The following is a 69012-nucleotide window of genomic DNA, read 5'->3' on the forward strand; positions in this document are numbered from 1 at the left end:
GAATTAGAAGTTTGATTCCAATCATTCACAGAGATGGGAAGTAATACCTGAAGTTGTGTTGGATCTAGGATAGGCAACAAGGGTGTGATTGAGATCTTATACCTCTACTACTTTGCTAACTTCATTGTTACTTTTTTGGTAAGTTAGAAGTCGTTTGATAACAATTTCATTTTTTTTTTTTATATTCTGACATATATATATATATATATTATAATTATTTTCAGCTAAAAATATATTGGACCGACCAAAATATGTGACATTTTGGTTGTATTATACTAGGGTGATCAAGCATCAATCATTAATTGGGGGTGCCATTTACTTTGTGAAGGAGATGAGCAAGAAGTGCAATTCCTTGGCGTCCAAAAGCCAAATGATCGTCCGCCTTTTTCAGAATTCTTTACCTTCCCACAGTATTATCACCGAGGTCCACTACAGCTCATGAGTCTACGGTGGCCACCATGGCGGAGCTACCGCTGCTCGAGTGCAGGTTGAGCAGTATCGCAGCTGACATAGAAGTGACAATGGTGGAGAGCCATGCAAGCCTCAAAGTAAGATCCCAAAGGCTCCCAAAGCAGCTCTTGAAAATTGTTTTTGGGTTGCTGATATGCACCTCACCGTTCTCCATCTCAATGTTATCACCGCTGATGATATTGTGCTCTATTCTCTCAGCCTCAAGGTAATTGGAAAATCAATTCAAAATTTAATTTAGCGAAAAAAAATTTAGAAGATTAAGATGTAGGAATTTTTATATGTTTTTGGGATGAATCTTTAAAAATTAAGCCGGCTGACGATGAGTGCATGCTGACTTCAGTGGATGAAATTGCAACAGCTGTGCATGAGATGCTGGCTAGGATTCAAGAAGAAGCAATGCTGGATTTGAACTGATCATCAAAACCGAGCTTTTAATTAATCAATTGCCTTTTTTTCTTTCTAAATTTAATTATACCCTATGATGTGATAGACTCATACTTGGGTGTTTCTTCTCTGGTTGTAGACTGCTACCAAGTCATTCGGTTAATGTTTTCCTTAATTTCAGTTTAAGAAACTCTTTTCTTTAGATATAATAGACTGAGAGTGAGTCTTCTCTCTCATTTCATCTTTTCTCTTTTCTCTGTTTTTCATTTTAAATTTTTAGAACATCAATCCTCGCAACTAAAAATCATAAATTGTTAAAGAATGTTGACAATTAAAAATAAGAAAAACTAATGAAAATAGCTTAAAAACTTTGAGTTTTAACGATAAGGACAAAATAAAAGGTAAAGTGAATAGTACCAGGATTGACTTTTTAATGTAAAAATGTGGTTTTTCGTTAAAATGAACAGTATCGGAAGCTTTTCGTTAAATTTCCCTTAAAAATAGTGTGTACATAACGCGGAAAAATGGTGGTTCGTGTCGAACTTGCGTACTTAACCCGTTGTTCTCCAAATCAGTGAGATTGTTTGATCTAGCTCTTTTATTTGTGGAACTTATGTGGATGGATGAATTAATCACATCTAATAGAAAAATGACTCGTAGATGGTAGGAAGCGGATTCTTTGGAATCTCCTCTTGGGTCTTCGGCCCTATTGTGCAGTTATCAACCAGAGAGTTTTTAGATTGCTCACGAGCTATTTGCGGAGACTGGGTATGTTTGTGGCCTCCATTCCCAGCTGCCTGCGAGTGTTCAGGTATATAAATAGCCAAGTTCAACAGGAAAATAGGTAATTTCCACTTAAAGCATCTCCAATGCTAATCCTCAAATTTGTCCTCACCACCGTATTCACCCATAAATGAGAAATAAAGAAGTTGAGTCCCTAAAGTATAGAGACAGACCATATATGATTCAAGTCCCCACATATAAGGACAATATCGGGACCAAAGTGCCGGTGCCAATGGGGCACTTTGAGAGGAAAACATGGCCCACCCACATGCAGATTCCTCGCTGTTGTGCTACTATGCAGTTGCATGCATGGTCCCACTGATTTTTCTTTTGTTTATGAAGAAAATCAAGAAAAATCAACGATCTCGATAGCATTTTGGCTTTTTTTATACTGTTTAGATCGACAGCTGTGAAAGTAGCAATGAGTTTTTAATCTTTTGTTCCCTAAATTTAAGGACTATACTATAAGGACACTCCTATTGGAATTAATAATCTTTTAGGGATAAGTATATTCATTTTGAGTCTCTAAATGGTGGTGGGGGGAGTCTCTAAATATGGATTCTCATTGGAGATGCTCTTACTGACTCAGAGTTCTCCATGTATTAGTTTCTCTCAAACTATCTCTTTGTCTTAGGCATCAGAAGCCCTTTGTCAAATATCCTCTTCTTTTTTTCTAGTTCGTCAATTAGGCTACTGATATTTATTATTTTGTAGGTGAAGTTTCATCCACTCAACCTTGGACAAAATTTGCATCCACACCTCCTATTACTGGGGTTATTGTACTATATATGTCTTTGTATTTCAGTAAGATTTCATAGTTTTTCCTATAAAAAATTTGTGTACCCATTGTTTTTTTTTTTTTTTGGATAGTGCTATTCACACACTTATTTTTATCTCTCGCACAACCTTGTTAATTTTTTGCCATTGATGTTATTCAATTCATCCGATTCAATGATCAAAAATTGAGAAAGGGTATATGAGAAGTAAAAATGTGTGTAGCACTATCTTTCTTTTTTTGGTCAATTTGCTTCATATTGTTTGGGTAGAGGGAAAAGTGAAGTAAACCTCAAAAAAGATACATGCTTTCTTGTTGCTATACCACATGATAAATATCTATTAAATGAATTATTCATTTTTGAGCACATGATAAGTATCTATTGGACTAATGACACCACTAAATCTATGTCTTAATTGCAAGAGAATCCCTCCTTCCAAAATTGTCCCTCGAAAAATAATCGTACAAAAGGTTTTGTTAACCAAGCCCAGGAAGCAAAAATGAAGAAAAGGAGCCATATTCGAATGATGACTCCGATAGAAACATATTTTCGTACTTTACAAATAAAACCATTTATGCAGTTTCAAAACTATTAATCTTGCATATATTGAATTATGTCGAGTCCCAAAGAGTACACAAAATAGTTAAGGTTTGGGTTAGAGAATGTTGACAATTCACAATAGTGTGTACAGAACTTCGAAAAATGGTGATTCGTCTCGAACTTGGGTACTTAACCCATTGTTCTGCAAATCAGTAAAATTGTTTGATCTAGTGCAGCAATGAATTAATCATGTCTAATAGAAAAATGACACGAAGACGGTAGGAAACCGACTCTTTGGAGTTTCTTCTTGGGTGTCCGGCAACCAAGGACTTTTGAGACTATTTACGAGCTACCTTTAGAGACTGGTGTGCATCACACTAGCAAAACATAGTATGTTTGTGACCTCTCTTCCCAGATGCCTGCGAGTGTTCAGGTATGTAAATAGCCAAGTCCAACAGGAAAATAGGTAATCGCCAACTTAAAGCATCTCCAATGCTAGTCTTTAAAGTTGTCCTTACCACCATATAGACCGTTCAAATGAAAAATAAGGTTCTCTAATGCACCAGAAATTGAGTACCTAAAGTGTAAGGAGACACCGGATACATGAGGCAAGTCCCCACATATAAGGACAATATAGAGACCAAAGTGGTGGTGCCAGTGGGGCATTTTGAATGGAAAACTTGGCCCACCCACGTGCAGATTTCTTGCTGTTGTGCTGTTGTGCTATTGTGCAGCTGCATGCATGGTCCAACTGAATTTTCTTTTGTTTATTGACGAAAATCAAGAAAAATCAATGATCCTGATAGCTTTTTGCTTTTTGTTTTTACCGTCTGTAGAAGTAACAATGATTTTTAAGTCGTTTAGTCCTTAAATTTAAAGACTATTATAAGGACACCCCCATTGAATTAATATTCTTTTAGAGATAAGTATATTCTTTTTTAGTCTTTAAATGATGAGGGGAATCTCTAAATAGATCTAGCTCTCACTGCTAAAAAAATCTCTCTATTATAATTTCTCTCAAACTATCTCTCTAATTTAGGCATTAAAGACTCTTTATCAATACCCTGCCTTTTTTCTGGTGTTTGTTAATTAGACTCATGGTATTTTTTTTGTTTGTAGGTGGAATCTCAACAATTCAACCTTAGCCGAAATTTGCATCCACACCTCCTAATAGTGGGTTATTGTTGTATTTGCATGTACTATATATCCCTTTGTATTTTAATAACATTTTGTAGTTTTTACTAAACATTGGTGTATCCCATTGTCTTTTTTGTTGTTGTCAAGTTTCTTACATATTGTTAATTCATCACATGACATCTATTAAACAAATGGTTCTCTTTTTGAACATTGAACAAGTATCTATTAAACTGATGACACCCCTAAAACTATGTCTTAATTGCAAGAAAGAATCCCTACTTCCAAAAGTTGATGCCCATCTTAGAATAATCCTACAAAAAGTTTTGCTTTTTTTGATCATGAAGACAAATTTCATTACAACAAAAACTAGTACAAGGCCCAAAAAGAACCGGGTAAACAACTACAGAGAAAGTAAAAGGCCCAAGCAAAATCAGAGTAGCAACCCAAGATACAACGGGATGTCCAGACAAACTTATGCTTGAAGGCCGCAGAAAACAAACAATAAAAAACCATAATCTCTAGTAGCACAGACCACACCGCAGCTGCCGTCACATCCTCAGAGAAAACCAAACTCCGAACTGAGAAAGTAGACACCAGATCCAAATCCCCTTCACAAACCCCTTCAAATATATAAAAACAAAGTAACATCTGGGTAGAGAGTGAGGCTAAGGAGTATGTAAAATACCCAACATTTGGCCTTGATGGGGATCCGACATGCCGGTTGGGGGAGGGCAAGTGATAGAGGGAAGTGGATTTAATATCCAATTTCTGATTGGAGCTCGTCGATCCGATCACATGGTGGGATGTGGATGAAGTATCACGGCTAGGAAGGAGAGAGGAAGAGAAATTAAAAGACAGAAAGCATTAAAAACAAGTGAAAAAACGCCGAACAAGGGGTATGAAGCCCAGGATAATTGATACTCGGCTCAAGGAAAACTGAGATTAAACTCAGGGGAGAACCAAAAATTAAAAAGGAATAAAGAAAACTGGAAAAAGAGAAGGAAGATGAGGAGGGAAGCAAAGAGGGGGAAGGAGCAAAGAAGATGAGAGGGGAGGAAAAGAAGGAGAGGGCAAAGGAGAGAGAAACTAAGAAAATTCAGGAGGAAACAGAGAAGAGAGAGGAAAAGAATAAAGGAATGAAGGAAGGGAGGAAGGGCAGATGCCTTTGGCACCCAAGCCAAAGATTAGGGCCGGCGGCAAAAATTGCTGGAAATGTCTTTTACAGAGAGAATTTTAGAGAGAGAAAAGGATACAAAAGGTTTTGTTAACCAAGCCCAGGAAGCAAAACAAAAGGAGCCATACTCGAATGATGACTCCAATAGAGCCATTTGTTCATACTTTTTCAAATAAAACCATCTGTGCAGTTCAAACAAACTGTTACTCTTGCATATATGTCGATCACTCCAATAGAACTATGTGAGTCCCAAAGAAGTACACAAGACAGTTAAGCTTTCGGTTGGATCAAGTAATGAGGAAGAATGAATTTATGAGTTTAGGATTTGGAAGGGTACATGTGGTTTACTTCTAGTCTGATCGAAAAAAAAAAGTATAGTCAATTTGCAAACCGCGTGGTTCATAGGCTCACTTGGAGAGCGTTGTTTAGTGTTGGGGTGGACATGTTTACAATTAAGCATGAGGTGGAAGTTTAGCGTTGTTTTGTGTTAGTAGTTTTCATGTGAAAGAAAAAGAGAGCTAGAGACTGAGAGAAGGAAAAAGTAAGAGTCTGATGTTTGCTGGTTGAGGTAAGGAGTTAAGATTAGCTAGGAAAGTTACATAGTCCAATTCTAGTAGTGCCAAAAATGAAAACTATACGAAATATTCGATTGTTAAACTGCGTACATGGCTCATACATAAGCTCACTTGGAAAGCATTGTTTAGAGTTGGTGTGGACATTTTTTTGGGATAAATAAACAAGTCTATAAGAAACAAAAATAAGCTAAGAAGGCATAAACAAAACACCCTAAGTTCAAGAAAACCATAACAATCACCTAGTGGTAGACTTGGCCACCAAAAAGCAAGGCCTCAACCTAATCCAAAAGAGGACAACACAAAGAGGAGCAAAAAGCAAACATAAAAAAAATAAAACTCAAATGGACCCTAAAACAAACAGAGCCCAGCCTCAAGCAAACCAGCAAAAGCAAAAACACAACCCACGGCATAACATGATTAATAACCAAATCCTGAAGTCTAGAATGATTAATAACCAGCCTCAGCTGATTTCTAACATAATTAATGACAAGTTCAAATATTTCAGGGGATAATCAAAACACTAGCAGAGAAGGATGTTGATCCTTTTCCAGTCGTACACATGACAAATAACCAAAACATGCTAGTGCAGACAGCAAATAAGATCCACATTAAATTTCAAATTATCATGAGTGGAAACATCCGCATTAAAGTTTTAGCTCACACTTGTTCCTTTCTTTTTCATCCTTCACCATTCCCCTCTGAACCGTAGCTTTTTTTCTCCAGCTTCCTAGTTACATAAAAATTTTGAATGATAATTGTTAGATCTGCCGTGCTTTTCAAATTAACAACTTCAAATTACTCAAAAATAAATAAAAGAATAAACTAACGTATCAAGAATCTTCGAATCTGAGTGAGTTCATACATTATTTCTTTATGGTGTTTCCTCGAATCATAGTTATGGTGTTTGGTGGAATCATAGTCCGGTACGCTTGAGAGCCTGATGACAACCCAGAAGGGCAAAAAGACTAAGGATGCTGCAGTGCTAAAGCGCGCTGCAGTTACAAACCCCTCAAAGCATTTGGAGATGTGACTGTACATTTTTCAGGTGGTTTGGTGGTTGTCGGCAGTATAAAGAGAGGGGTTTGGTATTTCTCGAACCCTAATGACTGCGTTTCTTCTGTATATGATTTTACAAAAAAAGGTATGTCTTCCATGAGCCGGACCATTTAATAGTCCGGGGTGTCTTGCCATTGGATCAACATCTGACGGTTCTATTATTAAGGTGACCAAGCATCAATCATTGGGGGTGCGATTAACTTTCTGAAGGAGCTACAATGGTGGAGAGCCATGCAAGCCTCAAAGTAAGATCCAAAAGGTATGAAGATTATGAAAGCTTCAATGCAATGTGTTCTTGAGAACTTTACACATAATGTATATGAAGAGAGAGAGAGAGAGAGAGAGAGAGAGAGAGAGAGAGAGAGAGAGAGAGAGAGAGAGAGAGAGAGAGAGAGAGAGAGAGAGAGAGAGAGAGAGAGAGAGAGAGAGAGAGAGAGAGATATTTTTTATTTCTTGATTGTCAAGTTATGGTTACAATTGTTGTTATATAATCTTCCTTTTTTACTTAGCTGCTAATCTTCCATCTCCTTATCCCAACTATATTCTAACAACTTATAACAGCTCATCCCTTTAATCTATTGACAAGTGTCACTTGACTTGACCCTTGATCTTCTCTTCACTTGGATAGCTTTTCTTCACTTATGTCTTCACTTGGATCCTTATATCCCCCCTCAATCGAATGCTGAAGAGAACACAGTGCTAGTGAAACAAAGGAGCTGACAATCATTTTGTAAGTATATCAGCTGATTGGTTCGCAGAGGAGACATGTTGAATCTGAAGATCTCTTCGAATGACCCGTTCCCGTACAAAATGATAATCGATCTCTATGTGTTTTGACCTGGAATGAAACACTGAATTAGTGGAAAGTGCAATCGCTGAGATGTTATCACAATAGATAAGTGGAGGATTTGAAAGAGAAACATGTAAATCACAAAACAACTGTCGAATCCAAGCCAACTCTGCAGCTGTAATGGCTAAGGTGCGATACTCAGCCTCTGTGGAAGACCTGAAAACTGTGTGCTGCTTCTTGGATGACCAAGAAATCGGATTTGAACCAAGAAATATAACAAATCCTGAAGTAGACCGGCGATCATTGGTATCCCCTGCCCAATCTGCATCATTATAGGACTATAAATGGAGTGTCCTGGCGTGAACTGAATACCAAGGCTTGATGAACCTTTGAGATATCGTATGATTCGTTTAACCGCAATAACATGAGACTCCATAGGGTTGTGCATAAACTGACAGGCTTGATTCACTGAGAAAGCGATATCGGGTCTAGTAAATGTGAGATATTGAAGGGCACCAACTATGCTTCTGTATTGCTCAGGATTATGGTATGGTTTGCCATCATCCTTAAGTAACCGACGATACGGTAAACAAGGTGTAACACAAGGTTTACAATCTTGCAAGTCAACCTTCGCAACTAACTAATTGATATACTTTGTTTGAGAAACAAATAACCCTCCTGAGGTATAACTAATATGTAACCCCAAGAAATAATTCAGTTGGCCCAAGTCCTTCATATCAAATTCCTCTGTGAGACCCTTAATCACAGTTGAAATAAGTTCAGAACTGCCAGTAAGTATCACATCATCAACATAGAGTAACAAGACTACAGTACCTTTAGATGAATGTTGAACAAACAATGAGGGATCAGCTTGAGAAGCTTTGAATCCTAAGCCAGGTAAAAAGCTTGTAAACCTGTCATTTCAGGCTCTAGGAGCTTGTTTAAGCCCGTATAAAGATTTTTGTAACTTACACACATAATGATGAGGATGATATGCACTTTGAAACCCTGGAGGTTGTTCCATATACACCTCATCTTGAAGAATGCCATGTAAAAAGGCATTTTTTACATCCATTTGTCTAAGAGGCCAATTGAACTGTGCAGCTAAAGCAAGAATCAGTCGTATAGTAGTAGGCTTCACCACAGGGCTAAAGGTTTCACCGTTGTCGATCCCGTCTTCCTGACTGTATCATTTCGCAACAAGCCGTGCCTTATATCGAGCAATACACCCATTTGCATCCCTTTTAATCCGATATACCCATTTACAACCAACTAGGTTCTTATCAGGTGGCAAAGGAACCCAAGGACCAAGTCTTCTGAGTATGCAAAGCACTAATTTCTTCTTTCATAGCTGCTTGCCATTCTAAAACATGAAAAGCTGCCTTGAAGGATTTTGGTTCTATGATGGAGTCATGAGAAGAGCTTAAAGAGGCAGAGAGAGCCTTCCTCTTGAAGATACCATTTTTAGATCGTGTTTGCATAGGGTGAACATTCATAGGCACATGTAACACAACTTGCAGATTTTCATGTTGAAAATCAGGATCCACATGAATGAGATGCTGTGTAAGAAAGGCAGGGTTATTATTGAATGGCTGTGGAGATGAAGAAATAACATCGGAAGTACTAGATGCAAGTTTATCCAAGGACTATGAGGCTCTAGATGCAGTCAAGGATTCTGAAGCACTAGATGAATGCAAGTTTAAGGAATACGTGGTTGTAGATGAGAATGAAGGAGTATGAGATGCAGGGAACACAACTTGATTTCGTAATGATATAGATGCTGGTGAAATGTTGTGAGAATGCATATTTAAATTTGTAAGTGATGACACCGGGGAAGAAGATAAGGATGGTGCATGAAGATATGGAAAACAAGTTTCATCAAATAGAACATGCCTAGAGATGTATGTTCTTTGAGTAACCATGTCTAGACAAATGAACCCTTTATAGTGATTTGCATATCCCACAAAGACACATGTTTTTGTTTTTGGTTGCAGTTTGGAATGATTGTATGGTTTAAGTAAGGGAAAACAGGCACACCCAAAAACTTTTAAATGACTAATATCTGAAGTTTTATGAAATAACAATTGATACGAAGATTTCATTTGTAACACAACTAAGGGCATTCTGTTAATCAGGTATGGTGTTGTAGCACAGGCATGAAACCAGAACTTAGATGGTAAATGTGCAGTTTGAAGTAAGGTAATGACAGTTTCTACAACATGCCTATGTTTTCTTTCGGCCAAACCGTTTTGTTCTGGGGTGTAGGGACAAGATCTTTGATGTAACATGCCTTGATGTGATAAAAAATGTTGAAATTTTGTGCTAACATACTCACCCCACCATCACTTTGTAAAACTTTTGGTTTTGCAGAGAATTGAGTACATAAATAAGCATAAAATTGCACGAATGTTGTAAAAACCTCTGATTTATTATTTAAAGGGAAAATCCATATGTATCTGGTACATTCATCTATGAAGGTTATATAATACCTAAATCCTTCATGAGATAACAAGGGGGCAGGTCCCTATACATCACTGTGTAAAACCTTCAGAGATTGTACAGATTTAGCAACAGGGAAATTGAATTGTAGCTTTGTAAATTTTCCTTCTAAGCAAGGTGTACAAATGGAGTGACATGGATCAAGTGATGTAGGGATCTTATTCTGATGTAGAATTACAGAGGTAATGACATTTGATGGATGCCCTAGTCTCTTATGCCATAAATGTGTGTTGACAGGTTTAGCTAGACAGGATGTATGCTTGTGAGGTAATGCAGATGACAACTTCTCTGGGATGTTGAAAGGAATGGGATAATAGCCCTATTTACATAGCCCCTTGAGTATTATTGTTCATGTGGATTTGTCCTGAACCCAAAAAGAAGTATCATCACAAATAAATCGACACCTATTATCCTTGCACAACTAATAAATGGATAATAAGTGTTGTGAAATTTATGGAACATGGAGAACATTCTTCAATGCAAGTGTGGTATTGGAAACAGGTAACCGTGATGTGCCAATATGAGAAATAGTCAAACATGTACCGCTTGATGTGCCCTGATATGGAGTAGCAAGTTCCAGATTGGCTAACTCAGAGGTCATATGAGTAGTGGCTCCAGTATCTGCAAGCCAGAACTGTTGCTCAGGTGCAGAATGTTGAGGATGAGCATGCATGGCAATGAGATTTGGTGGATGAGGTTTGCCTTGGTATGCAAAATTGCCTCGATGATAGCACTGCAGAGCTGAATGACCAAATTTCCAGCAAATTTGACATTGAGTTGGGACACTAGAGTTTGATGTGTGTCTTTGAAAACAGTCAGCATCAACATGTCCCTTCTTGTTACAAATTTGACAGATAGGAACCTCAGAAGGATGCTCTGCACAGGTGGATTGATAAGGTCTTGGGGCACCAAGAATTCCAGGACTACCATTTGGGGAAGGAGTGTAAGATCGAAGACCATAGTTAAAAACTCTGCCACGTCCATTGCCACGAAAATTATTCCCTTTGTAACCCCCATAGTGATGCGAACCCTGATAGGAATTGGTAAATCTTGGAGCATTTGCCATGCCACTATGATTGGAAAACTGTTGGCTAGAGACCGCAGAAGTAGAACCAACTTCATGAGAATGTGATAACTCTTGATCAAGAACTAATGCTTTCCCTTTGTTTGACTGTGTACCAGCAACCATTGCAGTCCTAAATGACAAAGAGGATGAGGAGTCAAAGTACTGACCAATGGTAGCTTCTTCTGCAATCAGTTGTGACCTGAAATCTTTAAGAGAAATACCATTTTCTCTGCCCCTTATGACACACCGGAAAGTGTTGAACTTTGTAGGAAGTCCTTTCAGCGCCAGAATTATGATATCATCATCATCAAACATGACTCCTGCAGCTGCAAGATTATCCCGGGCATCTTTGATCTTTTGCAGATAACTAGAGATAGATTCAGACCCTTTCTTGATATTTTGAAGCTCAGTTTTCATCTGAAAAATCATGGCTTTTGTCACTGTAGAAAAACGTTCATTAAGATTTACCCACATCTCATGAGAACTCTGACTTCCAATTACACAGGACATTGCCGTAGTAGATAACGTTGCAATCATCAGTTGCATAAGGGCACGATCGTGCATTTTCCAAATCAAGTACTCATCTTTCTCAACTCCTTCGATGTCAGAATCATCATCAAATCTTGAAGGACACTTTCTTGATCCATCAACAAACCCCATAATACCGTGACTCTCAAAGAGTAGTTTGATTTGAAAACTCCATGTGAGATAATTGGAGTCATCAATCTTCACTGTAACCGAAGTGGAGACCGTGGAAACAAGACTTGTGATAGGGGATTGAACAATCTTCAATTGATCAGCAGTCACCATTGTTGAAATTTTCTCAGACGCTTTTTATCAAACACGTAGAAGGCAGACAAAGAAGAGCAGATTCTTGAGGGTCATGGAGATAGGAGAAATCCCAAATTTGCAGAAACACACAGTAGCTTTACAAATTAGAGGATTAGAAAAAGAAATGAATGCTTTTAATTGAGGGTGCGGAAGCGCCAGATCTCGTTCTCGACGATGATACCATATGAAGATTATGAAAGCTTCAATGCAATGTGTTCTTGAGAACTTTACACAGACTGTATACGGAGAGAGAGAGAGAGAGAGAGAGAGAGAGAGAGAGAGAGAGAGAGAGTAAGAGAGATATTTTTTATTTCTTGATTGTCAAGTTATGGTTACAATTGTTGTTATATAATCTTCCTTTTTTACTTAGTTGCTAATCTTCCATCTCCTTATCCCAACTATATTCTAACAACTTATAACCGCTCATCCCTTTAATCTATTGACGAGTGTCACTTGACTTGACCCTTGATCTTCTCTTCACTTGGATAGCTTTTCTTCACTTGTGTCTTCACTTGGATCCTTATAAAAGGCTCCCAAAGCAACTCTTGAAATTGTTTTAGGGTTGCATGATATGGACCTCACCGTTCTCCATCTCAATGTTGTCACTGCTGATGATACTGTCCTCCATTCTCTCAGTCCCAAGGTAATTGGAAACTCAATTCGAAAATTAATTTTGTGCAGAAAATTAGAAGATTAAAATTAAGGATGTATATATATATATATTATGAATTTTTTAAAATTAAGCAGGTTGAAGATGAGTGCACGCTGGCTTCAGTGATGAAATTGTACCAGCTGTCCATGAGATGCTAGCCAGGATTCAAGAAGAAGCAATGCTGTTTTGGACTGATCATCAAAACCTCGCTTTTAAATAATCAATTGCCTTTTTTTCTAGATTTAATTATACCCTATATATCATGTCATAGACTCATCTCCGGGTGTTTCTTCTCTGGTCAAAATATTCTAACTAGTAATTTAATTGGCAACCTCATTACTTACAGCCATTGAGAGACGCATTCGGTTGATCGGATGGTTAAGAATGATTGTATACTCTGGTATTTCTATTAATTAGCTTCTCATATATTGTATCATCAAGTATCGAACATGTGATAGATTTTAGAAGAATACGAAAAGAGTTCTTTAAAAGTATTAGAAAGAACATGCAGCTCATTCTTTTATATTTCATAAGGAGTACCTATAAGTTTGTACCACCTATTGAATAAGTAGTGCAAGCATCAAGAGAAGGCGCACCCTCACTACAAAAAGAAAAAAGGATGGCTTTCTCGACAAAATTGTTTGTCGATAAAGCTCAAATTTTGCCGGAAGCGCTGCCATCAGTGCCATGCATGAGCAACTTTAGAAGAGCTCAGTATATGTTCTCTATAGCATGTCAAAGTTTAAGTAATGCAATGAATATAAAGTTTTCTGCAATACATTAATTCATTTCAGAAGAAAGGATACATGCTCTCTTTTTTAACACGGACAAGTATCTATTAAACTAGCTAGCTAGTGACACTACTAAAGTTATGTCTTAATTGTAAAAGATAATCCCTCTTTCAAAGAATTATTTTGTTAATAAAAAATGAAGAAAAGAGTCATATTCAAAAATGACTCCAATCGAGCTATTTGTTCATATTTAAGTCTTGGGTTAGCTTATGTGTTATACTCCGATTATGACTATGAAGGTATATACTCCGATTCTAGTAGTAGTGTCAGAAAATAAAAAGTATACAAAATAGTCAACTGGCAAACCGCGTGCATGGCCCATAAGCTCATTTGGTAAGCATTGTTTAGAGTCGGTCTGGACATTTTTTGGGCTGAATAAACAAGTATATAAGAAAAGAAAAATAAGGGAAGAAGGCATAAACAAAACACTTTAAAAAAATAGGGAATTTTAATAAAAAAACTCTCGGTATTGTTCATTTTAAAGAAAAATCACATTTTAACGTTAAAAAGTCAATCATGGTACTATTCACTTTACCCTTTATTTTATCCTTATCGTTAAAACTCAAAGTTTTCAAATCATTTTCATTAGTTCTCCTTAAAAAAATAAGAGAAGAAGGCATAAACAAAACACCCTAAAAACCATAACAAGCACCTATAGTAGTATAACAAGCACCTATAGTAGTAGGCTTGGCCACCAAAGAGCAAGGCCTCAACTTAATCCAAAAGACACAAAGAGGAGCAACAAGCAAACATCAAAACTCATACGGAACCTAAAACAAACAGAACCCATCCTGAACAATAAAACTCGAGCAAAACAGGACACCATTAACACAAATCGTAACCCTAAAACCCAGCCTCAAGCAAACGAGCGAAAGCAAAAACACAACCCACTGCATATGTAATGATAGGGATTTTACCACACGTGTAAAAGGGTTAAAAACACCTATAATACTTGCAAGAATGACAAGGTTATTGTAATTTAATGATTCTAACAATGTCGTTTCTCGACAAGAATTATTAAATAACTCATAACCAACCAAATTCCAATTAATTATAAAGATTTTGGATGATTGATTTATGACCTATTTTAATAATAAAAAAAATTTAATTAAAGAGAGTAGACAAATCTGCAATATTAAAAATGAGGAAAAGGAACTAGTTTTGTAGAAACCAAATTAAGAAAGCACTAGGGATCCGTCGTCCTTAACAATCATATATAGTTGTTTCAATTACTTATGACTTATACATGCATATTTCGAAAGTTAGGTTTTCCTAATATATGCCTACTTGGACCCCCAAAATAGAGCGTATATCAAACATGCAATATGTCTGTGGTATTCAGATTAAATCTATACATGCATGACTCATTAAGTTTTGTGAAACCTTTTGAAAAATCATGCAACCCTTAAGACGTGGTATTTATCCTAAGTAAACAGAATAACACACCACAAAATATTACATATTTCTCCACTCTCTCTTTCCGCACCCCTCTCTCTCTTTGTCAGATAAATTGGCCACAACAGTTTTATCATCTTAGAACTCCGTCAGTAACTAATCTACCATCTAATTTAATAAAATATATCATTTGGCCAAAAAAAAAAGGGTGTGATATCCACACACCCCTTTTTACTTCTTACACACTCTTTTAATTTTCAGCCGTCGGATCGGATGAATTGAAGAAGATCAAATGACAAAAATCAACAAAGGTGTGTGAGAAGTAAAAAGAAGTGTGTGGAAAACACTAAAAAAAAAAAAAAAAAGTTTATAATAAGCTGATTTATAAGGGGATAAATATCTCATACCGGTGGACACGTGGCCCAATCAGACACAGAGTCCGGGAACCAAAAGAAATTCCTACAACCCGTTGACTTGACCCGGTTCCCATCCCTACACCCACACAAGCGCTCTCTCTCCCTCTTTTGTGTTCAAAGCCGAGAGCCGAAACCCTCAGCCTCTCTCTTCCTCTCTCTCTCTCTCTCTCTCTCTCTCTCTCTCTCTCTCTCTGCGTTTGAGATCTAAAACCCTAGCCTCTCTCTTCCTGGTATGTAAATTCCACCGCTTTCCATACTTATTGTTAGTTCCAATTTTTTTATTCTTGCTTTCAATTACAAATTTGGGGGCAGATTCGTTTGATTTAATTTCTCTGAGTTTAATTTTGCCAATTTTTGTGTGGTTAATTTGTTTAATTTTAGATCTCAAGTATTTGATTAAATATGTTATTTGGATAATTGATTAGGGTTTACTGTATAAAGCCTGTAGTTTTCAAAAGAAAGGCCAAGAAGTATTGGGTATTTCAAGTTATATACTTGCGTTTGTGTGCTGGCATGGAGTTGTAGGATACATGTCCCAATATCTTAATTGGGTTTTTGATTTATTTCAGTATGTGTCTATCTGTATGAGTTACATCTTGAATCTGATTAGTTTATGGGATATGAAGGGGCTTCTCTCAGTTAGCAGATTGAGTATGGGGGTGTGGCGAATTCAGGCTCGAAAGCTCGTACTTTGTTGTATTGTGTGTCGGGGGTCAGGGATTTTATTAGTATTCTTTGGATTATGCAATATTGGGGAAATTCATGTTAGTTTGTTGATAGATTGTTGAACAGTTTATATTGATTCCATTTGCTTCGCTTCCATGATTGATGCCCTTTTTTGCGAATTTCAGTTTAGAAGATGTCAGAAGAGCTGGAGTATCGATGCTTCATCGGTGGCCTTGCATGGTCAACATCTGATAGAAGTCTAAGAGAAGCATTTGAAAAGTTTGGAAAGCTCGTTGAAGCTAAGGTAATTTTTTATTATATTTTTCCTTTGATGTTTGGAACTGTGGATACAGTTTAGATAGGATATATTTGATTTCAATCTAGCATTTGCTTGTAACTGTCTTCTTTCCGTTGATTATTGCATCGGGTTTTGATATCCTATAAATATGGAAAATATGATTTCGATTTGGTTTCATTGAAAAGTTAGATAGTAATTATTCATTCTTTATCCAATATCATATTGTTTGACATTCATTATACTCTTCAATGGAACTTCTGTGGTGACAATTATTTTCTCATATAGGTGGTTGTTGATAAATTTTCTGGACGCTCTCGTGGATTTGGGTTTGTGACTTTTGATGATAAAAAAGCAATGGAAGAGGCCATTGAGGAAATGAATGGATTGGATTTAGATGGACGAACTATCACTGTTGATAAAGCTCAGCCTCACCAAGGTGGTGGAGGTAGAGATTTTGATGGTGACCGTGGTGGTGACCGCGGTCGTGATCGTGACCGTGGTCGCGACTTTGGAGGTGGACGTGGACGTGGAGGTGGAGGTGGAGGAGACTGCTTCAAGTGTGGCAAGCCAGGGCATTTTGCCAGGGAGTGTCCAAGTGAAGGTTCAAGAGGAGGGGGTGGCAGGTATGGTGATAGGGATGATAAGTATGGTGGCGGTGGTGGTGGTAGCGGTCGTTATGGACCTGATCGAAATGGAGACCGTTCATCTAGTGGGCGCAGCAGGGATTCTGGTAGTCGTGGAGGTTCTGGAAGTGATCGGTACAGTCGTGACCGCTCTGGCCCATATGAACGTCGGAGTACAGGTGGCTTCCGTTCTGGATAGAACAATTGCTTCCTATAGTGGTATGTAAAACACACTTGTTCAATGATTTTTATGCTTTTCACAGTTAGTATTGTAATGAAGGTAATTTTGTTGATGTGCTATTTGCAGCTTGGGAACCTGAGGAGCTGCTCAGGTGACTGTCTCTCTCTGCACTGCTTTGAAGTTTCCCCTCGCTGGATGTGTCCTCTGATGATTTCTGGGTGGATTAATTTAGTTGGACCAGTATTTTGAAGTGCGAATCTTGCATAGATATTCACCTGTTTTTTGTTGCTAAATGCTCGACCGAATGTTTGATCCGATGGAATTTTATGCTTGCTTGCAAATGATATTTCAATTTGGCCTTATACTCTATGAATCCATTGGGACTGGTGGTAGTCTGTGACTTTGATTCATCGGTGACTGCAAATGCTATGATTGCTGTCTGTCCCTGTTGACTGTTTTGCTTGGGCACTTGAAATATTGGAAGGCCATTTGGTTCCTCTTGACTGTTTTGCATTGGCAATTGCGATCTGGGAAGGTCATTCGATGTTGGGTATGTCGGAGGATAGATTGTGAGGGGTCCGCTATTGGGAGTTTGCCTCTTGTTACTTGGAAGTAGAAGTGGTCCTATAAGTAGAACGTCCTTTTGGCTGCCCTGTTTTCGGTATCTTTGCTAGTAAAATGGGAGTGAACCGGGTAATATTTTCTCTTGTAAGTTACTTTGACGCATGATATATTCTCGTTTGCCATTCCTGCTATAATAATGTTTTTAACCTTTTGGCAGGATCTGGTCTTTTTTGAACCATGATATGGGTTTCTGTGTTACTATTTGGACGAGATAGTTTTAAACCTAACTTTTTTGAAAGTCTTTTCGGCCTGAGCAAAGCCATCTGCAATTTAACTCAACATAAAGTCCCTCACGTTATACAGAGCACACCGGTGGGAGAGTTCCCTTTGGCAGGATCTGCTCTTTTTCGTTACATGATTGGGAAGTTCCATTCTTGCTGAGTTGAATAACTGCTCGATTGTTTTGTTCTCCGGGTCCCTGTTTTTCTGTTCCTGCCCGTGTTTTGTTTGCCGAGGCGAGGTTGCTCTGCTTCTGTCTTTGGTTCAGTTGTGATGAAGTAGGTATTATTTTTGTAGAATCTAGTTTTTGGGTTACATGATTTCCTGTTCAAAGCTGCTCTGTTTCTTTTCTGGTTAATTTTGAACCCGTTATTGTTCCATTTCTGCTATGGAATGCTGCTGCATAGTTACGATTACTACTTTTAATGAAGATATCATGTGGTTTATGGCTTTTATACGTCTTCGAAGAACAGGTAGCACGCCGCTTCTTCAACGTACTCCGTAGCTGTTTTCTTGAGTTTCTTGTTTGAATCTTGTATATTTGCAGTCCATTGTTGATAGAGATGGTGCTTTAGGATTTTGTAGTCCTGTTTCGAAGTAGTGGCATATGCATTATGAAACGGGAACATCTACATTATTTCGGCCACTGGTTCTCTAGCCGGAGAGAGACTTGCTTGCCCCATTGTTCTTTTAGCACACACCATGATGTTGGTGTGCGCTATAAGAACGTGTGTATCAAGACCCGGTGTCTGCGGGTTTCTCTCCTTTAGTAGAATGGCTCTAATCGTAACCCATAGATGGTCACGTAGGTGAATGATAAGAGGATATGTAATGGAAGCCTAATGGCCCAGGCAAATTTATAATCTTGCCTTAAAATTGAAAAAACTTGTATTCCAATAAAATTGGCCTAGTTAAATTGAAGCATAGGCACTTTACGAGGCCATATTAGCCTCAGCCCAAGACTTGGGCAGTGTGAACTCACTTGACATTTAGAATTCTAACTTCTAGTTTTTCACCACTAAAATTAAAAAAAATATTGGCAAACTATATCATCGTTTTGAGGGCCTAGATTCTGCCTCTAGCTCCTAGACCAATCGCGCATTGTCAAAGTTAACTTTCCATTGTGGAAGTGCAGTTGAGTAGACCGCCACAGTAGCATGACCGATGCATGTACGTTCTTCTCCTTAATTTGGTTCCTTTGATTCCATTTCTGCTGCCCATCTCTCATCCACTTGATCCGAATACAGTTGATCATAATTTGGACCATCCACCTTTAACAAGAAATGGTGACCAATAAACAAGGTTGGGAGGAGATGCAGAGAAGTAAAGAAAAAGATAAGGACGTCATGATCATTGATCAGGTTCTTGGATCGTTAGCTATCAGTTTCCTCTTTTGCTTGCTGGCTTGAAATTTCAAAGAAATATATCACAAGTCAGAAAGTAAGGAAAACCTTTAGCCACGCAACCCTATAAAGGCATGAAATTGGTTTTAGGTTGAATCTTCGTATGTGGATAGGTTCCAAATTTCATTCCATGAAAGCATGAGGAGTTCTATTAGCTACCTGACATGTTGGCCGGTACACATTTGCGGAATCTTGCCCATCAGCTGTTGGCTGCACATGCATAATCCTTATTCACCGACTGATCAATATGAGTGCTATTACGAGATTGTCAAAACAGGATTTAGTAGACTGGAGACATAAATAGAAAGGTTATGCTTACCCGTCGACCGAGCAATAGGAGCATTATCATGAATTTGTCAAAATAAGATTTAGTGGGCAGGAGACATAAATAGAAAGTTGTTTGCGCCTAACAGCATGCGTAATGCTTATCAGTCAACTGAACAATATGAGTATTATCATGAGTTTGTCAAAACAGGATCCAGTGGAGTGGAGACATAAATAAAAAGTTATTTACGCTTAGCAGCGTGTGTAATTCTTATCGGTTAACCGACCAATAGGAGTACTATCATGTGTTTGTCAAAACAGAATCCAGTGGACTCAACGCTTAGCAGCATGCGTAATGCTTATATGTCAATCGATCAATAAGAGTACTATTATGAGTTTGTCTATACAAAATCCATGGCCTCGCTTGTTTGACTGGAATGTTAATATGGTAATAGTGATCGAATTCAATTCCTTACTTATTCTTGAATGAATTGGTTATGTTATTTCCATTTCAAATGTTTGGTTAAACTAAGGAATTATGATAAGGAAATCCTCCAACCTTTTTCAGGCCATGACAGATCTGCTGTGTGCTCTCTCACCCGCTCCATCACCCTTCATTATCGCTTCCACCCCTTCCCCCTCCTCCTCCGCTGACCTCACCCACACCTGGCGTCATAGTCTCTCACTACCAAACCACACGAAACTGTCAGCCAACAGAGCTCTGAAGAAGACAATCTGCCCCACCATGATCCAAATTTTTTTTAATTTTTTTTAATTTTATTATTTTGATGACCATTGGATTGGCAGGTTAGCCACAGATGCTGGTTCGTGTGTGTTTCAGTCTTGCAACGACAGAGGGGCAGTTGGTGTAGATTAAATGGGAATTGTTTCCCGTGAAACTCATCTCTTGTTTCCCTTCCTAGCCTACCCAAACGTTACAACTCGATGGAATGAGAAATGAATTCCCATTAGAGGTACAGATTACCGCCAAACAAACGCGGCCTATGAGTACTGTCATGAGGTTGCTAAAATAGGATTTAGTGGACTGGAGATATAAATAAAATGTTGTTTGTGCTTAGCATCATCCGTATGTTTATCCGTTGTTTGTGCTGTCATGACAGCATGTGTAATGCTTATCTATCAACTGATCATTAAGATTATTATTATGAATTTAAAAAAAAATCCAATGAACTTAGATAAATAGAAAGTTGGAAAGTGCAGTACTTAGTCATTTCTTACCAAAGTCTGCTCGCAATTATTGACATGGAAGAAACAAGTGCCTCCCTTTCCCTCATCGTTTAGTCATTTCTTACCAAAGTCTGCTCGCAATTATTGACATGGAAGAAACAAGTGCCTCCTTTTCCCTCACCGTTTCTAAGAGAACTCCTCCCAACCTTGTCCCTGTGAAATTTTTTCAAAATTAAGAAAATAATTTACTGTATTTCCTTCTTCCACGTGTGACTTACGTGTATGAGTATACAAAAACAGTGTTCAGCTTTAAGATGTCGTTTTGAGTTTAATTGTACGCATCTAACAGAGATATTTGTTTTCATTTCTACTTATTGTTGGTCTTTTGAACTTTGATTGCTGGAGCTTAGATCGAACTCTTTCAGAAAATGACCAGTATTGTGATAAGGGTGATGCTATATATAGAGACCACATTTTGTAAATCACATTTGAACCATCTATCTAGTAGAGACATGGCTCCCCAAACAAGTCGGTTCTACTGCTATTAGAGAGATGGTTCACATGTAGTTTACAAAATATATATGGTCTCTCTAGTATTTTCTGTATTATAATATTTTCGTGCAGAAAAAGCTACTTAAGGACATCATGATTGGGTGCGAAGGGATCTTGTTCTATTGGCTGTCTTCTAATATTATCCATCAACTCAAAACGATTCCGACAGCGGATTGTGTTCTTAAAGCAAGTAAGAAGAGCACTATTCCAATTGTACAAATGATAACTAATACACACTGGAACAACAATTTCAAGAGAATAAACGAAACATCCTAATGCTCTGTAGAGTACACCAAGTTAAAACAAGGGAGGAAAAAGAAGCTGGAAGTTGCCTTTGTTCTACATTAGCAGATTCAGTATCGTCTGTATAAGCGTTGTTTATGAAGAAGTAGTAAATGCAGCATCATTTATCTTTGTTTTTTTCAGTCGATGTTTTGTTGTCCCTATAAGGATATTCAGATGGGGTTGTCCATAGACCGACCAGTACTACTGTGTTGAAGAAAAAGAAATATTGCCGACGAATACATGCTTGACAGCCGGAAAGACATTCCAGCAAAACTCCACCCCAATAAACAACTTTAGATAAGGTAAGCTATGGAAATATACCAAGTAGTTAGAACTGATTTCGCAATGATCGAGCACACACAATCTGCCTAACTTGAAGAAACTGTACATATATAGTACGTTAGGCCTTCTAAAGCAACTGCATGTGCATGTTACGATGTTAGGCCTTCCATATATGTTCTTCGAGGTTCTAGACCATGTAACCAAAACAACAAAAATCCTACACATTTGCAACCAAGCTGGTGATTGAGTGTGGGACTCGACTTTTATATCATCATATGTTAAGGGAAATCCATTTTTTAATTTATGCACAACCCTCTCTCATTTATCTATCGGATTGAACAAAAAATATTATAGGTTGGAATTAAAAAAGCATGCATAAATTATTCTTTTATATTAATAAATGAATCATATCCTTCATTTTATTTTTTTTGTTAGAGAAGAGATAAAAGAGAATGGCAATAATTCTGCATAAATATTGTAAGAAGGAAACTGATGAGTGGCTTTCTTTTAAAAGGAAATCGATGTGTTTAGCACCAAAAGGTTAGTGGAATGGAATTTGTGTAGTATATCTGTAGTGTATTTCCTTCTTCCAGGTGTGACGTACGTGTATGAATATAACAAAAACAATATTTAGCTTGAGGCTACCGTTTCGAGTTTAATTGTACGTATCTAACAGAGATATCTCTCTTCTCGTTTCTACTTATTGTTAATCTTTTAAACTTTAGTCATTGGATCAAGCTCCTTCAGAAGATGGCTAGTATTATGATAAAAGTGATGCTAGAGAGACCATATTTTGCAAATTAGATTTAAACCATCTCTTTATTAGAGATATGACTCACCAAACAAGCCGGTTCCACTGCTATCACATGTGGTTTACAAAATGTGGTATCCCTAGCATCTTCCGTATGATATTATTTCGTGAAGCAAAAGCTAATTATGGACACGTCATAATTGGGTGAGAAGTGACAAACTCTCCTACTATGCCCCGATCGACCACGAGCCCTGCGTCACACTCATCTATCGAAGCAACGAAACTTAAACCTATCTATCGTTCGGTAAAAACCCCGCCCTAGTAGACAATTTGTCACCTGCGCAGGATGTAGAAATTAACTAAAAAACTAAATTAAGAAGTTGTGTTGCGTATATAGGATAATCATATACCTCTAATTATTCAATATTTTCTCAAAGTTGTATGAGAAGTGTTGGGTTTTTATTTTACTTTTGAAAGCGCTTGTGCATTAGGGTGTTGAACTCTCTTGTGTTAATACGTCAAGACCTGAGATGGTTAGCTCTTTCTGCAACTGAACATTCATGAGTCGACAACTAACTGTTTTCTAGCAAGCTAGGTACCTCATCTGGGGCTTGATGGTTACTATAATTGGAGGGTGAGTTCAAGTTTCTCAGCTCATAATTGTTTTTTCTACAATTTTTTTTGTTAAAGGCATGTTGAAAGTTTTATTAACACACCTGAAGTCCTTTCTGAAAGATCACTTTGAAGTGTTTTTTGAATAAGCATTTGGTATGTGGTTTTCAAAAAAAACAAAAAGAAATTTCTATTAGCTCGAAGTACTTTTAACATTTCATGTCGAAAGTAATCAGAAACACTTTTAGTTGCCAGAAACTGCTTACCATTCCAAAACAATCACAATAATCTTTAATTAATCACAACCAATAAACGGTTGCATAGCATGATAAGGCTTCCAACGTTATTTGATTGAACACAACTTAATTACACGATGATTTTATACGTCTACCTCTATGCAAATGGTGTTGGCAACAGCTGCAAAACCACCACTAGCAACAGCAGCAACAACAAAACAAGAACAGAAGAAATTAAACACAATGACAACAATAGTACGCATTTTAATCAGATTCCCAAACCACTAGACCCAATTAACTTTGTGAGTCCAAAAGTTATAGCCATAGCCATCCATCCTCCAACAAGTACTCTTGCACAAGACTTCCCCACTGGTGACCCCCCCAGCCTCGCCCCTACCCCTCCAAACACAACCAGCGCGACGCTCACCAAAACCGCCACCACGGCCAGCCTCGCCTTGTGCTCAGTTATAAATGCAGCTCCCAACAAAGGCACCACCGCGCCTATCGAAAAAGCAATGGCTGACGCCAAGGCGGCTTGCGCTGGATTCGGCAGCGACTTCTTCTTTGCCTCCTCTCCGTTCTCTGTCCTACCATTTTCCTTCATCTCTCTCTTCATTTGAGATATCTCTATGTCGTACTGAGTGTACACAGACACAAACTCTCCTATTGCCATGCTACATGCCCCAGCCACAAGCCCCGCAAACCCGGCAAGAAGCATGGCCTTCACATCTTGTTTCACAGCTCCCACACCCATCATGAGCGATGCAACGGAAACCAGCCCGTCATTGGCTCCCAACACGGCGGCGCGAAGCCACTGTGTCCTCTGGGAGTAGTCGAAGGTGTCACCTTCGTCGTCTTCGGGGATTGGAGATTGTCTTGGTTGATCGGTCACATTTCCATAAACTGGAATTTCTATGTGGTAAGTTGAAAATTGGTCACGTTGGGAAGCCATGTGTGAAGTTTTGTGTAGGATTTGGTATGGAAAGAAAAGAAGAGAGATTAGGATATTGATTGCTTGTGGAGGACACACGCCCGTATTAAGGTATTTATAGGGAGGTACGTACGGTTTTATGATTTTTCTGTTGTGGTTAGTGCATATGTTGATGGACCATTTTTGGAGCTTAGTGGTGATGAGGAGGGAAACACTATATGTGGAAGGCATTACCCATAAGGGTCATTTCTCACTCAAACTAGAGTCTCGGAAACGATAAAATGAAAATTTTATGTAAATTTTCAGAAACAGACTAGTGGTCCACTATTAATCAATATTGATAATGTCTTTAACTTAATCATCGTTGCAATTCAATAAATGTAAAATTTTATCATCAAAGACATCACTACAATTTAACTTCATGTGATTTTCGATGTGAAACATGCTTCAACACATATATCAAGTTTGATTTGTTTGAAATGATGAATACTCTCTTACAAGTAACGAGCTAAATATTTTCCTGCTTAAAATATGTCATTTTTATCGGTTTTGGGCTCATTTCTTCTATCTTGAGTGCATACATGCATATACTATTTTGGAAATGTGAGACCTTGTTCACTTTGGTGGCTTTTGTGTGTGTAACTTATTCAAATCCACAAATTGTGTATGTAGTGGGGAAGATTGTTCAAATACCTGAAAGTGTAAATTATTTGAAGTGCGCATTCCACACAAATGCCACCATCAAATTACCAATTAAAGAATACATATTGACCGAAATAAAAATTTATCTTTTGTAGATTTTGGTATGAAATATCATTAATCTAGTGAGTGGAGTGTGCATTCCACACGAAAGCTTGTGGATGCTGGTTTTTATAGTGCAAAAAAGAAGGGTACATTCTTGTGGACAACTGGTTTTAATCCTTTAATTTCCACTAAAAGGCAATTAGTAATGTACTTATAATGCTGTTTAGTTCTTAACTAACCCACTAATTAAGGATATGACTTGGCTCCTGCTGCATAAGCAATGATCATCTTCATATGCTATACTCATATCATCATATGAATGCAGTGAAGAAAATTGAGATTCTAGGTACAAATATGATATGAAAAACATGGTAAGTATAGCATTTTTGTATAGAAAGTAGTCCAATTACTTATAAGCATATGCAATGCCCCTTTTTTTCTAATTAATGTGAGATTGATACTCTCTAACATGTTCTCTCACGTATGACGAATTTTTCAAGCCTAACACATGAACAATACAAATAGGGTGACGTAGAGGACATGTGGCCATTAGGCTTCACACATGAAACAACTTACTATGATATATACCATAAAGAAAGTTGAGGCTCCGTCAAAAAACCGATTGGAAATATGAAAAGTAACCTAATTACTTATAAGCACATACAACATCCCTTCTTTTTCTGATGGAAGATTGATACTCTAAACATGCAACAAGCCATATTGTCAAGAGAAATTATTTCCGCCTTATTGTTTTCTCGTTCTACACTTATCCCTTTGTTTTATGTTCCTTAATTTTCTTTGATTTATTCACTCAAACGGCTAAAAAAAGAGAGGTGCAAAAATAGAGAATGTTAAAAGTGAAATAAAGCACATTGCTGAACATGATGGTACAACTTCTGAGTTATAATAACTAAATTTAGACATGTTCCCAGTGATCTGTTAAAAGTGAAATAAATGACAAATAAAAAAGCAATGGCGATTTGCCCATCTGTACCAGCAACATTTGTGGTGTTCAAAGAATTGGTACTTTTATTCATATCTGTGAGAGAAGCTCTCATCAATTCCAACTGCACACCATGGATCCATGAAATTCACTGGTCCGTTAATACAACCTGCGATTCATGAAAGTTACGAATATACAAAGAAACGGAAGTAGTTAGCATACGTTTTAGACCAGAAATCTGCTAACGGTTTTCTAAACAGAAGATGAACACTATAAGTACTTGGTTAAGCTACATGTAAGGTTTGGTTAGCAGCATGTACCAAGACTGACGTGGAAAAATGTCGATAGCTGAATGAAGAAAGTGAGGCACTCTCACCTTTTGAAGAAATTATCTTCAAGTTTCACGATAGTTTGGTATGGGCACTCCCGATGCTTCTGTCAGCTCCTTGAAAGCATTCTGCAATCTTCGAGTCACAGGTCCCACTTTTCCTTCACCAACTTCGCGACCATCAATCTTTATAACCTGGTAAACAAAATCCCATCAACTAGGTATTAATTTTTGTGAAGAGGACCATTCAAGCATCAATGAATGGAAGCACGAACAGTTGAATATGTAGTATGCAAGGCACTCACCGGACTGAGTTCTCCCATTGTTCCTGTAGTCCATACCTGCAGGGAATCCATGATAGATGTAAATAATAATTACATAATACAGAACAGAATGAAGAATACGTTCAAAACAAACACATGGGAATAACACTTCCGTTAATACTTAACAAGTATATATTATGTAACCAACTATGCGTATTTATGTAAGAAAACCTCATCAGCAGTATGGAACTCTGATAGGCTGATCCTTCTCTCCTCTAAGACCAACTTCTCCTTCACTACAAGTTCCTTCACCTGCAAATTCGAAAGATCATTGAGTCACAGGAAAATCAAGTGTAAAATATTATTTACCAAACAAATCGTTACTTTGTCAAGGGTCGATGTACTCAGGTTAATATCTCATTATCACCGAAGTGAAGGATAAAAATATTTAAAATTCATGGAGAACGATGGCAATTCCAATAACAAGAGGGAAATCTACAGTAACTTACAGTTGCTCGAGTAATGCCAGGAAGGCAGTAATCAGCATGAGGAGTCAAAACACGGCCTTTCTTCAACAAAAACTGCATAATCAAACACGGGAGTTTGTTTACAGTGTGGATGTCACATAATTTACATGGAGTGAAAGGAACTGATAGGACGTGATAATACAAAAGCAGAAGTCCCTACAACATTGCATTACTTAAGGACGGGTCTAAATTTTGTGCTCATTAAAAATGTACGAACTAGAAAGTAAGTTGATCCAGCCCTCTAACATTCACTTGAGACTAGTTTACATGGACACGTTTCCGAATCCTTTCACAAATGAAATTCATAAATAACAATGAAAACCACATCTGGAAAATGGAACCTAGCTACCAACTTTTCATACAGCACCAAAACCTGAAATAGAAAGAGCACAGGCTTACAATGTTCGTAGCATTTGTTTCAGACACATAACCATCCTTGTCAAGCATGATTGCATCATCAGCATTTGCATTGTTTCCTTCTATCTGCAATATATTCAAGATGATTTAAACAAATGTAGGTCAAAGTTCTGCAAGATCAATACACAGCGTGTGGCATGTTACTAGCGGATGATAAGAACAGAACAAACCTTTGCAAGTATATTATTGAGTAGGTTATTGTGGTGAATCTTTGAATCCAAATTCTGGTAAAAGAAAAAGGGAAAAAAAAATTGAAAGTCAATGGACGGAAATAGCAGAAAAATCGATCAGACAAATGAAGCACGAGAAAAGAAAGAGAAAAATGAGAAGACTACATTTGGTGAATTACGACGGGTGGTAGCTGTAACAAGAGTTATCCCCTTTGTATTGTCATAGACCGGGGGCTTCCATTCAGGAAGCACTGCATGTTTGGAGAAATAGAAAGTACAGCATTAGAAAGACCAAAAATTTTACTAGCGCATTACACAATCAGGTTAGGTTTCTCTTTTCTCCTAGCGAAGAATGGAACACGCATGTCAAACAAAATCAAATGTTGCAGACAGAGGATTGAGATTTTTATTGTACCAATCAAGGTGCATCCATAGAGATTGAATGCTGGGCTCATGCCAGAAGTAACCTGAAGATGAAAAGAAAGGATAAAATCACTCGAGGAATAAAGAGTGCACCAAACAACTACAACAACAACAACAAAGCCTTTTTCCCACTAAGTGGGGTCGGCTATATGAATCCTAGAACGCCATTGCGCTCGGTTTTGTGTCATATCCTCTGTTAGATCCAAGTACTCTAAGTCTTTTCTTAGGGTCTCTTCCAAAGTTTTCCTAGGTCTTCCTCTACCCCTTCGGCCCTGAACCTCTGTCCCGTGGTCACATCTTCGAACCGGCGCGTCAGTAGGTCTTCTTTGCACATGTCCAAACCACCGTAACCGATTTTCTCTCCTCTTTCCTTCAATTTCGGCTACTCCTACTTTACCTCGGATATCCTCATTCCTAATCTTATCCTTTCTCGTGTGCCCACACATCCAACGAAGCATCCTCATCTCCACTACACCTACGTGTTGATGCTTCACCGCCCAACATTCTATGCCATACAGCATTGCCGGCCTTATTGCCGTCCTATAAAATTTTCCCTTGAGCTTCAATGGCCTACGACGGTCACACAACACGCCGGATGCACTCTTCCACTTCATCCATCCAGCTTGTATTCTATGGGAGAGATCTCCATCAAATTCTCCGTTCTTTTGCAAGATAGATCCTAGGTAGCGAAAACGGTCGCTCTTTGGTATTTCCTGATCTCCGATCCTCATCCCTAACTCATTTTGGCCTCCATTTGCACTGAACTTGCACTCCATATATTCTATCTTTGGTCGGCTTAGGCGAGGACCTTTAGATTCCAACACTTCTCTCCGAAGGTTAAGCTTCGCGTTTACCCCTTCCTGCGTTTCATCTATCAACACTATATCGTTTGCGAAAAGCATACACCAAAGAATATCATCTTAAATATTAAGTTTGTGATCTTCGCTAGATTGCTCCGGTCATTAGTGTGGATAAGTATGTAAATGGATAGAGACAGGAAGCAAACACAAGATGTACGTGGTTCACCCAGATTGGCTACGTCCACGGAGTAAAGGAGTTCTCATTAATTGTGAAGGGTTTACACAGTATATAGGTTCAAGCTCTCCTTTAGTGAGTACAAGTGAATGATTTAGCACAAATGACATTAGGAAATATTGTGGAAGAATGATCTCGTAATCACGAAACTTTTAAGTACCGAAGTGTGGTATCGTCTTCACTTGCCTTATCTGTCTCATAGGTAGATGTGGCATCTTCTTTGGAAGTACTCTTCCTCCCTCCAGGGGTGGTATCTTTAACTGGTGGAGATGCACAAGGTAATGTATCAATTTCACTTGACGCTTACTTGTAGTTTCAGGCTTGGTCAAGCGCGATACAAACCATGTAGTAGGAGTCCCCCAAGTCGCCGAGCTAGGGGATCTGCTGAAAGAGGTGACAGACAAGGTAAGCAATCAGAGCTCCAAGCAATCAGTCCCAGATCAGAAGTTTGATTTCGAGTTCCGGCTGATTGTTATCCTTCTCCTTATCTTGCAGGTAGCATGAAGGATAAAGAGAAGAAAAGGAGAAAATGTGATATGAGATACTTTTGCTTTTGAAGAAGTAACTTTCCACAGGCTTATTCTTGAACTGGGCTGGAGAGTTTTCTTGTTTCCGCCAGAGTATAAGGCCGACTGAAGAATTTGAGGGTCAAAACAAGTCCATCAGATCTAGAGTACGTTCGACCCTGCTGATATGGGATACTTTTGCTGTTGACAAAGTAGTGGATGTATCGGCACGTGTTCTGTTGCGCTTGTCTCCACATGCTTCCTTATATCCTTCTCACTTGCCCTATTTGTTCCTCAGGCAGATGTGGTATCTTCTCGGGAAGCATAAGATGTTGAAGATGAGTACTCGAGAGCAATGGGGTTCCAGGCAGTCAGTTCCGGACTGGAAGCTTGATTCCAAGTGCTGACTGATTGCTCTCTTTCTCCTTGTCTTGCAGGTAAGAACAAGGCCAAAGGAAAAGACAGGGAAAAAGCATGATATGGGATACTCTTGCTTTTAACCCTGATGATATGAGATATTCTTGCTCTAGTGTAGCTTGTTTGCAGAGGTATTCTCGGGGGGAAAGAAAGCTGAGTATTTCGAAAGGCTTCGTTGGGAGTGCCCTCTCAGATATGAGGAAGGGTTGAGCATTTTTGCAGGTCTGCCTGTCCGTTGAGGATGGATGTCGACATATATAGGAGTCTCCCTAACAAGGAGTAATACTATTCTTTTACCCTGCTTGGTCATAGCACGGTAGTGGGAGCTGCCAGCTTCACATGTTTTAACTCTGTCAGAGCACTTTGAAAAAGTGGTATGTGGTATCTGGAAAGCTGATGTTACGTGTGAAGATTACAGACAAGCTTTATCCAAGGAGATTTGGCTCTCGAAGTTGAGAAAGCGGTGTGAGGATTACAGACAAGCTTTATCTAAGGGGCTCTCGAAGTTGAGAAAGCGGTGCCTCTTCGGTTTTCGAACAAGCAATCTTGTCGGGGATCTGTCTCTCGAGATTCGGAGAACGGTGCCTCTTCGATTTTTGAGAAAGCAATCCTGCTAGGAGTCTGGCTCTCGAGATTCGAAGAGCGGTGTCTCGTCGCTTTTTGAGAAAGTAATCATGTTGGGAGTCTGGCTCTCGAGATTCGGAGGACGGTGCCTCTTCGATCTTGAAGCAAGCAATCTTGTTGGGAGTGTTTTCTCGAATGTGAGTAAAGGTTAGGCCTGTTTGCTAGTCTACCTTGCCACGGAGCACAGAGGTTGACCCACAGGGACTTTCCAATTATCCAGCAATGGTCCTGTTCCTTTACCCTTGTGGGTAATAATATGGTAGCTAGACCTTCAAAATTTATGTGTCTAAACTTTGTTAGTGCTGTTTCTTTGTTATTCTTTTACCCTTCTTGGTCATAGCGATGTAATGGGAGCTGCAAGCTTCACGTGTTTAAACTTTGTCAAAGATTTTTGGCAAAGTTATCTGTGGTACCCGTGAGCTGATGTTGCGTGTGGAAAGTGAATGATTGAACAGTAACATTCACGTGCTTTCTACTTCACTAGAAATCTTCGACAGAATGCCCGTAATTTCCGCAAAGTTGAGTGTGCATGTGACAGGTGCTGACAAGGCTGAAAAAGCAGGTGCCTCTTCGATTTCTGAGATCGGCCCTCGTGGTCTCTGAGCAGCCCAGCTTTTGAGAAAGCAAGCGCCTCTTCGATTTCTGCGATCGACCTTCGTGGTCTTTGAGCAGCCCAGCTTTTGAGAAAGCAAACGCCTCTTCGATTCCTGAGATCGGCCCTCGTGGTCTCTGAGCAGCCCAGCTTTTGAGAAAGCAAACGCCTTTTCGATTTCTGAGCAGGCGCCTCTTCGATTTCTGAAGCTCCATCGAGTGCGGATTTTTATAGAGGCTGGTATTAAGTTCCAAAGCACACTTGAATCTCCACCAGTAGAAGCCCCCTTCTTGCATTTCTAAGATCTTGATTTGTCCGACCTCTTTTCTCTTCAACACCTTTGAAAATGTCTGGCCCCTCGTACCGTCGTTTTGACTTGAACCTTGTTGAAGAGGCAGCCACGCCTTCTCCAGACAACATATGGCGCCCATCCTTCTTATCCCCTACTGGTCCTCTTACCGTTGGGGATTCCGTGATGAAGAATGATATGACCGCTGCGGTGGTGGCCAGGAACCTTCTCACTCCCAAAGATAACAGACTACTTTCCAAACGGTCTGATGAGTTGGCTGTTAAGGATTCTCTGGCTCTCAGTGTTCAGTGTGCAGGTTCTGTGTCTAATATGGCCCAACGCCTATTTGCTCGAACCCGCCAAGTTGAATCATTGGCGGCTGAAGTGATGAGTCTTAAACAGGAGATTAAAGGGCTCAAGCATGAGAATAAACAGTTGCACCGGCTCGCTCATGACTATGCTACAAACATGAAGAGGAAGTTTGACCAGATGAAGGAATCTGATGGTCAGATTTTACATGATCATCAGAGGTTTGTGGGTTTGTTCCAAAGGCATTTATTGCCTTCGTCTTCTGGGGCTGTACTGCGTAATGAAGCTCCAAATGATCAACCTCCGATGCCTCCTCCTTCTAGGGTGCTGTCCAGTACTGAGGCTCCGAATGATCCCCCTCCGGTGCCTTCTCTTTCTGAGGCTCTGCCGACTGCTGAGACTTCTCCTAAGCAACCTTTGTGAAGGCTCCCTCATGTTTGTTTATTTTGACTCGTGTATATGTACATATTTGTAACTTCTTAGAGATATCAATAAATAAGCTTTGTTTCATTTCAACGTATTGTGTTAAATACACCAAAGCCTTCTTCACTAAGTTCTTTGAATTTTTCTTTTGTTGAAGCTTGTATGTTGAAGCTTTGTGAGTGGAGCATGTAGGTTGAGGTAGTGTTCCCTTAATTTCCCGAGTGGGGAAAACTTCTCGATTGGAGACTTGAAAAATCCAAGTCACTGAGTCGGGTCGGCTATATGAATCTTAGAACGCCATTGTGCTCGATCCTGTGTCATGTCCTCCGTTAGATCCAAGTACTCTAAGTCTTTTCTTAGAGTCTCTTCCAAAGTTTTCCTAGGTCTTCCTCTACCCCTTCGGCCCTGAACCTCTGTCCCGTAGTTGCATCTTCTAACCGGAGCGTCAGTAGGCCTTCTTTGCACATGTCCAAACCACCGTAACCGATTTTCTCTCAGTTTTCCTTCAATTTCGGCTACTCCTACTTTACCTCGGATATCCTCATTCCTAATCTTATCCTTTCTCGTGTGCCCACACATCCAACGAAGCATCCTCATCTCCGCTACACCCATTTTGTGTACGTGTTGGTGCTTCACCGCCCAACATTCTGTGCCATACAGCATCGTCGGCCTTATTGCCGTCCTATAAAATTTTCCCTTAAGCTTCAGTGGCATACAACGATCACACAATACGCCGGATGCACTCTTCCACTTCATCCATCCAGCTTGTATTCTATGGTTGAGATCTCCATCTAATTCTCCGTTCTTTTGCAAGATAGATCCTAGGTAGCGAAAACGGTCGCTCTTTGGTATTTCCTGATCTCCGATCCTCACCCCTAACTCATTTTGGCCTCCATTTGCACTGAACTTGCACTCCATATATTCTGTCTTTGATCGGCTTAGGCGAAGACCTTTAGATTCCAACACTTCTCTCCAAAGGTTAAGCTTCGCATTTACCCCTTCCTGAGTTTCATCTATCAACACTATATCGTCTGCGAAAAGCATACACCAAGGAATATCATCTTGAATATGTCCTGTTAACTCATCCATTACCAACGCAAAAAGGTAAGGACTTAAGGATGAGCCTTGATGTAATCCTACAGTTATGACAAAGAGTGCACTAAACAACTACACCAAAAATATTTAATCCAAAACTTGGCCCAACTTTTAACATGAAATTAAAGCGGACACACTCGCAACAGTCCACTACTCACCACTTTTATCACCACCAAGCTTATGATACTTAATGAAAAAATACCTCGTAATACTTTTGATGGAGCCTTACCAGGTACCATTGATGTAAAGATTATTAAACACGGAGACTTAAGGTCTATGTTACTGATTCCATTTACTGTGTCGCATTCTAGTCCAAACCATTTTGCAAACCATAATAAATAATGCAACTACAAAAACAGCAGATAACAAATCTCTAGCAAAAAATGATATGGATGCCATAAAAAATCCTTCACCTTTTTGCCACGTGTCAGACTTAGTCGGATGTGTGAATTGTCGAACATTCCATTTCGAATAAGAGTTCTAAAGATGGCTTCCTTAACCTGAAGAAATTAGATACAGTATTAGGATGAGCTGACAACTCATTTCTAAGCTATAGGCCAAATCTACTGAAGAAAAAATCTCTTCACATAAGACCCAACACGATGAATTGAACTCTCACCTCTTCGCGAGTAGGAACATTGTTGAATGCCAAAGCCTTTGCGGAGTCAAATAACCTATTGGTATCAAAATAATGTATACATTAGGTTAATGAAAGGATAAGATTCAACATTAAAGATTAACTCTTTTGAGGGATATTAAGCATCACCAACATATCATAATAGAACATTCTAAATTGTAAGTTTTTCCAACTTATCAAGTCACCAGGAATCAATCTTGTCAAAAATCGGATTTTCTCTCCTCTTACCTATCTAAATGCTCTTCAAGCTTGAATATCTTCCCATCATAAACTCGAAGACCCTCCCAAACTGAATCACCGCCTTGGACAACCGAATCGAACACAGAAACCTTAGACAGGATACAGGATAAAAATAAATATCCAACCTTAGCATTAAAACAAAACACTGGAGTGATTCTGTCGGCTGGAAATCATCAAGTATCTTGCGTACAATTACCTTTGCACTATCACGCGGTACAATCTCATCACCAACCCATGCAAGTAGCTTCTTATTTTCTGGAACTGGAAGATCGGGATCAGGCAAAGGAGACTTCAGAAGGCTCGATGTCTGCCTCATATGACGCCTAAGAAAGTTGTAGAATGGTAGGCTTTGCTCAAGCACGTCATACAGAGACATAGGGAATGGCTGAAAAACTCAAAAAGAGCATAAGCTCAAACGAAACATTCAGTCATGTCATAACTTGAGTTGCCAATATCTTTTATTTTTGGATATCTTTGCGTCCAGTTTTTCCATGCGACAAAAATGACTAGTTCCTTGACTAAAAATACAACACTTATGGTTTCAACATATCACAAATTTAATGTAATGCAATGCACAAATATCATACCGCAGGATATTTTCTTGGTGGTTGAAAGCCTGTCGATTTATGCACAGTTTCATACCACCATGGAGCCCAAACACCATCTATTGCTTTTGGACCGGCCTCCCATCTAAAAAAGATTAAAAAAAAAATAATTCATTGGGAACTTGTCATGCAAAAAAAAAAAAATTAACTAAACTACAAAAGCGACATTTATGTTAAAAGAACTAAAACTAGTCAAGAACACTGTCAACTTAAATGGTATAGCTTTTGCATACTTGAGCATTGTGGGCTGAAAAGGAATTTCCAAGTCTTCACAAAGACCGCTTAATGTAGCCTGCATCATCAACGAGATAAAGTGGAAAAGAAAACAGAAGATTGAGAAAGTTTTACTTAATCAATACATAAACACTATGCAATGCTTGGACAATGCAGAGAAATCACTTGTGATAAGTCGTGAATATGTATAAAAAAACTCTCTAATACCTCAGGATTTCGTTGAAGTTCTGCTGCATCAACAACGGGAGGGGGTCGCCCCAGTTGCGAGAGCTCACTATATATGGCAACCATTTCTGCCAAACTTAATTCAACAAGGGATGGAGGAACAACCTTGTCAAAGGATGGCTAACAAACATCGAACGGTAAAGTCAGCAGCCTAAGATGTGAAGCATGGCTAAACTCAAAATTACCAACACCACAAAATAGATTTCACTCTGTTTACGCACATAGACTCTTACCAAAATATCAAGTGGATTCCGGATCAGAATGAAGTGCTTTCCTTTCTTCATTAAATCATTAGGTAATCCAGGCACACGTTGCTTTGCGATATGCTGTAGATCGCGAAAATACTGACATCAGTATTAAATCAACTAGCAAAAACACCGAAACAAAAGCATTTTCTGGGGTGGTCCAGATAAGATAACAAAAACACAGCCATTAGCTTGCTCAATCAGGGAAAATATCATTTATCACCTTACAGAGGCGATACTTCTTTCTTCCAGGGCCGTAGATGATATCTTTTACAACTTTATTTCCATCAGATTCCTAATAGAAATGACATAAAAATTCAATGTTAAGAGAATCAGGGAAAAGAGAACAAATTGGAGCCAAAACATAAATTTAAATTTTACGATGCATCACGCCAGTTTTTCAAGGGAAACAAAACATTAGGATGCAAACGGCAAAATAAACACGAAAAGACATCGGAGATCACACTGGCGAATAACAGAAAATCAGATTAATCTTATGTTTTGCCAATAAACAAAAGAGTAACCTCTATCCAGGTCCTTCAACCTTCATTTTCAACTCAAACTAAGGAATCTAAAAACGAGAAACAACGCTTTTAATATAACATTGGCGAATGGCAATCCTGCTCGTATAGATCCTACTTTTCCTACACCAGCCACTGCCACTAATGCTAACAATAACAACAGTAGCAAGATTAATTATATAACCAATGCAACAACAACAACAACCAAGCCTCATCCCACTAAGTGAGGTCGGCTGTATGAATCCTAAAACACCACTGTGCTCGGTTTTGCACCATGTCTTTATTGGAATAAGTCAATATTTAGAAGAAAAGGAATGTAAATATCTTGTAATTATTAGAGTCATGTTTTAGGAAGGATATTGTATCCTTTACTTTGTTTCCTTTTGTAACAAGGATTGTATGTACTATTTATTCAGAATATGGAATACATGAAAATTAAGCCGTAAAATTCTATTTGGCATCAGAGCCAAGTTTGCCGTAACCCTAGAAACTGTAAAGCAATATTTTCTTCCGCTGCTATGTTCGGTCGACTTGTTCCTGCACTGCTTGTTGCAGAAATCGGTCAGGGCGTGTATAGTGGATTTGCAGCAGTGTGATCTTGCTGCCGCGTGTGGTGCTGTGCTTTTGCAATTGTGCCGTGTATTGGTGTGTTTGTTCTGCCCTTGTAAGAGCTACAAGCATGGTGTGCCGTGTGAATTGATGGTGCTTGTATGATTGCAGACTTGATAGTAATAAAAAAAAGGGAGATTTGATGTTGCTTGCTGCACGATTGCAGCATGTAAATCTGTGACCACAACCAAAATAATAAAAAAATAAAAGGGATTTGCTGCTGCTTGCAGCGTGTGAATTGTTCTGTTGTACCGTGGGCTGTAGTTTGTGCTACTTATTTCTATCCGTAGATCAGTGTGGCCGCTGCTGTCAACCAAGAACAAAAAGATTGTTGCCGCTTGCTGTCCTTGGGCAGCGTGTAAGGGTTTCCTTTTTATACCGTAAGGTTTTGCGTGTCTTCTGCTGGAACTGCAGTGTTGTGCAGTGTGGTTGCCTGCAACTGTTGACTGCAATTGTGTGGTTTGTTGTGTATCTGCATTGTGCCGTACTTGCTGTTTTGTCAGTGTTGTGCAGTGTGTAGTGACTGTTGTGCAATATATTGTTATTTCAATGACAAATACAGGTTGGATTTTAGATTCTGGTGCTACGGATCATATGACGTATGATAGAACTTTGTTTCAGTCCATGAAAGACCCTCATAGAAAGTGTGTGGCAACTGCCAATGGTTCTACTACTGCTGTTGTTGGAGCAGGAACAATATCTCTTACACCATCTCTTCCCTTACATAATTGTTTATTGGTTCCATCATTGTCCCATCACTTATTGTCTGTACCTCAAGTCACTGAACAATTGGATTGTGTTGTATTAATGTATCCTTCATTTTGCTTACTTCAGGACATTCAGACAAAGGAGATCATTGGGCGTGGCACTAAGAGAAAGGGGTTATATTATATGGATGACGTTGTTTCTGGCAGAGCTAATGCAGTTCGAGCATCTCGTACCAATAATTTATAGGAAGTTTGGTTATTGCATCGTCGGTTAGGACATGCTTCATTTGGTTATTTGAGGCGTATGTTGCCTAGTTTATTTCATGAAATAAAAGAATCAGACTTACATTGTGAGGTATGTATTCTCGCGAAGAGTCATCGCGTTTCGTTTCCTCCTAGTATGAATAAAAGATTGTTTCCTTTTGAACTTGTGCACTCTGATGTTTAGGGTCCCACTCCTGTTAGTACTTTGTCTGGAATTAAATGGTTTGTTACCTTCGTTGATGATTGCACTCGTATGACTTGGATTTATGTGATGAAGAATAAAAGTGATGTGGGTATGGTGTTTCGATCATTCTCTCACATGGTTGCAACACAATATTCCTCTGTTATTAAGGTTATTCGCTCTGATAATGGAGGTGAGTATATTGGTTCCGAGTTGTCCGGCTTTCTTCGGGATCAAGGAATTCTACATGAGACTACTTGTCCTCATACCCCACAACAAAATGGGGTTGCTGAAAGAAAGAACCGTCATATCTTGGAAACTGCCCATGCCTTGCTCATTGGTGCATCTGTACCTAAACGGTTCTGGCCTGAAGCTGTCACCTGTGCCGTGTATGTGATTAACCGTATGCCATCCCGGGTTGTGGATTTTCGTACACCTCTCCAAGTATTAACAGAGTTTGTTCCAGTAGTGTCAACTAATACTCTTTCTCCTCGTGTGTTTGGATGTGTAGCCTATGTTCATATTCACAAGATTCATCGTAGTAAGCTCGATCCATGTGCTCACCGGTGTGTTTTTCTGGGATTTGCTCCTCAACAGAAAGGGTATAAGTGCTACCACCCTGAAACTCGTCATATGTATGTAACTATGGATGTTACCTTTTCCGAATCCGAGTTCTTTTATGCTTCGACTCCATCACCTTCCGATCACCCGGGGGAGAATATGAGTGGTGATCTTGGGTGGTTGGAAATATGTAGCTCATGGGGAGTATTTATTGACAAAAAAAGCTGTGAAAGCTCTCGGCAAGACACTGCCGAGAATGTGAGTATCATTCAACCAAGTAGCACCGAACCAGTTAAGTCTTCTCAGCAATGTGCTGTCGAGTGTGATGCTGAGTGTCAGCAGGGAGTTCCCGAACCAGTTTCACCGCTCTAGCCATTAGCTACCGAACTCGCAACCCCCTCTCTCTCAAGCTCAATAGTGCCACCCAATATGTCTTCTCTGAATATTCCTGAGGTAAGTACTACTGATGCTCATGTAACTAATCCAGATAATGTTATGAGTAAATATAAGTTGCCGCCAAGGCAAAATCGTGGTGTTCCTCCTGACAGGTTTTCTCCTGAAGGAAAAGTGAAGTATCCAATAGCTAATTATGTGTCATGCTCAAACCTTGCACCAGAACGCCAAGCCTGGGTAAACAATGTGGAAGCAATTCAAGCACCAACCCGAGTTGAGGAGGCCTTGAAGGATCCTAAATGGGCTACTGTGATGGATGAGGAAAAGATGGCACTACATAAGAACGATACATGGGAGGTAACTGAGCTACCTAAAGGGAAGAAACCGGTTGGGTGTAGATGGGTCTTTACGATCAAATACAAGGAAGACGGATCGGTAGACACGTATAAAGCAAGGTTAGTAGCAAAAGGCTATACTCAAACTTATGGTGTTGATTATCAGAAGACTTTTTCTCCAGTAGCGAAGATGAATACAATACGAGTTCTGATTTCTTTAGCTGCAAATTTGAATTGGCCACTAGTTTGATGTGAAAAATGCTTTTCTTCATGGGCACTTGGAAGAAGAGGTATATATGGATTTTCCTCCAGGGTACAATGCCAGAGGGAAAACCGGAGTATGTAGGTTGCAAAAGTCACTCTACGGACTTAAGCAATCGCCTCGTGCGTGGTTTGGTAGATTTACCCAAGTTATGAGGCGGATTGGGTATTATCAAAGTCACTCAGATCATACATTATTTGTGAAACAGGAAAGTGGTAAAGTGACAGCCTTAATTATTTATGTGGATGACATGATAATAATAGGTGATGATTCGAAAGAGATGATGAAGCTAGAACAAAACCTTGCCGCCGAGTTCGAGATGAAGAATTTGGGAGATTTGAAATATTTTCTTGGCGTGGAAGTTGCTCGGTCATCTAGAGGTATTTTCTTATCTCAACGTAAATATGTTCTAGATTTATTAAAGGAAACAGGAATGCTGGGATGTAAGCCTGTAGACACTCCTATCGTAAAGAAACATTATTTGGGGATTTATCCAGATCAGGAACCGGTTGACAGAGGTAGATATCAAAGACTAGTGGGGAGGCTGATTTATCTTTCTCACACTCGTCCAGATATTACCTATGCTGTAAATGTGGTTAGTCAGTTTATGCAGTCACCAAGCGTGAATCATATAGCGGCAGTAATGAGAATCTTGGCATATTTGAAGTCTGCCCCTGGTAAAGGAATTTTGTATGAATGTCATGGACATATGAGGATTGAGGGATTTACTAATGCTGATTGGGCAGGTGATGTGACTGATAAACGGTCTACATCTGGGTATTTTACTTTTGTTGGAGGTAATTTGGTTACGTGGTTAAGCAAGAAGCAGAATGTGGTATCACGGTCTTCTGCCGAAGCCGAGTATAGGGGTATGGCACATGGTGTGTGTGAGATTCTTTGGCTACGAAAGTTACTTTGGAGTCTTGGTTTTAAGCAGAAGGAGGCAATGAAGTTGTATTGTGATAATAAGTCTACCAGGGAAATAGCCGAGAATCCAGTACAACATGACAGAACTAAGCATATTGAGGTTGATAGACATTTTATCAAAGAAAAGTTGGAGAAAAAGATTGTGTCAATACCGTTTGTGAACTCAAAAGAACAACTTGCAGATATCCTTACCCATGCCGTGTGTAGTAGAAGATTTGGTAATTCACTTGTCAAGTTGGGCATGAGTAATATCTATGCTCCAACTTGAGGGGGAGTATTGGAATAAGTCAATATTTAGAAGAAAAGGAATGTAAATATCTTGTAATTATTAGAGTCGTGTTTTAGGAAAGATATTGTGTCATTTACTTTGTTTCCTTTTGTAACAAGGATTGTATATACTATTTATTCAGAATATGGAATACATGAAAATTAAGCCGTAAAATTCTATTATCTTCCATTAGATCCAAGTACTGCACATAAATTATATAACCAACGCAAGACAGCAAAATTCGACAAATTCACAAACTTTTACAATCAACCAAAGCATAAAAACCAATTGAGATATTACCAAATAAAGAGTAAAAAGTAAATAAATTAAGTAAATTTAGTCTTACAACAGCAAATAAACTTGTAATTAGGGATGAAATTTTTTACTGACTTACCATTTTGGATAGAACTTTCTCCCTGTAGGGCCTGTCAAAACCTGTCACTTGCAGGAAAGTTGCATACAGTGGTTCATCAAGCACTTCCATGTCATCCCTCTAAACACAAAACAAAACAATACAAAAATACAAGTCCCGATTACTAAAAGCCCAAAATTTAGGTTTTCTTCTGCAAAAAAAAAAAGACACAATCCTTAACATTGCAGTTTCTTAGGCCTATTTGGGATTGATTCTTCAAGAGCTAAAAGCGTTTCCTGGCAACTAAAAATGCTTCTGACTGGGTTTGGCAGAAAACGTTAGCGGTGCTTTTGGGTCGTAAATGCACTTACAACCTGACACTGCTAGATGCTTCTCCAAAAAACACTTGTAGCACAAGCGCTTATAGAAAAAATACTTATGGAAAAAATCACTTAAGAGCAGAACTGCTTTCTAATGAAGCAGTCCCAATCAAGGCCTTACAGAACCCAGAAGAGAATATTGAAGAAATTGGAGGGCACCTGAGCAAAAGAATACATGAGGGTGGTCGACAGTGATCTTGGAGCTGCCCACATGTGGATCACTTCCACTTCAGCTTCTGCTCGGTTCTTGAGCTCTTCCATGGTGAAATGATTCGGACTAAAATCAAAATTCACAAACTTTTTGAGGGATTAATTGGGATTTTGAAGCTTTGAGAATCTGAGCAAATGGCTGCATGTAGAGTTGACAGCTCTGCAACTTGAAAACTGATTGATTGGAACTGGATGGTCTAGATTTACCTAGATTTTGTCAAAGGAAAACAGACAGGACTGGAAAGTCAGCTCTTGCATCTTATCTCGATGTTGTCTGCTGGAGTTACTGTTAGTAAACTGAGAATTATGTAATAAATACTTAAAAGTTCATCTCTTTTTACTATTTACTGTTTACCTGTACATGAGATTTGAACTTACTTTGGAATTGCTTTTGGGTTACCCTTTTAAATAATTAAAAACACTTTTGATTTTGTTTGATTTTAAATGACAAAAATGTTTTTGGGCCTTGGAAGTACTTTTTGAAAAGCACTTCAAATTGCTCTTTCAAGAAGCTGTTAAAACTTTTATTGAAAGAATTCAATATGTTTCTAATGGAAACACTTGTGTTTATTTATAGAAATAATATTTTTATTATTTTGAATAAAAGCGATAATATAGATTTAATTTACCTTATGAGAAGATGAGAGTGTCTGAATTCGAGCACAGTGAATTAGTGAGTTAAGAGAAAGACTAATCATCAAGACAATACACTACTTACAATGAAAAATAATAATTTTCACGTAACTAATTTCAGATGAACATGAAGACTGCTAAACCAAACGGTCAAATAAAGATAAGAAAGTTAATAAAGTGAGAATCATAACCTAACTTGGTGGGTGGATAAGTTTGGTGGAGAAATTCTTGGGTTTGGCTATCGAATCATCCATAGTGAGAGTTTTTGGAGAAAGTTTTGTATGATACATATATATTGTCATGGTGACGTTTCATGCCAAAACTAAAATCCATTTTGAGAATGCTTGGAAAAGGATTTATATGTCACAGATAGACTGTTATGGAGGCCTTTCATGCCAAGACTATAATCCACACTGAATGTTTGGAGAAGGTTTTGTGACACAAACACATAATTGTGGTGGCGTTTCATGCCAAGAGTATAAAGACTTGTTAGTTTCTCTCCACTTGTCTTTGTACCATTGATCGAGATGTCACTACAACAGTATATATGTACCATATGGGTGTGTTTGTTTGCCTTAACTCCCAAGTTTGTTTGGTGGAAGGATTAACTTTAGTGGATTAGGAGGCACTCGCCTCGACTAACGCCCTCACTAGAGGTTCATAGTGGGTCCTTCCAAAAATAGTCGGATGTTAAGACCGCTTCGCTTCACCCCTCTATTCATCTGCGGGCTTTCATCAATCTCATCATGTTGGCTTTCAGACGAATCGATCTCGTCCTTCATACATCAACAGCCGCAGTAGCAGATCGATGACGTCTTCAGCAAAACGATCTCATAATTTTGTAGGGGCGATGCAGGGGTTTTAGAGGGATTGACCGACTTCAACGACAAGCTTCTCGTTGTCTCCAGTCCAGCCTTTCTTCCTCTTGCAAGCAGCGACTCAAGGCTATCTCTTCCACCTCCTCATCCTTTTCTTTTTTCTTATTCGAAACAAATTCAAAGATGTAAACTTTGAAGAAGGAGAAATTGAATTGTTGTTGTTCTTTTTGTCTACAGATTCTTGAAGTAGCAGAGGAAAAATGAGAGTTTTATGCAATTTTTTATTTTTGGGATTATCGGTTTTGGCTTTGGTAGTCTGGTGGGTTTCTGTGTTTTCATCAATTCAGAGCTTGAGGAACTGAATGTAAAATATTTTCTTATTTGAAGCTTTTGATTTTTGGGTTTTTGATATAGTGCAAGAATCTTTCAAGTGGAAATCATTCTTGTGTTTTATGTTGTTGTTCATGGTGTGTGCTCAATTAATTGAGTATTTTGTGTTTAGAGATTTTGATTAAACAATTGGTTGAACTTGCCGGCCTTGATGTATTTGATTGCATTTAGTATTGCCTTCATCTTATGAATTTCTGAATTCCAGAAAGAAAAAAAGTTGTAATGACCTGTCCCAAAATTTATGGTTTTTATAATTTTAAAATGTGAAATTACGAAAATGCCCTTCGAGGTAAATGTGTTGGCTTTTGTTGACTGTCTTGTTGTGTCACGTAAGATCCATTTTCTTAGCATATCCTCGTAGTACTCGTCGCTACGAATGAGTGGGCGCAAACGGAACATAATTTGGAGTTATAACAAAGGAGATATTAACATTTAAAGTAGGGGGCATTTTAGTAAATTTAACAATCACTCTAGAAGGCTCCAGCTTTTCTAGAACAATCTGATTGAACCATGTGGACGGTTGTGATGATGAGTGGAGGAAAGAAATGAGAGAAATGGACGTAAGAGAAGATGAGAAAATGAGGGAGGTTAGGCCAATGGGGAGAGAAAGAGAAATGGAAGGGACGAATCAGAAGAGAGAAAGGAGGGGAAATGAGAGAGTGGAGGAGCACCAGATCACCCTTGATCCGGTTCCTCCCCGCTGACCCGACTCGTTCCGCAACTACTCTGACGTGATTTTCATAGGTTTTCCCGTTAAATCGCCGCCATCCACCACCTGGAAAACATTCCATGACCTCCCATCTTCCATTTCCAACCAAATTTCACTAGGTTTAACCTTGAATTCGTGAAGAACAGAACCCGTGGGTTCCTGGGGTGCCACGACGGAGATTCGCCGGTCATGAAAGCTACGTCGACCACTACCACCACCAAACCACTCATTCAGAGGCCAAGAACAAACCCCAAACAACCTTGGAGGTAGCAAAGCACCGGAGAAGTCGAATCAAAACACACTTATTTCTAGGGTTTCCGACGGCCCAAGGGCAATTTTAGGCATTTCCTGGCCAAATTGGACTTTAGCCCATGTATAAAAGTTGTTCCCCTCATGGAGATCTACTTGCCTGTTAAATTTGGGAATTTTTAGAGTTGTTGAATTTTCCAGCGAGTCACGGCGGCGTGTGGCCTTCTGGGCCGCTGCCTTGTAGCAGCTCATGCGGTGGCGCGTGGGGGGATACCTAGGTCCCTCTTTAGGGTTTCCAACATGCCAAATCCGAATCCACGGTCCGTTTCCCAAATTCTATCGTTTAGGTATAGTTTTACTAAAAGGTCTCTTATTGTGTTTAGGCGTGTTGGCAGGAAGCGACGTCCTCCTCGCTAGTTTAAGCAGTTCTCGGGTAATAAAATATTTGAGTGGACCATTTCTTAACTTATATATTTTTATAAAATTTTAGCCTAGCATGCATTGCATATTTTATGAATGGAGCATGATTTATAATATGTTTTACGGATTTTCATACTTATGATTTATTTAAATTGCTTTTACAGAATAATTATGATTTATCAGATTTATGTATAACTAAAGGTTAAGAATCATTGGATTTTCGTTTATGAAATTCTATGGATTCACGTATATGTTTATTATGGATTTATGATTATGGTTTGTCATGGATTTATGAGATAAGGTTTGAACTTTTGAGCACTGATGTTTGATACAAGATTTTAAGATATGTTTTGGTACTTACCTAGTGGGTTATTATACGGCACATCCACACACCACGGGTATAGATGTCTATGGCCATAAGACACAGATGATGGATGAGTGAGATATGATATATTATATACCCTCAGTTTCATTGCCGAAAGCAGTGTCGGTGTGGATATATGCTATTTTATACAGCTTCACCTTCGGGTGATGGACAAGTACTGCCTTCGGGTGACTATGATACCTCTAGTTGAGTGCATCGTGGATATGATTTACAGATGTTTTATGAATGTTTTTCATGGCATGGTATGATTTTTTATAAAAACTACTATGTAGTATTATATATGTGTTTTCAAAATAGGGGGTTACTATGTTCATAAAGAAAATGGTTTTTTTTTTATTTTTATTATTAGTACTATTATTATAAACTTTGGTCCACTCATTTTTTCTGTTTTTGCGCTCCCTCAGAAGTTAGGATCAAGGTACATGATCCCGGCGTAAGAGCACTTCTGCTTAGGCATCTCCGAGTCTTCTCAGTGTATGACTCATTCCTTTATTCGTACCTTATATTATAATTCTTTCACATTATTCTTAAGTAGTTGTATGCTCTGAACATGATTCTGCTTTGGTTTAATTTTACATATTTTATCGGTATGCATGTTAAAAATGGCTTCGTCACCCTCAGGTGTCGGTCATCACGTGCCCATCCTGGTATTTGGAGAATATCAGGGTTGGGGCATGTCAAAAGAAATTAATATAGAACAATAATGTAGTCCTAGTATGAGCAAACACCAAACTGGTGACAACACTGTTTTCCTTATCCTATTTCTTAGTCCGACACTGCACCAAACGCTTCACTAAACTAGTCCAACTTAGTCTAGTATAAGCCGGTCCAGCTTAGCTCCTGAAATTAGTCCAATCCGAGACAGTCCGGTGCAACAAACGCTCCCTATAAGTTCTTCTCTTGTATTTAAGAGGAGTTCTTGGGTCTAAACATCCATACCATGATTGTTGGGCCGAAACACTTATCGTGTGGGGTCAGAATGTGCGACTACCAAACTACGTGTTCATGGGGCCACATTAGCAAAACAAGAGCTGATTGTATTTTGTCAGCACTTGGTCCACCTCGTGGTCCCACCCCACTTGCCACTTACGGACGGCCGCATGGAATAGTTGCTACTAGGTGAGATTTGTCGTGTCTTGGGCGTATAGGTGAGACGATAGCGTCACACGCACCCAAGAAATTCTCCCAAATTTGTGTGCCACTTGAACAAGAAAAAAAACCCTACAACCTTTAAAAGTACCTTACGGGCCCGTTTGTTTGGCTTCACTAAGTTTCATTGGACTAGACTGGATTAGCTTTTAGTGTAGTCCAGCGTTTGTTGTGATGAGGGAGTAATATTAATGAGATTAGCTGGGACTCGCCCAGACTAACGGCATCGCTAGCAATTCTTAGCGAGAGTCCCCGAAAACCACAGGACTAGCTAAGGCCTACTTCGTCCTACTCCCGTTGCTCTGCTAGCGTTCTCTCTGCAACCCTAGCTTCATCTTCTTTGCGACCACAACTTCATCTTCTCTGCAACCATAACGTCCTCTCTTTGCACACATCTGCACATCTTCGCAAATCCGCTCGAATCACAAAACCTAGATTCGCTAAGATTGCAAAACCCATATTTGAATCGCAAAACCCAGACACGAATTGCAAATCCCATATTCGAATTGCAAACCCAGATTCGAATTGCAAAACCAAGTTCGTTTGAATCTTTGCAAAACCCAGATTTGATAAGAAAATTTTGTGGCCTCAAATCCAAAAGGAAATAACCAAAACCCAAGGGTGCTCTGCATACCAAATTCTTTCTGCAACTTTCGAGAGAGAGATGGAGATTCTAGATAGGGAAATTAGGGCACAATTTTTTTTTTGGATCCATTTGGTGCACAATTATATATGTACAGAGTTCATTTGTTTTCGGGAGAAGGAATGCAGTTGACTAGAAAAAAGAGAAAGAAAAAGAAAAGAAAAAAGAAAAAAGAGAATTATTTTTTATTATTTTGGTTATTAGTCCGACACTGCACCAAACGTTTCCCTAAGTTAGTCCAACTTAGTCTAGTCTAAGCTGGACCTAAGTTAGTCCAACTTAGTCTAGTCTAAGCCAGTCCAGCTTAGCCCCTGCAGCTAGTCCAGTCCAAGACAGTCCGGTACAACAAACGCACCCTACAAGTTTAACAAATCTTACAACTTTTACAACAAAAATCTTCAAATCGCGGGAACATGCCGTACATTTGTAGCCGTTGAGCAACAATGTGCCTAACTAGAAGTTCAAATAGCCTATTTACATGAGATGGCAAACAGCCGAACAGCGGTTCGATCATATGACTGCATGTACGGAAGCAAATTCGAAGGCCGAAGTGTTTCGGTTACGTCTTTGATGATAAGGTTAGCCGAGTCCAACAAAGCACAAAATTTATCGAATGTGTCAATAGTGCGGATGACAGTAGCGATAAAAGCCATCGAACCTTTCTTTGATCCAGCATTTGTGGCACTGTTATCTGTTCTTTTGGCTAGGAAAGCATCAAATTTATCGCCATTGCCATTCCCTTGACAATATCCATTGACGCTACCATCAGCACCTTTACTTTCCAATTTCATCTGGTTTAGAAGTAAAGCAAGTATTCGAACAAGATGAGGGAGGCATATGGGATCATAAATTACGTCTGCACCCAAACTGTTGAATGAGAAATAAGGAAATTACTCAAATTAGCATAGCTTTCTAGCAAAATAACTAAACAAAACTGCAGCATCCCGAAATAATCTAACTTTATCACATATCACTATCTCAAAACTTTGATTAACGTAGCAAGGAATTAAAGTAGTCTAAATTTTGATAGGGGTAAGCGTTGGTAGTTGAAGTCTGCAGTCTCATGAAAGAAATACTCACATTATGTCTGGCTTGAGGTTCTGAAGCTCACTCTCTGAGACAGACTCCCAAGGTAGATGAAGGCATTTTACGGTTTTTACCTGAGTTTGTTAAGATTATTATAATTTAATGGTATTACAAGTCGAGCAATTTTCATTCCCCGTCAATTCCATTCATTTACCAACTAGAGTGAAATCATGGTAAGTGACTCACCATATACGGATCTTCGGTAGTTTCTGACATATTAGTTTCAACGCTAATGTGGTTCAATTCCAGATTGACCATCATGTTTGCTAAAGTTGACAGGTCACCATCACTTAGGATCACCTATATCCAACACAAACTTTCCTCAGCTGAATACCGACGCCATTTGCCTTATTATAATTAGTGATACATGTGTCTGTTGGTAGGTATGTGTTTAATATTAAAAGACTGAAAATATCATGTTAAATCACCCTCGGTCCTAATTGAATCCACAATGTCACCGACAATAATGTATCACTTTAAAATAATTCATGTGTGCGGTGAAAGAACAGAAATTCTCCTAGACCTTTTGCTGATTATTCATGAAAAATCTAATGGTACTATAAAAGGAGAATGCTTTCCTCTTCTTTCAAATTTGGATAACATACCTTCGATGCCTTGACATGGGCAAGGCAGATACCAACCAAACCAACACCCGAGCCAACCTATTCACAGTAAACAATATAATCATGTAACATGCACGTAGGCCATCATAGCAAATATACTACAACAAAATCCATGAATAAAAGTGCACGGAAAGAACAAGAAATGTGCTTTAAAAAAGAAACAAAAGGTAATAACTAGCTTAGCAAGAATACTTTTCCCACAAAACATAATTTAGCTGATTATTTCAGACATCAGTTGAACAGGCAACAGCAAAGCCAGCCAGCTCTTGGATTATCATGGCTCCCTTCATGTAACGAATAATCTGTTTGTGCAACTCGATGAGATGGTCGTACCCAGTGCACAAGGCTCCCGCTTTACGCAGGGTCTGGGAGAGGTGAATGTCGGCTAGCCTTACCCCCATTTATGGAGAGGCCATTTATGCAACTCGATGAGATGAATGCTAGAAAATTGAACTTACCTCAAAGCACGACTTATTAGTAAATAAGTCGGGAAACGAAAGTATACACTCTGATAAATAAAGACTTGACGGCCAAACTGAACACCTGCATTAAAACTAGCCAATAATAATTAACCCTTTGTAATAACAAAATGAAGTGATTATTATGAACTAGTACAAACCAATTAAAACATGTAAAATGCTAAAACTTGTCAAATTCTTGTATACTGTGCACGTAGAAAACGTAACACAGAAAATAAGGTACTGCATATCAACTAGAAGATAAAAGTCTAAAAGATATCAACGATTAAGCATACCCGGTATCTCCTTCAAGCATGTTGAGTGAACAGTGCAGGGGAACCATCAGCTTCCGCGACTCAGGACAACTTGTAAGTTCCAAACAACCTAGAGGTACAAAGTCATTGAATCAACATGCTAATCAAGAATGACAAACTCCATAATAAACCAACATCACATGAATTATACCATCGGGAAACAGAAACGAAATGGATTTGAAGACCCTTGCATTGTCTCTTTCAAGATCACTGTCCTAATGAACAAAACAGCTTGTTAATTCCACTTGAAAACAAGCGAATAACGTAAATGCACAGCTTCTTCAAACATTGCACATCAGCTATACCTTCAAGGAAGTCATGAAATGGGCGTAATGCTCGTATAGCTCATCCAACACATCTCCGCAGTTCAACTCAACTTCGGCAATAAGCTTCTTCAGAAATTTCTTCAGGTACGGTGCGTGTAATTTCCCAGCCTGCGTTGAGCATTCAACTGAGCCAAAATTTACACTTAAGAAATTCGAAAAGTAAGATTTCCAACATAGGAATTCGATTCCACCCAAAACAAACACGCCACACCCAATCGGACACGCCACAAACACGCCACAAATGATAGAACTTCCACACTGAATTGCTTCACTAGTACTAAAACAATCAACTAAAAGAACAAAAATCGATTCTTTTCCCCCAAATTTCTCAGCAATCAAAGTATAACAATTCAAATATGTAATTACAAACTATGCAATAAGTAGAGGGCATAGAAAATTACATTTTTACCCATGCAATGATCCCAAATGAACCTCTGCACTCTCTCAGTAACCCGCCCTCCGCCGCATTCCCTGCAAAATTCACAAATACAAGGTATTCAGAAACAAGAAGAAGAAGGTGCTAGCTTGCGCCACCATACGCTAAAGTGCACCGAATAGCGCGTAAAGCTCAAAAATTGGTGCAATCGGTGCTCTTAAGTCTGGATAGTAAGGCGTTGTGTTAACGTGCGCCGGGGGAGTTACCGGGCCAAGGCGATGAGGGAGTCGGTGGGCTCCATGGCGAGGAAAGCTGAGAGCAAGTGGAGACACGGAGGGGTTGAAGGATGGAGGAGGTCGTGCTCCGCCGTGGCCGTCATTTTACGGTTGGAGATTCTAGGGTTTTAGGAATGTCCGTTGGGCTGCGGAATCAACTACCCGCCATGGAAGCACAGGTTTTAATTACAAGCAAAACAGAGTAAAACGACATCGTTTATCCCACCCCAACCAAAGGTGGTTTGGTCCGGTTCAGTTTTATTCAAACTCTTATAACTGAAAACATTAACCTGTATTCGGTTCGGTCTGGTCAATTTGACTCGGTTCGGTCTGATCAATTCAACTCGGTCCTATCATCACTACTCACAAATCTTTACTTAACACTAACACGAATTCATTAACGAACACAAATAAAGCAACAAGAAGATAATTATAGAAAGAAAACAATGAGGAGACTAGCATTTTCATATTATATTCAACATAAAATTGAATTACAATTTAATGAGAAATTTTTTGATAAAAGCGTCACCTGGTTAAACATGTAAGATTAACTATTAAAAATTAACTATTAAAAATTGCCAGGTCGACACACGTTAAGCCAAATGCATGAACATTTGTGGAAAAAAAAAAGAGTGAGGTCAAGATGGGCATCAACAATCTATTTTTACAGGGCAACATTATCACTCTAGTTTACAAAGATGGGCATTAATTTTTAGGGTGGTGGTATCCATATTCCTATTTTTACCTCTTTACAAACTTTTTTCAATTTTCAAAATCAGATTGAATGAATTAAAAAAGATTAGTGGACAAAAAGTACAAGGTTGGGCGGTAGATAAAAAAGAATATGTAAATAGCACTATCCAATTGTTAATGCAAGAGAGCGGACACATTGTATTGAGCTTTCGGAAGAACACATCTTTAGATGTTTGGTCTAATGGGACTTGGAAACAAAATCTTAGATGAATCACAAAGAAAGGAAAAAATAAGCATGTGGTCCAATATCTTAGTAGATATGGTGTTATTTCTACCCATTATCCTAGGTTCGAAATTTCCCTCTCTTAAATTATTGTAATAGTTTCGAACTCTCTCTAGGATAAAACAAAAAAAAAAGTTTTTTTAGACGTTTTCAAAAATACAAGTTTTGAGCCCTTGCTTGCTATAAGGTCCTCATGTAGTTCTTGCTTCAAGTAGTAAAGAATCCCATCTGGTTCTTCAAAATTCCAAATACACCCTTAGAAGCCTTCTTATTACGGGGACTAATTAGCCACATATAGCTGTGTCCGTACATTTAGATGTGGCTAATTGGAATGCATGAAGGGCAGAATCGTAATTGAACAATTAAACTTTGCTTTTTTGGCAATATTTGCATTTCCGAAACTCAAAGGAAACACCTTTTTTGGGCAAGAAAAAGGAAAACTTTGCTTTCCACCAAAAATTAGGAAAGAAAACTTCGGGTACATTACCCAAAACAACCCTATAAATTCACACTCACATGCACAATGCTTCAATCACATTGCAGCTTCTCTGTCCTAAGCTTTCATATTTCAACATCCATGGCTGCCAAGAACTACATTATTCTCAGAATGTTCGCCTTGCTGGCAACTGCTTTACCGGCTGCCAGTTCGATAAAGTTCAGCTATCCGGCGGTTTTCAACTTCGGGGATTCAAACTCCGACACCGGGGAGCTTGGTGCTGGGCTTGGTTTCAACCTTCCGCTGCCTTATGGACAGACCTACTTCAATCCTCCGTCATCATCGGGGAGGGCTTCCGATGGCCGTCTGATCGTAGATTTTCTGAGTAAGTTTCTGGGCTTATTACTCACATGCACTACTTGCGGGTGATGACAAACTTCTATGTATCTCGTGCATGCATTATAATATTATATTGAAAATATGACTTTAACCTTTTAAATTCAATTTTCTCCGCATAAAACTACACAAGTTTTCTACTCTAATTTTATATTTGTAGGAGAATTATTTTCAAATTATGAACATACACATATCTATAGTGATGATATTACATTATCATCTTATTTGTAAGTATTATTAGAACTAAGCTTATTTGTCTGGGAGAGAAAAAAATATGTTTGCGAAAGTGGATTTAAATTACTAAATAAGCTTTAAATTATTTTTAGCTTTAAGTTTAAAAATTTTTCAGTCAGTGTAGATTATTTTTTTAAATTTATTATTATTAAAGGAAGGGGTCAAAATTATTACCATAATTAAGAAAGAAGAGTTTCGAACCCAAGAGACGCCTAGGTAAAAACCCAAAATCTTATCCATTAAGATAGTAGACCACATGCAACTTCCAATTTTATCAGATGCCCCTAAGGGACTCGTTAGTATAGATTATGAACATAGGTGTATTTGTCTAAATTATACATGCACATATATTACATGGAAACATAATTTGTACGCATTTTTTCTTCGCTTGCACACTTATGTTTATTTCTTTTTTTATTCTTTTAAATTTATTTAATTCAACGATCATGAATAATTATAGATGTGTAAGGAAAGTAAAAGAGTGTGTAAATTAAAAATCATTTTCATATTACGTTTCGTTTAATGTGTTAATTAACCTTCTCCAATAAAATATTCAATTTAAAATTCAGATAATTACACGAGGAATGCCAATAGTCAAATCAAACTTTTTAAGCTTTCACTATGCTCATAAACTTGGCCCCATACGACACATGATGCATCACTGTGTTTTGGTGGTTGGTACTTAATTAACACGTCCGTGAACATCAAGTCTCTTCATCCATGGCTACCAAAACTTCGACCCTCCAAATTTTCACCTTATTTTCCATTTTTCTACCTTCTTCAAACTCAACCAAGTTCTACTACCCCACCACTTTCAACTTCGGCGATTCAAACTCCGACACAGCGTGCTTGCTGCCGGCTGATTTCCAGCTCCCACCACCATATGGACAGTCTTTCTTCAAAACTCCATCTGGGAGGTTTTGTCATGGCCGTCCGTCATAGATTTTCTCAGTAAATTTCTCACAACTCACTTTTGCAATGTTTTTACTTTACCCCACAACGGTTTATCCCATTTTCACATTTTTATATTACACATGTAAACGTTTATAGGTATTGTTCCAAAACATAAGTCAGTTGGTTAAGACAGTACACTCATCTCTTGCATGTCAGTTCGAATCCTCATTCCCATAAATTTAATATCACTTTTGTCTTGGCCCTTTGGCTTTCCACATGTGAAAGCAGACCACCAACTTACACTTGAGCCCCACAACAGCTCACCAAACAAAAACGTATGGTCAAAAACGTATCGTCAAAGGCTTCATTAAGTGAAAGCAACAGCCTAAGAAGTAACCTGTTGCATTTTCCATGGCTGCCAAAGCCTGCGTCATTCAAATTCTCACATTGATTTCCATCTCCTTACCTCTTTCCAAATCCATCCACTTCAACCACCCTGCCGTTTTCAACTTTGGCGATTCGAATTCCGACACTGGCAATCTTGTTTCCGCCGGCATTGAGAGCATTCTTCCTCCTTATGGACAATCTTATTTCAAAACCCCATCTGGGAGATACTCCGATGGCCGCCTCATCGTTGATTTTCTTTGTAACTTTTCAATTTTGTTCCCTCCTAGCTTTGTTCTACCGCATTTAATTCATACATATATTTCTAAGTCTATGGTCTTAGCACTTGTACATTTTTGTGATGAACGTGTCCTTATGTTTTGTGTATAACGTTTTGCAGTGAATGCAATGCAGCTTCCATTTCTCAATGCCTATCTGGATTCCGTTGGCCTGCCAATATTCAAAAAGGGTTGCAACTTTGCCGCGGCAGGGTCAACTATACTTCCAGCAACTGCAACATCCATCAGCCCGTTTTCTTTCGGGGTCCAGGTCTCCCAGTTTTTTAGATTCAAAGCCAAGGTTCTTGAATTGCTAGCTAGAGGTAGGAGCTTTCCCAAGTATCTGCCCGCGGAAGTTTTTTTCGCGAAGGGGCTCTACATGTTCGATATAGGCCAGAATGATCTCGCTGGTGCATTTTATTCGAAATCATTGGATCAGATTCTCGCTTCCATTCCAATGATTTTGACAGAATTCGAAACAGGAATAAAGGTCAGTACATCATCACAACAAGGATGATCAATAATTTGAATTGAAGGATGACATCCACCTAACATTCATTGTTTTTTTTTTTCAGAGATTATATGACCAAGGAGGTAGGAACTTTTGGATACACAACACGGGTCCTCTCGGGTGCTTGACGCAGAATGTTGCCAAGTTTGGAACTGATCCATCGAAGCTTGACGAACAAGGATGCGTCAGCGACCACAACCAAGCTGCTAAACTCTTTAACCTGCAGCTTCATGCCCTCACCAAAAAGTTGCAAGGCCAGTACTCGGATGCAAGTGTCATTTATGTTGATATCTTTTCGATCAAATCTGAGCTCATATCAAATTATTCGAAAAATGGTTTGTACATCTGAGGACCTTAAAATTCTTCATTGTGAATTATACCGAATATGCGTAGTTACTTTCTGTTTTAATCGTCTCATATCTGATTTTTATCAATTGTATCTGCAGGATTTGAACAACCTATTATGGCTTGCTGCGGGTATGGAGGTCCACCGTTGAACTATGACAGTCAGATAACCTGTGGACAAACGAAGACCTTGAACGGAACAACTGTCACAGCAAAAGGATGCACCGATAGTTCTGATTACATTAGTTGGGATGGAATTCATTACACCGAAGCTGCGAACCAGTTTGTTTCGTCAAAGATACTCACTGGAAAGTATTCTGATCCGCCCTTCGCGGACAAAATGCCTTTCCTTTTGAAGCTCAAGTTCTGAAGCCCCAACATGTTTTATTTACATATTTTAACATTAGTCTGGTATTTGTAAGGCTAAGTCTTTAATGTAGCAGTAAACCTTAAGTTCTCACAAATTTATACAGAAATTCCGTTTCAAAGTCCGGCACTGGATGCATATTTCTCATATAAAAATTCATCTGCATAAGCGGGTATACACCGTTGTATCATACGCAAGCAGACAGGTTGTGGCCGAAAATGAAAGCATTCGCGTGTAATCAACTCAGTTCAATTATATTTTTACAAATATCAACAAGAACCATGTTCCTCTCTGATTTCAAGTCTCTCATCAACCATTTTAATATGATCGATTTGTACAACTGCATGTTATACATGTTTTCGAAATTTATGGGAAATAATGGAAGACGAATCTAACTGATGAACAAGTTCCACTCTTATTTCCTTGAGACATAAGCATAGTATTGTGCCATAGGGACAACAAAGGCAATCACCAGCAATCCTCCAACTACAAGAGTGAACTGCCCACGTTTCTCTTCTGTCTCCTCCTTGGTTTTGAAGTTGGATTCCCGTTTGTTTTCGTTAACTTTGGGTCCGCCAGGATCTGGAAGTCCGTTAATCGCAGCAACTAGCCGTTTGGCACTGCTGAAAATGGCTTCATTGTACTTTTCTTCTGTTGCCAAGACTGCAGTCAACACATCCAATAATCTCATCAACTTAGCTGAAAAATTCTTACAAACTAAAACTATGGCGTATCATGTATGGAACTATCGGACATGTCACATGTGGTCCTTCACCAAACAATTTGCAAAGGCTCGCTGTGCGCGTGGCGCCCTTTAATTTGCAGGAACTATTCACTTCAACAGTCTTCTATGATTACACGAGTTCCAAACTACAAACGAGAATTCTAACTAGATCCTACTTCCTGTGTTGTAACAGAGAACATCTAACATTTTTAACTTAAAGAGGAGCTCCGAGTTAAAACTTCTGTTTCGTTGGATCGTGTATACTAAGCTACCCGAGTATCCGCATCCTCTGAGCTAAAAATTTATGCCAGATGAATTGAAATTGTTGTAATACTTGTGTGCTTCGAGTTTTGGTTTAATGCATTACCTTTCTCTACTCGGTACTCATATTACATTTCTCTGCTTTCCGCCACCCGACATTTCAATTGAAGAAAACTAGTTCAACTCTCAGTTACATATTATATATGATCTGAATCACGCTCAGAAACTACGACTTGACACGAAATATTAGTATCGTAAAAGAACCGTTGCTTGAAGTAAGAAAAGTAAAGACATATAGTTACCAGGAAGGTTTTCGGACACAGTTGCATCAAGGATATTTTCTCCAACAGCTTGAACAAACGCAGGACCACCTGTGACCGCACCTTCTTTTTGGCTGGTGACGAGCACAACAATGCCCTTATTGTTGCCTTCTTCAACAGAAGGGTACCATTTTTCCAAAACTTGGTCAGCATACTCAAATGCATCAGCTTTGCTCTGCAACCAAATCGTAAAAAATTATAGTGTCCGTTAATGTATGACATACTTTTGAATTTAACGGTTGGATGTGCGGTGAAATACTCTAAGGGATTTAACAGGTGAATGTGAGTCACTTAAAATACAATGTATATGAAGTTAAAAACTCAAGAGTGTATCCCAAAAAGGTCAAAATTCACAAAACTCAAAACAAACATAGTAACAAACCTTAGAAGACAGAAACAAACTTACAGTGAGCTTTCTAACAGTGACGAAATTGATCCGGAAGTTCTTTTTGTACTCCAATTCCTGCATCAAATTCTTTATGTCCGCTTTGGTCACGCGGCTAAGCACGCCGGCATCATCAAAAACATAGGACTCTTTTGGGGGTCCTTCATTGAGCACATCAAACTCAGATGCTAGTGCATTGCCATCAGGCAAAACTGGGCAGAAGTTCAGTGCCAAAGAAAGTGCAAGAGCAGCTAGTCCTTGCTGAGCATAAGAAACCCAATTTGTGGGTGTTGGGAGAGATGTTTTTGGTGATTGAACTGAGTGATTTTTGAGGCTTGAAGTGATGAGGAGAGGCTTGGGATTGGGTTGGAGGGAGGGGGGCAAAAGGGTCTTGAAAGAAGAAGGTTTTGGGTTGAAGAAAGGAGAGAGTGAGGGAGAAGAAAGAATGGTTTCCATTGGGGAGAGAGAGAGAGAGAGCAAGGAATTTAGGAATGGTGAACCATGAGAGGAGAGAGAGGAGGTTTTGATTTTCTACATGTTTTGGTGTTATTTTTGGGTGGTTTGGATTTGTTTTTGTTTTTGTTTTTGTTTTTGGATTGGTTGGCTGAACTTGAATGTGGATAACATGGAAGCTCTCTGTTGGTTTCAAAAGTGGCTTCTTATACACATCAATTGTTTGGTTGATATAGTTGAATCTTGATAGCAAGGGTAATAATGGAATTTACACATAAAATGACCCAAATTGTAACTTGGTGGGATTCAAATCCTCTACACCGAGTCAGAATATGATTGACTTAAAATTGTAAATTTATTGGCTTAAACAGTAGATGTTATGAGTCAATTTATTGGGTAAATCAGTCATACCACATTATCATATCATATGTTATATCAAGACATGTTAATACAATGCATAAAACGCTTAATTTACAAAATGTACAATACCATTGAATATTTAAATGTCAAATTTTAAATGGTGAACTCCAAACCGACTATTAGGGCATTGTTATTCACATTGTTATTCACACATACTCCTTATCAAAACGATGAATTTTATTAGATTAGGTGTTAGATTAGCCATATACGGAGTTCGAATGCCGTCGTGTAAGGGTTCAACATTTTTTTACCACTGTAGTAAAGAGTCACTTACAGGATCAACTTAGTTCAAGTGACCAATTCAGTGGCAAAAGTCTTGATCTTTTGGCACAATATAAGTTCAAATGACCAAACTACCCTTTTCCATTATCCAAATCCCTAAAGCCAACTTTCCCAATCCAGACATACAAAAACCCCCAAATCCTGTCCCCACATTATCTCCCTCCAAATTTTCAACAGCCATGAATGCCATCCTCATTCTCTCATGGCCATTCTTCTTCTCTCCCTCTCTCCCCACCCACCAAATCCTCCCCAAAACCCTAATCCCACCACCCCAAAACCCACAATCTCTCTCCCCACCAGCACTCCCGCCTCCTCCAAAAGAAACTTGATCCTCAAGACAACCTCCCTCTTCCTCATTTCTCTGACCCCTCATCAATACCCAGTTGCCCATTCTTCACCACAAGCTCCACCGCCGCCTCCAAGACCCGCCCTTTCCGGCATCTCCAACACGAAAAACTGGTTCCAGTTCTTCGGCGATGGGTTCGCCATTAGGGTCCCTCCCCAGTTTCAGGACGTTCAAGAGCCTGAGGTAACATTACATTCAACAACTTTGAAGATTTTGTATTTTCTAAATTCCTAAGTTTCTCAAAAATTATAGTTACATTCAACATGTTTTTGGTACCCTGAAAGGTTCGAACTTGCATATGTTCCACTTATTAGGCTTACTTCTGGATTAGAGAGATAATGTTAGGCTTAAGGGGAAGCTTCATTCTCTGGATTATATCAAAGGGTTTATGATAAGTAAAGTTACTGCCTTTTCTGGGCAGTTCTCGGATTGCATTTTTTCGTAAAGTTACTTGATTTTTTTATCCTGACATCAGAAATTTCAGATACAGATACTTCAGAGTTCATTTTTTTTGTTTCTTCAAGTTGATTGCTGTACCAGTAAATTAGGATTTGGTAAATGTAATCTCGAAATGTTCACAATTTCCTAACTGGATGCGGCATTGTGTTTAAACTCTAGGATTACAACTCGGGATTGTCCCTTTATGGAGATAAGGTAAAGCCCAAGACCTTTGCTGCGCGTTTTGCATCTGCTGATGGGTATGCCATTTGTACAAGTTCCCTTCTCTTCAAAGATTTTGTTAACTTGTTTGTCTCAGTTTTGTCTAAATTTACACATTTAAAGCTTTTTTCTTTGCACAAAGCAAAACCAACAATGTAGAACAGTTCTTTGATAAATAGTTTTTGTTATTGGGCCATGCTTTCCAGGAATTTGTATCAGTTTCAATATTTATTATGTTTTTCTTCTTGTTATTGGTTGATGCAGATATGAGGTTGTGAGTGTTGTTATTCGCCCATCCAATTCACTCAAGATCACCTTTTTAGAGGTTGGTAGTGACAGTCACTGATTTTTCTTTATAGAACTTGTCCTGTACCGATTTACTCCAAGGTTCTAATAGGCACTAGTTGGGCAGCGGGTAGGGGCCTAGTGCCTAGGCATCTAGGCGGGGTAGGCGGACGCCTAGGTAGGTGTAGGCACCCTTTTCTTATTTTTTAAACGCCTAGGGATTTATTGTGGCTGTGGCCATCCACCTAGCACCTAGGCGGGGCCTTTTAGAACACTGATTTACTCTATGGCTATATTACTAGAGCATGTCTGTGCACACGCATGAATTAACAATAGTACTTCATTAATTTGATGAATGTTGTGCCTTTTTCTTATTCTCTCCCTCTCTCTCTCTCGTTAATTTTTTTGGTTTGTAGCCACTGTGTTTAATTGTTTATTGAGGCGGTATCTGGCCAAACTGAATGTTTTATGGACATAAGGGTAGTGTTATTTTTGCATAGGCATACTGATATATTTTTCTGGTGTTATTTGTGTGAGGAGATGGCTGGTGGTGTGGAACTTTTACAGTTATATATACATACTATAGCTGTTTATCTCCTCTTAGGTTGGTTTTGGACTGGAGTTTGTCATCCAAATCTTCTCATTGCATGTATGGTTTCAGTTGATGGTTTTCGTTTTAGAATTGGATCTCTCTCTCGGACTTCCTCTTCAGCTCATGTAACATGGGTGGTCATCAGGAATGTTCTTTCAAAAACCTCACCTTTCATTACTTGTCGACCCTTCAGATATTTTTGGCTTTTTAAGTTATAAACCTTGCGATATGTATAGATATCTTAGAGCAAAGTCACCATCTTATTCATGGCTGATCCAGTTTTAGAAGCATAACATCTTCCTATATCGTCATGAATCCACATTAGGCGATTCCATTATCTACTCTTTCTAAATTGCTTGATAAATGCTAATGTAAGACAACTTTATCTGATACATGCTAACTTGGACAGGCCAAAGACATAACAGATTTAGGTTCCTTGAAGGAGGCGGCTAAAATCTTCATTCCAGGTACATTGTAGCATGGCTTCTGTCTTCTCAGCCTCTGATTTGGTAAACCAAAAAAATTGGGTTTAAAACTTTAGTTATACATAAGCGTTGATCGAGATTTACATTCTGCTTGTTCTAAATTCTAGCATACGGGAATGTGTATAAACATATAGTTTGCTTCTCTCCTTATCCTCCTTCAGCTATGTCTTGTATTGATTCCTAATCACTCTGCAATTGCAGTTGGATCAACTGTATACTCTGCCCGAGCTATAAGGATAAAGGAAGAAGAAGGTTTTAGGTAAGCTCGATTTTGCTTTCTTTTCTCTCTCAAGAAAGAAGTCATGCCTGCCATGCTATCGCGTATTCTTCATTCCCTATGCTTAACTGAATATAATGAATTTTGTCTGTGAGTACACTACTTGGAAAGGTTCTAAGCTCCGCTCCATTTGTAAGATATAGCCATTGGAACAACGTGTGCAACCATAGCTTCTTTTCGGATGTTTTTGCAAATGGTATTTGCAATATGTGTCTTGATATATGTTGTTCAACACGTTTCAGGACTTATTATTTCTACGAGTTTGGTGTGCAAGAACAGCATGCAGCGCTTGTAGCTGCTGTTAACGGTGGAAAGGTTTGTCAACACGTAGTTTCGAAACATTCAAACCCCTAACTTTGAACTTGAATACTACAATCTCATAGAATTGTTCGCGCAAAGGTTTCTATATCTTCGTCATGTTAACAGTTCTCCCCATTTTCTGTTACAGACATACATCGCTGGAGCAACTGCCCCGCAGTCTAAGTGGAACGATGATGGCGTGAAGCTTCGCTCAGCTGCTATCTCCATGACTGTTCTATAGTCGTTTATGAATGTCGAGTTTGAAAGGCGGTTTTCAGCTTAAATTTTTTGAAACGTATACGATTCAGAGTCACCTGGAGACGGTGTGGAAGCAGAATAGCTTGTATCAAAAACTTACAGTCGAGGGTCCTCGCATCATTGTTGAGATTTTACAAGGGCATTCCTTGTCGAAACTATGTTGACAGTTAGAGCTGTATGCAGTTCTTTCGAGTTCTTGTTCCACTCATTAGCTTGTCACTCTGATCATTACCGGTGATTAGCACCGTTTTAATTCGGGCTTTGTTAAACTAACGTAATTAAAAGTAAGCATTTTAGCCAAAATGATCTTTGAGATTGGCAGAACTCATCACTTTGGTCCCTGAGATTTAAAATCGATAGAACTGGTTCCTGATATTTAAAGTCGATAGAAGTGATCCTGAGTTTGTACAACATCCATCATTTTGGTCATTTCGTGAAAAATCTCTGTTAAATAAAGAAGAAAATGATAAAAATACCTTCAATTTTTGTTAAACCATTTTGGTCAATTGTTTATTAAAGTGGATGTCTTTTTAAAAAAAAATTGTCATTTTAATCCTTGTTTAACAGCGATTTTCAACGGCATGGCCGAAAACATTAACGGGGAACAAACTCAGGAAACAGTTCTATCAATTTCAAATCTTAAGATCATTTTAATTAAAAAATCTTTAAAATGTCAATATCCTCAGTTTTTGTGAGATTTCCAAAGAAATGACTAAAAACGTATCGGATCTGGCTGTTTTATTGGATGCTTCGGAAGGCAAGACATAGAGAGCAAGTTTCAAATGGAAAACGAGTACAATGCAGAAAACGAGTTGTCTGTTTCTTTATTCACATGGCACTCGGTACTCTTCAATTCAGCGGTTCGGTTTGACTGGTATGACACGACGTACTCGAAATTAACTAGCATTTAATAATTTTCGGTTTGATAACTTTTGAGGAGTACTACTATTAAAACCAAATCAAACCAAAAAATTGTTAATCGCTCTGCGTTTGGTTGGTTTAAACGTATTCCAATGTATAAAAAAAAGGTCAAACATTTCAAGAATTTAAATTTTTGAAATAACATCTCGTTTTAACAACCGATTTATTAGTTAAAATCTCACGTAAACATAAAGTTCAAACAAATCTCCTAATTGTCAATAGTCATTACAACTTATAAGTTGTAATACGTGTACAATAAAGACATTCACATAACGTATAACATGTTGACAACTTGACATGTGTAAAATTAATAAATAAATTTAAGTATTGAAAGATTTATGGTTGCTTCGGTTTGGGTTTGGTCGATTTCAAAAATCAACCAAACCAAAACAAATCGATTCGATTCTCAAATTGTTTGACTTTTTTCTTAGTCAAAATCAAACCAAACCGAACAAACAGTTCAGATCGCTCGGTTTGACGCCCACCCTACGTAGGCCATATCATATACCTTAACAAGTGTGATATATCCGCAAAAAATATATGGCTCTGTATTTACTTATCAAATAAGCCGTTCAAATCCAAATTTAAGATAGCGAATTTGATACCAAATTAGGCTGCTTATTGTGTGATTTTGTCGAACTCTACCTCTTCTTAGTGTAAAATATCGATGTACTAAAAAAAATCTAAATTAAAATCCTTAATTTGGATTCTATAATTCATTAAGTAAATATTGCCTGAGCCAATATGGTGGCCATGTTCGATCGAGAAGGTCATCAAGAAATGTTTATTAATTCTACTTAATTTGTAAAGCATCATCTTTTCTCAAATCAACAAATTATTGATCTAAGAAAATTTAAAAATTATTTAATTGGATTTTGACTTAATTAATACTAAGGAAATGACACGTGTGTGCATGTGTGCATGTGATTGGATTACCTTTAAAGGCAGAGTTCAATTAGATAGTCACTAGTCTCTCAAGTCTTAATCAACCATCATTAACTTGTCACGTTGTGATGATTAGTAAACATTATACCTATGCCAAAGTTAAACTTAAATATGTTTGATAACTATTTTATTTTTAGATTTTAGTTTCTATTTACGGAAAAATCTTGTTTTAATGTGTATATGAAGGAGAATTCATGCATGTAACCGCACCTTCCCGTTGATGCAAGCTCTTTAGAAAGATCAACTTGTTATTCTTAGAGTACCTTTAATCCGTTGAGCGACGACGCTTCCATTTGGCACCATTGGATCACTAAGGCCGACTTTTGTCCTACTCAATGGGTGGGTCGGGCCCCCACCACATCCCAGGCTCGGCTCCGCCGTAGCACGATATTGTCCGCTTTGGGCCCCGACCACGCCCTCACGGTTTTGTTTCTGGGAACTCACACGAGAACTTCCCAGTGGATCACCCATCATGGGATTTCTCTCGCGCGAACTCGCTTAACCTTGGAGTTCCGATGGAACCTGAAACCAGTGAGCTCCCAAAAAGCCTCGTGCTAGGTAGAGATGAGAATATACATATAAGGCTTACATGATCCACTCCTCTGGACAATGTGGGATGTTACAGTTTTGTGGCAAGCTCCTTTCCCCTTTGCACAAAGGCCAATCTCCGTTTGACCCGAGGAAACCTTTGCACGCCTCTGTTACCTTTTGTGAGGCCTACGCCCCAAGGAAGCTGTCTACAGCCTCGTTTGGCAGCTCAGACTGTACTGACTATTTTTATCGGATAGGATAAATAGCCACCGGATAATACTGACTAAATTAGTCGGGCGTTTGGTGCAGTATCAGACTAATGACTGTATTATTTATATTGTGTTTGATACTGAACCAGATAGGACAAGGAAAAAAAAAATATGACAAATCTTTGTTTGTTTGTTGAACTTTTCTCATATTTATACCTATTGAAAACCACATAAATTTTCAAATAACAAAGAAAAATAGTATCGAATTTCACAAGCAAGATATGCATTCCTCATTCTTCAAGTTCCATTAAAAATTAACACGAAATACTATCAAATTTCATACCTCTGAGCTACTAAGAAAGAACAAATAGGCACAGGAAGTACTTCACCTAAAAGCACTTAAATCGTAAGAAAGTTGGAGAACAAACAGATTAACCGCACAACCCAGTTAGCTAAACCCAGTAGAAATAAAAAAACGCATGCAGCCACACAAGTCCGACTATTGAAATATCAAAACATCACTGACAACCCATTTCTCTAAAAGCATCTGAAAATCGATGCCCAATTCACAAAACCCACCCAAATTTGATCCTAGTGGGTGCAAAATCTTAAACATACATAGCAAAAATAAGAACCCATATGAATAAAAATTGGAACTTTATACCCAAAATCGAAGAGGCGTACTGGGCGAGCGCTGCGGTTTTTGGGTAGCCGGAAAAAAGTAGCAGCGTAACGATAAAGACGAGGAGAAAGTTGGGGGCAAGTGGCGGGGAGAGAGAGAGTGATAGGAGAGTGAGTGAGCTTTTGGAGAGGAAGATAGAGTGTGTGGAGAGGAAAGACAGAGCGAGAGAAGCCCGGGAAGAAGAAGAAGAAAAATGAAAAGACGAACTGTGATGCAAACGAAGAAGAAGAATTTGAGAAGACGAACCTGGGTTTCAGACGAGAGAGGAGTGCGTCTGGAGAGGAAGAGAGAGTGTCTGGAGACCACCGTCTGGAGAGGAATGAGAGAGCGAGAGAAGCCCGACTAAATTATACCGTGCTTTTGGACGGTATAAGGAAGAAGGTGAAGACCGTATAAAAAAGGTAGGCCCGGATTATTTAATCGAAACGGACACCAAACACCGTACTCCGTATTATTAGTACTATCTGGTGCCTTATACGGTGTGCCAAACAGGGCCTACTATGATTGTCCCTTGCCACACCCCGCCTCTCCGCGTGCTCACACGGGAAAGGGGGCTTTCTTCGTCTTCCACCTAAGCTATGCGCATGAAAGACGCAAAGCCAATTCGAAAGAACAGTAGAGTTTCATAAGGTCTTTGTTTCTAGGTGCACGTAAGTTACTTATCGATATTATTGCCCTCTAATTAGATACGTGCGTTGGTCGTCAATGTATATCAAGTAATCACGAAACAGAATAACTTAGGAGAAGATGCTTAATATTTTTGGGCTACGTACAATCAACTGATGTGATGGCAACTGATATGAGAATTTGGTTATTGTACCATACATTATATAATTGTAGTCGTCTAGCTCGATTGATGTTAGCAACTAAAATAATCTTTGAGATTATGATCCGACCAAAATTGATAAAGATACCTTCAATTTTTGTCAAATTATTTTGATCAATTGTTTATTAAATTAAAAATATTTTTGTAATTGATTCTTATTTAACAGATTTTTCAAGGAATAACTAAAATGATTTATGGTAAACAAACTCAATATTCATAAGATCTTGATCTCTTTTTAGTTTCTATATTTTCTTGTAAGCGAAGTGAGGAAATATTAGGCGATTCGCTTTTCAAGATTGATAGCGTGTGAGAAATCTTGTTACCAGTTTTATATGTATATTAGTTATATTGTAAATAGACTTTTTTGTCCTACTGATCAGTGAATTGGTTGATTCAACCAAGTTACCCTCCTTCGCACAAGTGAGAACAACCATACTTACGAAACTCCTTGTCCGTCCATCTTTCATCTTATTCTATTAATAGTAGACGTAACCAAAATCCAAAAGAAGAGAACGATTAACAAAAACGATAATAAAGACAAAACAAAATGTTACGAGCACAAGCATAATATTACAATAGTGATCCACACATCTATTTTTATTTCTAATACATCCTTTTCAACTTTCAATCGCCGGATTGAATAAATTAAAAAAACCTACGAATAAACATTAATAAATATGTATGAGAAGTACAAAAAAAAAAAAACGTGTGTAGATAACATTATATTTTACAGAAGCTGAAACTGTAGACGATATCCCTATCAAATGGAGCCAAAGAAAGATCGAATTCCTACTTTTGGCCATTATCTTGGATGATAACTTAAACTTTTAAAGGTATTTATTTTATGATTAATTACTTGGAGTTGGAGTTTGAGATCCGTCTCTCGACTGAGAAGACTTTTCGTGGGTAGGAAGAAGATTAAGATCCGATCAAAGTGGGGCCCCTCAGGTCCTCACCTCACCTGCAAATCGATCACGTGGTCTGATTGGAAATTTGGAACGTGCCGACTGCCAAAACTTGTGGAGCCACGTTCGTATGTTTTCAATTTTTGATGGTGACATGACGTTTGATAAGTTGATAAGTCCAATGTCATATGTAGTGTCGATCAACCTTTTTAGCTATTTTCCTTTAACCCTTTTAAGGTCTGTAAATTTGTCTTACAATGATTGAGTTTTAAGGTTTGTTTGCGTTCAGCTTATCGGTTAAAGGAATTGGATTCTCTCCTGAGCACAAGCTCATGATTCTGTTGACCAGCACATGGTTGGATTTTAATTTAACGATTACAAACAGAGATCTCTCTAAAGTTATAATAATTTTAGCCGTTAGATTAAAATCCAACAGCTTACATGAGCTGGTCAGCAGGATCTTGAGCTTGTACTCAGGAGAGGATCCAATTCCCTATTATAAGGTCCAAAACCATCTTGTGTTAGTATTACATGTGTGTGCAATCAGTAGTGTTTTCCACAAAAGTTTTTATTTCTATCGTTTGAGTTTCTTATCCTAATCAATCTAAACGTTTGGAAAAAAAATAATTGTTTTTTTAAAACTTGAAACAAAACTGTTAAAATAAAATTAAAACTGTACGAAAATCACTTCTTAATATCTACTAATAATATCACTTGGCAGGACTACAGCAGTTGAGTTAGATCCCTCTGCAGGGGATCCATGCTCATCAACTACCATTCTACCATTCTTCCCTCCAATTTTTTAAGTCCATACCGACCTCCTATTCAATGACAACAAGAAGCCTCAGCACTCCAAGAAACTTCATTTATTTTTCATGGTCCAAAAACTCCAAACCATCTCAGCACTGTCCTCTCGGCTCCGATTCGGATCGACTTCAAATCCGACCAGGTGAATGCCAAAGTCAGATACACAAAAACCCAAAGAAAATGGCAGCTCTAGAAACCACACGGTCTCAGTTGCCACTTCAAGATTCCTCATTTCTCAGCACCAGCACTGTCATTGCACTCACTGTCTTCTTCACACTCCTCTGTGTTTGTATCATTATCGGTCATTTGCTCGAAGAGAACCGCTGGGCGAATGAATCGATCACGGCCCTTCTCTTGGTATGTAAAAAGTTGCACACTTTTATTTGTGTCACATAGTTTTCGTACTGAAATTTTCACGGCCCTTCTTTTTGTTGTTTGACTTTGTTTTTGTGTTGTTGGGTTTCAGGGTTTGGTTGCTGGAGTGGTGGTGTTGCTGGTGACAGGGTTCGAAAGCTCGAAGATTTTGATCTTTAGCGAGGACTTGTTCTTTCTGTATCTACTGCCTCCAATCATTTTCAATGCTGGGTATGAATCAACTCTCAATTCTATGAATTTCAGTTTCGATTTCAATGCTTGGTTTGTAGTTTCTTTAATGTTGTTCGAATTTGGATCTCGAATATCGCCTTTGTGCTTGAATTTAGGATGCAAATCTTAAATTTTGTCACATGGGATCTTCAAAGTTATGATTAAGCATTGGTTCTGATCTCAGAAGTTTTGATCTTGTTCAGTTTCCAGGTCAAGAAAAAGCAGTTTTTCAAGAACTTCACCACAATTTTGTTGTTTGGAATCGTCGGTACAGTAATTTCTTTCTGCCTCATATCACTAGGTAAGACCTGCAATCTTTCGAAATTTAACCGAAGGAAAATGATTTCTGCACACAACTTTTCTCCTTCTGCAGAGGCCACACATAAACAAGAGTGTGCGGAAGTTGCTTCCCCAATGGAATTATGACTAATTTATCTTCAAACTGTTGCTCTTTTTGGAAACATTTTGCAGGTGCCTATTTACTTTTCAATAGATTCGGTTTCACAACTCTGACCACTAAAGACTTCCTAGGTGACTACGAATTCATCTACAATCATTGTTTCGATGCGAATGATATGTTTTCATGGTTATATTATATAGTGATCATTTGTGCTTACCGGTTCCTCTGTGCAGCGATCGGTGCCATATTCTCAGCAACTGATTCAGTTTGTACATTGCAGGTAATCTATAATCCCAATCCGAATACAACATTTTCTTCAATTCATGTCTAATCTTGTAATCTTCTTCTCACGTGCAAAGGTTCTAAATCAAGATGAGACACCGTTTCTGTACAGTGTCGTGTTTGGGGAAGGAGTAGTGAATGATGCTACCTCCATTGTGCTTTTCAACGCAGTACAATCCCTAGATGTCAGCAACGTTGGCGCAGCTACAGCGTTGACCTTGTTGGGGAATTTTCTTTACCTCTTCTTCACCAGTACTCTTCTTGGTATAGCAGTAAGTTGTAGATTATTGCTCAGATGGTTAGGAATCACTTTGTTTGGACTATATCAGAGAGCTTGTTCTCTGTTCTAACATTGATTTATTAAAATGTTTCAGGCCGGTCTGATGAGCGCTTTTATCATAAAAACGCTTTACTTTGGAAGGTATGAGCAGACACTTCAAATATTAGCCTCTGGTGCTGCATTTCCTCATCTGTCCACACTTAT

General features: G+C 38.7%; 8 protein-coding genes and 2 long non-coding RNA genes across 13 annotated transcripts in view; 5 read left to right on the forward strand and 5 right to left on the reverse strand.

The window, feature by feature from the left end:
• The first annotated feature begins 304 nt into the window (after positions 1–304).
• LOC114824587 (uncharacterized) lies at positions 305–1101 on the forward strand. Its single transcript, XR_003772870.2, has 2 exons — positions 305–676; positions 812–1101. It is a non-coding gene; the product is annotated as an uncharacterized lncRNA (long non-coding RNA).
• Positions 1102–6284: 5183 nt separating this feature from the next.
• LOC114824588 (uncharacterized) lies at positions 6285–6941 on the reverse strand. The gene is made up of 2 exons (XR_003772871.2): positions 6703–6941; positions 6285–6567 (listed from the first exon to the last, which is right to left on the reverse strand). It is a non-coding gene; the product is annotated as an uncharacterized lncRNA (long non-coding RNA).
• An 8411-nt stretch (positions 6942–15352) lies between these two features.
• LOC103433976 (glycine-rich RNA-binding protein RZ1A-like) lies at positions 15353–17466 on the forward strand. Its single transcript, XM_008372292.4, has 4 exons — positions 15353–15566; positions 16188–16306; positions 16586–17142; positions 17231–17466. The coding sequence occupies exons 2-3, from the start codon at positions 16196–16198 to the stop codon at positions 17120–17122; spliced, it is 648 nt and encodes a 215-aa protein (XP_008370514.1). The 5' UTR covers positions 15353–15566; positions 16188–16195; the 3' UTR covers positions 17123–17142; positions 17231–17466.
• A 6086-nt stretch (positions 17467–23552) lies between these two features.
• LOC103433977 (vacuolar iron transporter homolog 4-like) lies at positions 23553–24551 on the reverse strand. Its single transcript, XM_008372293.4, has one exon. It carries the CDS (start codon positions 24470–24472, stop codon positions 23789–23791), a length of 684 nt encoding a protein of 227 aa, XP_008370515.2. The 5' UTR covers positions 24473–24551; the 3' UTR covers positions 23553–23788.
• A 1493-nt stretch (positions 24552–26044) lies between these two features.
• Positions 26045–41997, reverse strand: LOC103434103 (branched-chain-amino-acid aminotransferase-like protein 1). The gene is made up of 20 exons (XM_029101464.2): positions 41662–41997; positions 41165–41263; positions 35966–36037; positions 35731–35823; positions 35480–35617; positions 35272–35330; positions 35021–35123; positions 34630–34818; positions 34422–34522; positions 34176–34230; positions 33970–34056; positions 28259–28310; positions 28009–28094; positions 27844–27897; positions 27656–27739; positions 27239–27310; positions 26961–27041; positions 26772–26807; positions 26515–26661; positions 26045–26307 (listed from the first exon to the last, which is right to left on the reverse strand). The coding sequence occupies exons 1-19, from the start codon at positions 41761–41763 to the stop codon at positions 26533–26535; spliced, it is 1692 nt and encodes a 563-aa protein (XP_028957297.1). The 5' UTR covers positions 41764–41997; the 3' UTR covers positions 26045–26307; positions 26515–26532.
• A 5277-nt stretch (positions 41998–47274) lies between these two features.
• Positions 47275–50799, reverse strand: LOC103408556 (uncharacterized). Its single transcript, XM_008347397.4, has 10 exons — positions 50558–50799; positions 50317–50386; positions 49895–50023; positions 49741–49804; positions 49572–49659; positions 49276–49360; positions 48800–48856; positions 48381–48494; positions 48189–48268; positions 47275–47975 (listed from the first exon to the last, which is right to left on the reverse strand). The coding sequence occupies exons 1-10, from the start codon at positions 50668–50670 to the stop codon at positions 47579–47581; spliced, it is 1197 nt and encodes a 398-aa protein (XP_008345619.3). The 5' UTR covers positions 50671–50799; the 3' UTR covers positions 47275–47578.
• Positions 50800–52077: 1278 nt separating this feature from the next.
• Positions 52078–55511, forward strand: LOC103408558 (GDSL esterase/lipase At1g54790-like). 4 transcript variants are annotated; one of them, XM_029101467.2, is made up of 6 exons: positions 52090–52363; positions 52802–52816; positions 53909–54148; positions 54287–54654; positions 54740–55010; positions 55122–55511. In XM_029101467.2, exons 1-6 carry the CDS (start codon positions 52120–52122, stop codon positions 55388–55390), a joined length of 1407 nt encoding a protein of 468 aa, XP_028957300.2. In that variant the 5' UTR covers positions 52090–52119; the 3' UTR covers positions 55391–55511. The 4 variants fall into 4 exon arrangements, with proteins under 4 accessions (XP_008345621.3, XP_028957300.2, XP_008345622.3 ...); XM_008347399.4 differs by lacking the exons at positions 52802–52816; positions 53909–54148 and having other exon boundaries at positions 52078–52363; XM_008347400.4 differs by lacking the exons at positions 52090–52363; positions 52802–52816 and having other exon boundaries at positions 53685–54148.
• A 109-nt stretch (positions 55512–55620) lies between these two features.
• LOC103433981 (UPF0603 protein At1g54780, chloroplastic-like) lies at positions 55621–57736 on the reverse strand. Its single transcript, XM_017331730.3, has 3 exons — positions 57099–57736; positions 56675–56867; positions 55621–56050 (listed from the first exon to the last, which is right to left on the reverse strand). Exons 1-3 carry the CDS (start codon positions 57531–57533, stop codon positions 55803–55805), a joined length of 876 nt encoding a protein of 291 aa, XP_017187219.1. The 5' UTR covers positions 57534–57736; the 3' UTR covers positions 55621–55802.
• A 620-nt stretch (positions 57737–58356) lies between these two features.
• LOC103433980 (uncharacterized) lies at positions 58357–61738 on the forward strand. The gene is made up of 7 exons (XM_029101468.2): positions 58357–58761; positions 59197–59276; positions 59503–59563; positions 60525–60582; positions 60802–60859; positions 61120–61192; positions 61326–61738. Exons 1-7 carry the CDS (start codon positions 58435–58437, stop codon positions 61416–61418), a joined length of 750 nt encoding a protein of 249 aa, XP_028957301.2. The 5' UTR covers positions 58357–58434; the 3' UTR covers positions 61419–61738.
• A 5449-nt stretch (positions 61739–67187) lies between these two features.
• Positions 67188–69012, forward strand: part of LOC103433979 (sodium/hydrogen exchanger 1-like) — a 4152-nt gene continuing 2327 nt past the window's right edge. Inside the window, exons 1-7 of the mRNA XM_008372295.4 lie at positions 67188–67618; positions 67728–67846; positions 68050–68147; positions 68318–68377; positions 68480–68526; positions 68606–68800; positions 68903–68949. Of these exons, the coding sequence (XP_008370517.4) occupies positions 67283–67618; positions 67728–67846; positions 68050–68147; positions 68318–68377; positions 68480–68526; positions 68606–68800; positions 68903–68949 (902 nt within the window). The 5' untranslated portion in view covers positions 67188–67282. The remainder of the gene's footprint in view (positions 67619–67727; positions 67847–68049; positions 68148–68317; positions 68378–68479; positions 68527–68605; positions 68801–68902; positions 68950–69012) is intronic.

This window comes from Malus domestica, chromosome 04 (assembly GCF_042453785.1).
Source record: "Malus domestica chromosome 04, GDT2T_hap1".
Taxonomy (NCBI): domain Eukaryota; kingdom Viridiplantae; phylum Streptophyta; class Magnoliopsida; order Rosales; family Rosaceae; genus Malus; species Malus domestica.

What these genes read in the sequence shown, in the direction of transcription:
- LOC103433976 (XM_008372292.4), top strand. Translation starts at nt 16,196, where the DNA reads ATGTCAGAAGAGCTGGAGTATCGATGCTTCATCGGTGGCCTTGCATGG. An exon ending in GAAAGCTCGTTGAAGCTAAG is followed by an intron (nt 16,307 to 16,585) that starts GTAATTTTTTAT and finishes TTTCTCATATAG; the next exon opens with GTGGTTGTTGATAAATTTTC.
- LOC103433977 (XM_008372293.4), bottom strand. Translation starts at nt 24,472, where the DNA reads ATGGCTTCCCAACGTGACCAATTTTCAACTTACCACATAGAAATTCCA.
- LOC103434103 (XM_029101464.2), bottom strand. Translation starts at nt 41,763, where the DNA reads ATGGAAGAGCTCAAGAACCGAGCAGAAGCTGAAGTGGAAGTGATCCAC. An exon ending in AACTTCAACGAAATCCTGAG is followed by an intron (nt 35,331 to 35,479) that starts GTATTAGAGAGT and finishes TTGATGATGCAG; the next exon opens with GCTACATTAAGCGGTCTTTG. An exon ending in TTTCAGCCCACAATGCTCAA is followed by an intron (nt 35,124 to 35,271) that starts GTATGCAAAAGC and finishes AATCTTTTTTAG; the next exon opens with ATGGGAGGCCGGTCCAAAAG.
- LOC103408556 (XM_008347397.4), bottom strand. Translation starts at nt 50,670, where the DNA reads ATGACGGCCACGGCGGAGCACGACCTCCTCCATCCTTCAACCCCTCCG. An exon ending in ATTTCATGACTTCCTTGAAG is followed by an intron (nt 49,805 to 49,894) that starts GTATAGCTGATG and finishes TTTGTTCATTAG; the next exon opens with GACAGTGATCTTGAAAGAGA. An exon ending in CTACCGAAGATCCGTATATG is followed by an intron (nt 48,269 to 48,380) that starts GTGAGTCACTTA and finishes TAACAAACTCAG; the next exon opens with GTAAAAACCGTAAAATGCCT.
- LOC103408558 (XM_029101467.2), top strand. Translation starts at nt 52,120, where the DNA reads ATGGCTGCCAAGAACTACATTATTCTCAGAATGTTCGCCTTGCTGGCA. An exon ending in CCTCATCGTTGATTTTCTTT is followed by an intron (nt 54,149 to 54,286) that starts GTAACTTTTCAA and finishes AACGTTTTGCAG; the next exon opens with TGAATGCAATGCAGCTTCCA. An exon ending in ATCAAATTATTCGAAAAATG is followed by an intron (nt 55,011 to 55,121) that starts GTTTGTACATCT and finishes TTGTATCTGCAG; the next exon opens with GATTTGAACAACCTATTATG.
- LOC103433981 (XM_017331730.3), bottom strand. Translation starts at nt 57,533, where the DNA reads ATGGAAACCATTCTTTCTTCTCCCTCACTCTCTCCTTTCTTCAACCCA. An exon ending in TCACTGTTAGAAAGCTCACT is followed by an intron (nt 56,868 to 57,098) that starts GTAAGTTTGTTT and finishes ATTTGGTTGCAG; the next exon opens with AGCAAAGCTGATGCATTTGA. An exon ending in TGTGTCCGAAAACCTTCCTG is followed by an intron (nt 56,051 to 56,674) that starts GTAACTATATGT and finishes TGTTGACTGCAG; the next exon opens with TCTTGGCAACAGAAGAAAAG.
- LOC103433980 (XM_029101468.2), top strand. Translation starts at nt 58,435, where the DNA reads ATGGCCATTCTTCTTCTCTCCCTCTCTCCCCACCCACCAAATCCTCCC. An exon ending in AAGGAAGAAGAAGGTTTTAG is followed by an intron (nt 60,860 to 61,119) that starts GTAAGCTCGATT and finishes AACACGTTTCAG; the next exon opens with GACTTATTATTTCTACGAGT. An exon ending in CTGCTGTTAACGGTGGAAAG is followed by an intron (nt 61,193 to 61,325) that starts GTTTGTCAACAC and finishes TTTCTGTTACAG; the next exon opens with ACATACATCGCTGGAGCAAC.